The sequence below is a fragment of the Hevea brasiliensis genome, chromosome 14 (genome assembly GCF_030052815.1).
Source record: "Hevea brasiliensis isolate MT/VB/25A 57/8 chromosome 14, ASM3005281v1, whole genome shotgun sequence".
In the NCBI taxonomy this organism is placed as follows: Eukaryota; Viridiplantae; Streptophyta; class Magnoliopsida; order Malpighiales; family Euphorbiaceae; genus Hevea; species Hevea brasiliensis.
Genome location: NC_079506.1, coordinates 14,751,049 through 14,811,996, shown reverse-complemented (window position 1 = coordinate 14,811,996; position 60,948 = coordinate 14,751,049). Strand labels below are relative to the sequence as shown.

The following is a 60,948-nucleotide window of genomic DNA, read 5'->3' as shown; positions in this document are numbered from 1 at the left end:
GGATGTGAGATTCGTTCCTTGATTTAATTTCTTGTGATCTTAATACATGCTATGTGCTGGTACCCACTTAGTATTGATCGTAGATATTAATTGAAGGACTGAAAGGTGAAGGTTAATATTAAAAAATCAAGATCTTGAACCTAGGAATTATGACCTAGACATAGGCTGATACTATTGTGGAACTTCAAAATTGGTCAAAGATCTTAAAAGATTTTAATTAATTTGATCACCGCAAAAGTTGGGTTTGAGTTAATTAGAATACACCCTAGGTTCCTTGAGAGAGGGTTTAGGATAACTTAGGACTAATTTCCATAAAGGAAAACGATCCTCAATCCAGTAATTAAACGAGATAACATCCCTAGTAAGATTCAATTGTGAAATCTTAATTCCAGAATTGTTTCAAATAAATTATTTCGTTTTAAGTTTACCATTCTAGTGTTTAAGGTTAACAAACTTCATTCCCTAAGTATTCGATAGCCTAGATAGTCAAAATTACTGTGTAGATAGGTACTTACTAATAAAATTCCTCGTGAAAATGATACTCTACTCATCACTTTATTACTTGTTAGCGAGCTGTGCACTTGTGGGGTTGTAAAACCAGTGAAACAAAAAGTGAACCATACTCTTATCTCTCTCATTCCCAAGGTGTGGTAGGTAAAAACAATGAAAGATTTAAGACTTATTGGACTATGTTCTGTGTTCTGCAAGATTATTTCTAAAGTGCTAACAACTTGACTGTAGCCCATCATGCCATCTATCATTAGTAGTGAGCAAAATATGTTTACAGCAAGGAGACTGATTTCAGATAGCATTCTAATCCGCCACTACGTGATGCACCATTTGAAGACAAGAGGGAAGAGCAGAAATTATGGAATGGTCGTTAAATTGGATTAAACAAGGCATATGAGTGTATGGAGTGGACCTTTTTACAACACATAATGAAGAAATTGGGATTCCATAAATGCTGGATCTCCTGGATAATGAAATGTATCACCAGTGTGACCTACACTTTGCAGATAAATGGTCATATGGTTAGTCTTATTCATCCATCTAAAGGGCTTAGACAAGGCGACCCTCTCTCCCCATACCTTTTCCTATTGTGCGCAGAAGGATTATCTCATATGCTGTTTAACTCTCATATTTATGGCATTTCTATTGCTAAGCATGCTCCAACAATTACTCACTTATTCTTTATCGATGATTTGGTGATCTTCTCCAATGCCACTTCAGGGGAGGTGCAGAAAATTAAGGCAGTTCTTTTGGATTATGTTACAGCATCTGGGCAGACAATTAATTACTCTAAGTCATCACTTTTCTTTAGCAAAAATACATCGATAGAGGTTAGGCATTCAATTGCTACTTCTTTAAGAATTCCTAACATTGAGGGACAAGACAAGTTCCTGGGTCTGCCATAAGTGATTTCAAAGTCTAAGAAGCAAACATTTGAAACCTTCCTTGAAAAGATTAGAAATAAATTAGCAGGATGGAAAGAGCAACTACTATCTTATGGAGGGAAGGAAGTTTTGATAAAAGTAGTTACTTCAGCCATACGTGTGTATGCGATGGCCTGCTTCAAGTTGCCTATTTCAATCTGCTAAGATATTAATAGGATGATTTCTAATTTTTGGTGGGGGCAGAAAAAAGAGGAAAAGAACCAACAGTGGGTCTCCTAGGGCAGTATGTGTCTAAGGAAGTCTCAAGAGGGATTAAGATTTCAAGACTTGGAGGCCTTTAATCAAGGTTTGCTTGCTAAACAGGGATGGAGAATTTTGAACAATCCCAATTCTTTGTTAGCTCGTGTCTTCAAAGGAAATTATTTCCCACACATTTCCTTTTTAAGTGCATCTGAATGTAGTAACCCCTCATGGGGATGGAGAAGCTTACTGTGGGGCAGTATAGTATTGAATCAGGGACTAAGATGGCAAGTCCATAAAGGAAGCCCAATCCTTTGTAAAGAGAAAAGACAGATTCCCACCTCCTTCCCCCTTTTGCCTATAATCAAAGAGAATGCTAATGTGGAAGTGCACAGGGTTTCTCAACTTATTGATTGGGATTGGCATGCCTGGAATATTCAAGTGCTAAAGGAAGTCTTTCTCAGTTAAATCGGGTTACCATTTGGCTTTCCACTTGAAACAAGGCAACATATCAACAGGTTCAGGACCAGGTCCATCTACGGTAAGCAATAATTCTATGGTTTGGAGAGACATATGGAAACTTATGCTCCCACCCAAGCTCAATTTATTCCTATGGAGATTGGTAATTGGAAGGCTGCCTTGTCGGGCGCTTATTAAAAGCAAATTTAAAGATTTACCAAATGAGTGCTTGGTTTGTGGGGAGCAGGAAACTTCAAAGCATCTGTTTTTCATGTGCCTGAAGGCTAGAGAAGAGTGGATAAACTCTCCTTTCAGGATCAAAACTACTTTGTTATCAGGGCACTCTATGATGGATTGTTGGATTGAAATATCTAAAACCATTTGATCTCATTTTCAAGGGAAAGAATTGCTGCAGCACCTAGTTTTTCTTTTATGGCAAATCTGGAAAGTAAGAAATCAGAAGGTTTTTCAAGGTCAAGATATTCCTAGCCAACAAATCATCTCCTTAGCCCAAAACTAGTTTGAGGAATTCATTGTATCTCAAGGAGAGCTTGTTAGCAGATTTCAATCGAATAATCACATGCAGGTTTGGTCCCCACCACCTCAAGAATGGATTAAAATCAATTTTTATGCAGCTTACAATGCTCATTGAAAATCTGGAGCCATTGTAGTTATTTGTAGAAACTCTAATGGCCAACCGATGGGGTGGATTTGTAAAAGAGTGTATGGTATTTATGACCCTCTCATTCTCGAAGGGATGGCATGCCGAGAAGCAATACAGCTAGCAAGAAGTAAAATGTTCAGCAAAATAGTGATTGAAGGAAACTCTCAAGTAGTCATCGATTCAATAGGTGGAGCTGCTATTCCTCAACATATCTAAGGAATCATTCAAGATATTTTGTTTTTAGGGATGAGTTTGAGGTTTATTTTTTTAATTTTATTAGAAGAATAGGAAATATGCTTGCTCACAAATTAGCTGTAAGGGTAATCATTTTTCAGAATTTAATAATTTCGTCATTTAATTGGGTGTTGTCCGATCCGGGCTAAAATTGAAATCAGACCTATATATTAGCAATAATTGAGAAGTTGAGATTTGTTACAATCTCACATTGCTATGAACAATTTTACTGAGAATTTCCTTACATAATTCAACTTTATCGGCTCAAGACTGGACTAAAAGTTACCATTTGATTTTGATTTTGATTCAATTCATTTGGTGATCTTGGTATGGTCAAGCTAGAGGGACAACATCTGGTGTCCTAGGTGCATCCCAAAGGTACCAAACACAACTACAGTGCATCAAAAGGTTAGTGCAATTGTTCTTGATTTAATCTAGGGTTCTAATGAATTAATCTGTTAATTCTAAAATCTTAAATGGCAAATATAGATCTAAAAACATATTAAAAGTGTTTTAATATGCTGTTTATCATTGAAATCAAATAGATAAATAATAAATCTTGCATGATGTATGAGACCCTACAAAAAAAATTTTGAATTCAATGATCTAAACTTATGTTTTTCATGCTTCTGCTCCTTCGATCCCACCTCCTTCCCCCTTTTGCCTATAATCAAAGAGAATGCTAATGTGGAAGTGCATTGGGTTTCTCAACTTATTGATTGGGATTGGCATGCCTAGAATATTCAAGTGCTAAAGAAAGTCTTTTGTGATGATGAGATTGAAAATATCCTACCAATCCCCATTAATTTGGTAAGCAAGGGAGACAAATTAGTATGGCATTAACAAGAGATGGATCTTTCTCAGTTAAATCGGGTTACCATTTGGCTTTCCACTTGAAACAAGGCAACATATCAACAGGTTCAGGACCAGGTCCATCTACGGTAAGCAATAATTCTATGGTTTGGAGAGACATATGGAAACTTATGCTCCCACCCAAGCTCAATTTATTCCTATGGAGATTGGTAATTGGAAGGCTGCCTTGTCGGGCGCTTATTAAAAGCAAATTTAAAGATTTACCAAATGAGTGCTTGGTTTGTGGGGAGCAGGAAACTTCAAAGCATCTGTTTTTCATGTGCCTGAAGGCTAGAGAAGAGTGGATAAACTCTCCTTTCAGGATCAAAACTACTTTGTTATCAGGGCACTCTATGATGGATTGTTGGATTGAAATATCTAAAACCATTCGATCTCATTTTCAAGGGAAAGAATTGCTGCAGCACCTAGTTTTTCTTTTATGGCAAATCTGGAAAGTAAGAAATCAGAAGGTTTTTCAAGGTCAAGATATTCCTAGCCAACAAATCATCTCCTTAGCCCAAAACTAGTTTGAGGAATTCATTGTATCTCAAGGAGAGCTTGTTAGCAGATTTCAATCGAATAATCACATGCAGGTTTGGTCCCCACCACCTCAAGAATGGATTAAAATCAATTTTTATGCAGCTTACAATGCTCATTGAAAATCTGGAGCCATTGTAGTTATTTGTAGAAACTCTAATGGCCAACCGATGGGGTGGATTTGTAAAAGAGTGTATGGTATTTATGACCCTCTCATTCTCGAAGGGATGGCATGCCGAGAAGCAATACAGCTAGCAAGAAGTAAAATGTTCAAAGAAAATAGTGATTGAAGGAAACTCTCAAGTAGTCATCGATTCAATAGGTGGAGCTGCTATTCCTCAACATATCTAAGGAATCATTCAAGATATTTTGTTTTTAGGGATGAGTTTGAGGTTTATTTTTTTAATTTTATTAGAAGAATAGGAAATATGCTTGCTCACAAATTAGCTGTAAGGGTAATCATTTTTCAGAATTTAATAATTTCGTCATTTAATTGGGTGTTGTCCGATCCGGGCTAAAATTGAAATCAGACCTATATATTAGCAATAATTGAGAAGTTGAGATTTGTTACAATCTCACATTGCTATGAACAATTTTACTGAGAATTTCCTTACATAATTCAACTTTATCGGCTCAAGACTGGACTAAAAGTTACCATTTGATTTTGATTTTGATTCAATTCATTTGGTGATCTTGGTATGGTCAAGCTAGAGGGACAACATCTGGTGTCCTAGGTGCATCCCAAAGGTACCAAACACAACTACAGTGCATCAAAAGGTTAGTGCAATTGTTCTTGATTTAATCTAGGGTTCTAATGAATTAATCTGTTAATTCTAAAATCTTAAATGGCAAATGTAGATCTAAAAACATATTAAAAGTGTTTTAATATGCTGTTTATCATTGAAATCAAATAGATAAATAATAAATCTTGCATGATGTATGAGACCCTACAAAAAAAATTTTGAATTCAATGATCTAAACTTATGTTTTTCATGCTTCTGCTCCTTCGATCCCACCTCCTTCCCCCTTTTGCCTATAATCAAAGAGAATGCTAATGTGGAAGTGCATTGGGTTTCTCAACTTATTGATTGGGATTGGCATGCCTGGAATATTCAAGTGCTAAAGAAAGTCTTTTGTGATGATGAGATTGAAAATATCCTACCAATCCCCATTAATTTGGTAAGCAAGGGAGACAAATTAGTATGGCATTAACAAGAGATGGATCTTTCTCAGTTAAATCGGGTTACCATTTGGCTTTCCACTTGAAACAAGGCAACATATCAACAGGTTCAGGACCAGGTCCATCTACGGTAAGCAATAATTCTATGGTTTGGAGAGACATATGGAAACTTATGCTCCCACCCAAGCTCAATTTATTCCTATGGAGATTGGTAATTGGAAGGCTGCCTTGTCGAGCGCTTATTAAAAGCAAATTTACTGATTTACCAAATGAGTGCTTGGTTTGTGGGGAGCAGGAAACTTCAAAGCATCTGTTTTTCATGTGCCTGAAGGCTAGAGAAGAGTGGATAAACTCTCCTTTCAGGATCAAAACTACTTTGTTATCAGGGCACTCTATGATGGATTGTTGGATTGAAATATCTAAAACCATTCGATCTCATTTTCAAGGGAAAGAATTGCTGCAGCACCTAGTTTTTCTTTTATGGCAAATCTGGAAAGTAAGAAATCAGAAGGTTTTTCAAGGTCAAGATATTCCTAGCCAACAAATCATCTCCTTAGCCCAAAACTAGTTTGAGGAATTCATTGTATCTCAAGGAGAGCTTGTTAGCAGATTTCAATCGAATAATCACATGCAGGTTTGGTCCCCACCACCTCAAGAATGGATTAAAATCAATTTTTATGCAGCTTACAATGCTCATTGAAAATCTGGAGCCATTGTAGTTATTTGTAGAAACTCTAATGGCCAACCGATGGGGTGGATTTGTAAAAGAGTGTATGGTATTTATGACCCTCTCATTCTCGAAGGGATGGCATGCCGAGAAGCAATACAGCTAGCAAGAAGTAAAATGTTCAGCAAAATAGTGATTGAAGGAAACTCTCAAGTAGTCATCGATTCAATAGGTGGAGCTGCTATTCCTCAACATATCTAAGGAATCATTCAAGATATTTTGTTTTTAGGGATGAGTTTGAGGTTTATTTTTTTAATTTTATTAGAAGAATAGGAAATATGCTTGCTCACAAATTAGCTGCAAAGACCGCTGGTGATGATAATTTTCTATGTAATCCCATGGTCTAAATTCATTTTGTATCTCAATTTCTGCGTCTAGAAGGCATTCAATGAAATCACTTTTTCAGTTTAAAAAAAAAAAAAAAAAACCATCGCTGTTGGTACGACCAGAAAATCCTAAATGCGTACAAAAAAAAAGTACAATCACGTTGCACATGAGCGGGTCAAACTACTAAATCAAGGCCATCACGTCCGACGGTATAAAGAATGGTCACATCAAAATAATTTCTTTGCTCCTTTTTAACTAACACATGAGATTATTATTTTTTTATTATTATTATTATTATTTAAAAAAAATATTTTTTTAAGAAAAAAAAGGAAAAAAGATTTGTTAATGTGTTTTATTTATTATTTTATTTATTTTGTGAAAAATATTTTGTGCTTTGTAGATTTTTTTTTTTTTAATATAGTATCAGAGTTTAAATCTCCATTTTCTAACGGTATCAGAGCATTAAAAGATAAAATGGAACACTATTTTCAAAAAGAAAAGAAAAGAAAATAGCAGGATGTTGCAACAGCATTTCATTCCCACGACTTGTGTAGAAACATTAGTGTCCCAAGACTAAAAGAGTAAGGTTTCATTCTTACATTAAAATGTAAATAGAAACAAATCACTTCAAATTACAACATTATCGATTATCTAACATTGTTCCGAGAATCCTACATTTCCTCCTCTAAGCAAGAGCAATGAAATTATATACAGGAAAGCACCAGTTAAAATATACTACAATATCTAGGTCATTGATGGCAACACAAGTATCCACAAACTTACAAACACAATTGTACATTGGAGCCTCAGTATTTGGCAATGTGGCAATGTGTGCAAAAAGAACTTTATCATTAAAATTTCATATATTAATTGGAAGAGTCTCAAAATACAAAAATAATTTATCTCGTGTAAGATGGATCATGGATGCGCAAAAGAAATAAGATGCCCAGAAAGTTGTAACCAGAATTCTAAACACTACCTCATAATTGTGCTTCGGTGATGTGAGCCAACTCAAGATACACTGCATATAATAATGATTTAAGTAATTTCCTTGCCCACAAAAAATTAGCAGCACATAAAGAGTAGGCAATTCTATCAAATCAACTTTCTGCTGATGAATCAAGCTGCTGCCCGCTGGTGGCTATCTTGCCATTCAAGGGGTTCTGATGATTGCTTTCCTACCATTTCCAATGGTCAATTTGGCTGCTGTCCCCCCATGGGATCAAACTAGAACACAAATGAAAGAATCGAAGTCAGGAACTAGTGGCAATTCATTAGATATTATGATTCACAGACAATCACTAAAATGAAAAATAAAAGGAACAGAAATCTACTCTTAAAATAAACATTATCATTCATCATACCCTACCAAATACCCCAAATCCTCTCAACTAAAGAAAAATGTAATTGAAAATGCATATTAGAGTTACTCCACAATTGCAGTGGCCAAATAAAGCTCTTTATTCGGTAAAGATACTTTAAATCAAAAAACTGTTAAGAGCATCACATCTTTTGAACCTGGTCTTTATTAATAAGCTGAAGAAGAGCGAATATTCAAACTTGCTGAGAAAGAAGCTTAAACAGTAAGAACCAGAAAATACAAATTACTGGCATTATCAAACCACTACCAAAGACTTTCAAAATGCTGCACTCCATAAACTGATTTTGGAGGGTGAATTGCCTGTATACCTTCTCAGTAGAAAAAAAAATAATAATAATAAGGATGCTACACCTTTCTTTAGTTACACAATTTCACTCTACCAACTTCTGTAGATACATGCACTGTTGCTAGTTCTCATGACCTTTTTTCACTTTTCTCTCATTGTTATCCTATTATTCTCTTTGGGGGGAAGTGAACAGACCTAGATTAAAATGGTAATAGGGTAGATTCCATATAAGTTGACAGACTTGAGAACAAAATAAATATTAGAGAATCTGTAACTTCTGTCTGGCTGTCATCGACCTTCAATTACAATTCTATGTCTCTTTTTGGGCTGAAGCAAATGCTTCAAGCAATAAACATAGTAAATGATGGTGAAAAACTCTTCATTTGATCCTTCTCCTTTAGTTCCAATATCCTATATTGCTTTGACAGTTCATCACTCTTTTAACACCACGGATGCAAAATGCAGGAGAAACGTGTGCAATCCAGGAAGAGAAATAAATGAATTTCAAGCAAGACGCAGCTTTTTAGTATCCCCAAAAGGGAACTTAACAGGAAGAGTCCAGTTGTGGATGCCTTTTACATTAGGGAGAGAGATTTGATGACAAGCGTGAATAGCAAATAAATGACGCTTTAAATTTGTGCGGCACAACTTCGTCCTGCCACAAAATAACCATCCTCATTATTTATATATTTTATTGATAAACTACTTAGGCTATATATTTTGTCAATTAGTTTTGTTACTATTATAAGTATTTCTCGAGATGAACGACGCCTGAATTTTGCTAGCTTCCAGATGGTACCTGTCTTGACATTTGCATGGATTCGTATGGCTGATGTCTGGCCGTGTGTGTAGTTCCTGAGAGCTGCTGTTCTCCCCTTTGAAAGGACCACGATGGCTGCTGTCCTATTTGAGAGGACGGTGATGGCTGCTGTCCTCCAAATTGAGCATGCCAAGAAGGCTGCTGGCCTGCCATTTGATGAGGTTCAGATGACTGCTGTCCAGCAATGCTATGGGATGCTAATGGCTGAAGTTCCCCCCTTTGAGATGACAATTGTGGCTGCCGTTCCCCGCTTTGAGAGGACAATGTTGGCTGCTCTTCCCCACTTTGAGAGTACAATGGTGGTTGCTGTGCTCCTCTTTGAAAGGACCATGATGGCTGCTGTCCTCCTCTTTGAGAGGACCATGATCGTTGCTGCCCTGCAATTTGATGAGCTCCTGATGGCTGCTGTCCTATTTGAGAGGACCATGATGGCTGTTGTCCCACAATTTGACGAGACCATGATGGCTGCTGTCCTGCAGTATTATGGGAACCTAATGGTTGCGTTGATGCCGCTTGAGCTGATCCTGATGGCATTTGTCCTGATATTTGCTGGCGACCAAATGGCTACTGTCTTGCCATCTGAGGTTGGCCCGATAGTGCTTGTCTAGGCAATGAAGATGGCCCTAATGGCTGGTCCCTTGCCATTTGTGAACCCAATGGCATTCGAGTTTGTCTTTGCAAATGAGGGGATCCTGACATGTTCCTCCACCTATTTTCATCCAAAACCCTCTCAATTTCTTGACTCTTTCCTGCATTAAGAAATGCCTTAGTTACAAATTCCTTTAATGCAGGAGGAACACCAACACAATATCTCATCATTTGCTCCAGTATATCCTTGCTTGAGTCAAATGCACCTGCTTCACAGAGCCCTCTGACCACGACATCATAAACAGAGGGGTCTGGCTTTGGATCTCTGCCTCCCATTTTTGTCAAAATTTGAGCACACTCCACTGCCTTTCCATTCTTAATCAACTCACCAAACACCCTTGTTGCATAAGTTGCCACCACCCACAAATTTTCCTGTACCATCTTAGTTAACAACCTTAAAGCATCGTCAATTCTCTCAACCTTCAGATAAGCATCAATCAATGTTCTATAACTTGTGACATCCGGGGACAACGACTTAGACAACAGTTCTGTGAAGAATTTCTCTGCCTCTAATAGCATCTCATTCTCACAAAACCTTACTATAATGTTGTTATACCCTGCAACATCCATTTGAAAAGGTTTTGACCCAGGCTTTGTCCCCACCTTCCTAAACATATCAATTGCCTGAGCAAACTCCCGTTCCTTGAAACACTCATTCACCATGATATTAAAAGTTTCTGAATTTACACCTTGGTTGGTTGGCGGGGTATGGTTATCTAACATTAACTCAAATAAGGGCCCAGCCGCCTCTTTTTTCCCATACCTTAGTAAAACCTCCAAGAGGGCATTTCCAGTTGGAGGCGCAATCTTCAATTTCCTATCCATAAATGACTTATAATTCTCCACAGCCTCCTTATCCTTCCCTTGCTTAAACCACCAATCCATAAATGTTGCATTAACTGTGCCATCATACCATAGACATCTCTCAGTCAACTCACTGAAAAACTCATTCGCCTTCTCCAAACTCCCCAAGTCTAAAAACGCTTTAATTATATTGTTAAAGACCAAAGAATCAGCCCCGTGCCCTTTGTTCAGCATCTCTCTCAACAAACCAACTGCCTCATCAACCCTCCCAGCATCAATCAAACCTTTTGTCAAATGCTTGTAAGTAACATGCGATGGACTAAAAGGAGCATTTGCAATGATATCCCTATATATTTCCAGAGCAGTATCTACTCTCCCCTCGTCACAATGTGCATTAATCAAATTATTATACGAGACAACATTAGGAACTATATCATGCTGTTCAAAAAAGTACTTAAATAGCGCAATAGCCTCATTGTAACGTTTGGCTCGATACATTGCAGCGATGATCGCGTTGCAGGTGAAAACAGTGGGGCGAGTTCTGGTGTAGACGGCGTTGCGAGCGAGGAGGGAGGCGTTGTCGAGATCGAAGGAGCGAATGAGAGATTGCACTCGGTTATGGAGGTTGAGACGCGGGCCGACTAGTGCACTGGTGGAGTCCGGAAGACGAGGCGCGTTGGGATCGCGAGGCGGAGGGTTAGAATTTCGTTGAAGGGCATGGAGGGGGGGGTTCGATGCGAAGGCGTCGCTTGCGTCTACGGCGTTCCGCGGCAGCTTCCTCAGCAGAGGAGAAGGCGTAACTGTGGGATTTAGGGAGGAGGGGAGAAGAGGAAATGGGGTTGGATAAGGATGAAATTGGGCCATTAGAGTCGGAAGTTTGGGAAGTGGTCGTCGGAGAGTGGGTGAGGTGGTGGAGGGCGCGAATTAGAGGTTGAAAGGACTTGGTGATGGTAGCCGCGGTGGCAGCGGAGCAACGGAGGACGCGGTAGAAGGACATTGGGCCTCTAAGGAGAGAGATGATAAGCAGAGCAGGAGAGAGTTTAGAACCTTAAACCCTAGAGAGGGTTTGTGAAAAATGGAAATGACAGTAATCTGGGGAATAAAAAAATTAGGCGGAATACATAAATCAGCTTTTCAAAATTTTTAAATAATAAATATAATATTTTAAATTTATTAGTAAAATATAATTAAATATATTACTTAATATTTTTATTTTACAATAAATTACAATTTAAAATTATAAAAAAAATAGGTATGCTTTTTTTTTATTTTATTTTTGAGAAAATACATCCCAGTACCCATCCCAGTACCCATCTAATTTGCTGTAAGGGTAATCATTTTTCAGAATTTAATAATTTCGTCATTTAATTGGGTGTTGTCCGATCCGGGCTAAAATTGAAATCAGACCTATATATTAGCAATAATTGAGAAGTTGAGATTTGTTACAATCTCACATTGCTATGAACAATTTTACTGAGAATTTCCTTACATAATTCAACTTTATCGGCTCAAGACTGGACTAAAAGTTACCATTTGATTTTGATTTTGATTCAATTCATTTGGTTCAATTGTGATTGATTTAATCTAATCAGGCTGTCAATTTTTTTTTTAGCAAAAAGTATAGATTTGATTAAAAATAAATCAAGCCAATCAAAATTAATTCGATTTCACTGCAATAATTAAATTTAAATTTGACGAATTTCAATACAATGACTGATTTCAGTTCGATTTTGACCAGGCTGATTCTGATCAAGTCCAGACCGAACCCATGTCTAATTGAGTATATGAATTGTTCAATGGAGAGTAAAGAAACCCAAACTAGAACTCAATAATCCCTGCTCTTTATAAGGGTATGAAAAAAAAAAAAAAAAAACCCAATTCATGCGTAATTAAGATGTAATTTTTTTTAAATAGTAATTAAGGCTCCGTTTGTTTCAAAGAAAAAATATATTTTTTATATTTTTTAGTGTTTGGGGATAGTCACGAAAATTGATCAACGAAAAATATTTTTCTAATCAAAAGAAAACTTAATTATTTTTAGATAAAGTAACTTTTATTTTTTAAAAGATAAAATTATTTTTTATTTTCTAAATTTTAAAAATCTTATTAAAATGTGAATATATTTATAAATATATAAAATAAATAAATATTATTAATTTAACATTACAACTAAATAACAAAAAATATTTTCATGAAAAATATTTTTTTTCATATACAAATCATTTTTCGTGAAATAAAAGGAGATTTAATTAATTTTCATTTGTTATTGATAACTAAATTACTTGATAAAAATTTAAACGGCATTTTCAAAATATTTTAAATTATTGACTACAAAATAATTCAAAGAAAATAATTTACATAAGTTTCAAAATTAAATTGTATTTACACTATTCAAAAAATTCACACGAGGCATATCTGCCAGTTCTCATTTGAAGGATAAAAAAAAAAGAGTTCTGAAATGGCTGTTCCACACCTCTGAGATCATCCACATATGATCAGCACTAGCTATGGAGAAGCAGCCAGGAAATCATAAATTCACAATCTCAATCTCCTTTAGTAATTGATATACTTGACTTCAGCTGTTTTGAGATATTTCCCATGAAAAGCTTGTATGGATGGTGTGTGTACAAGTATCTGTTGCTGTTATGAATAAATGTGACCGCCAACCTTCACATGATGCCCAAGTTGAAGGCTTTAGTGGAATCAAATTTAAATCCTAGTCTGGTTTTCTGAGTGTTGAAATGGATCTACCCAACATTTGTCTTCCTTTACGGCGTTTCTCCATCTATCCCGGAAAATCTGCATTTCAATGGAGGACTGTTTTCTTACCTGTATAAAGATCATTACTCAGTAAAATGTTCTCCTCAACAATTGGTAACACATAAATTCTTCTAGAAAATACGAGCATTGTTGAGAATGTAAATAAGAAAACAGAGAATATAATCTTGCAGTTCTGCAATGCGCGCTGAAACAAGAACATAAGCTAGCATGGAAAATAATCACCCAAACGTACCGCTAATCTGTTATCAACTATACGGGACTCTGACGGCGCCTGCAATGCCAAGCATGAAATTTTATTTATTTTTTTGACACAGAAGACTGTCACAAGGTAAGATTTTTTATGGACACAAAAAAGAAAAAGCAGAGAGACAGGAAAATAAAATTTGTTACGGCCATGAGATCAACTACTATAATTTCCAACAATTCAATACCATAACAAGAATAGGAAAAAATTCTTGGGACTCTTGCACCATGATCTAACAACCTATATGCTGTGATCTGAACTAAAACAAAATAGAAGAACAAGTAGTCGGCCTGGTGATTGTTCAGCTCAAGAATTTTGAACAAGTAAACTGGTCAGTCCCAGCTATGCCTCAGAGAGAGTGAAGGAAAAAGGGACAGTGCCAAAATTGTTTGTGTTGTTAATATGAATTCAAGGACTCACCTCAGTTCCATTGAAGACACCAAGAGTTAAAAGACCCAGATGAACTATGTACTCAGAATCAACGACACCGACATTTTTTGTTCGATCACCCTATAAAATAGTATAACTATCACATTTATACCACAGGGAATCATAAAGGGAAATTCACGGGATATGGAACGTTACCTGCGCACAATAGCCCAGCTGGAAATCCAAGCCCCAGGCATGGATCAAGTCATTCTGTACAGGTGAAAGATCCATGGTTAATGATTATTATGAAGGCAGAGATGATATAGAGATGACAATGCAAAATAGGCTATAATGACTGACCGAGTAAGGTGGTCAACTTGGATTCATTAGTAATTCTATAGCCTGCCTAATGTACAGAGGATAGAATAACTGAAGGCAGAACAAAAATACCACCTCTATCAAGTTTGATTCAGTACGATTAGCAATTTACCAGCCATTTTGTCACATAATCAATCAAGCATCAGTAGTAACTTTTTAACATAACATTGCCGTTGAGTTTTTAGTTATGGATGGCCAATTATGTCTTTATCGAGTGCTAGTACCACCCCAGCACCCCCTCAGGTTCCAATATGAAAAGGACTTGTTGAGACAGTAACTATTATACCTGGATCATATTCCATACACATTGCCAAGCTGCCCTAGAGAAGACAGGTGCCATCATTTCCACCCACCTGCATTAGCAGTACTTACTTTCATGGTGACAGCAGTTTACTCATAGTTCAATTTATTAAAAAGAAACTTCTCTTTGCCAAGTAGTAGAACGTGAACTACTCTGAATCAAAATGAAAGGTAATAAGAGTTGGTCATCATTTACCCTATACAAGGAGGAGAAGTGCTGTTGTGATAACACCTTCCGCTGCCTTTAAATTTATAAATCCTTCTGTTAAAAGATAACCCTAGTTAAACACATAGTTTATAGCTAAATTCAACATTCATTATTCAGAGAAAGAGAATTTATAAGCTGTGCATAATTAGTTATGACAATAAATAACATAGAAAATACAATAGACTTTTCTTTTTAAAAGCACAATAGGGCCCATGTTCTTCGGTACCTATGACAAATTTGAACCGAAACCAATCACCACATACTAATTCTCCATTCTACCCCAAAATACTTCTATCCAAATCAGCATGTTCTTAAAAATTCACTCTTGCATATATTGGCAGCAGTAAACTTCAAGTTAAGAATAGTCCAATCAAACACAAGTTTCATGAATTCTCCATTTTGCACAAGACAGAAGGATTGTAATCGTTATCTCTATGAGAAGGAAATCCAAATTATGTATTGAATTAAATTTTGAGCAGTAGAAAACAAATTCGAAGAAGAGGCAGCATCATCATCCCAATTTTAGCATAACAAATCCACAATACATCGTAATCAGTAGCAAGGAAAACTAGCCACAATAAACAAAACCAGGTGTCCTTGAGTTTTCTCGCTAAACTCTCGGGAGCATGAAGGTCCTAAACATATATAAACAACTCTAAATCTTTCACATGTCAAAAGTTCAAGAAAATAAAACGGCCAAAATAGTTTAATGACAATGATCACATCCCCTTCAATTACTAAGATTCATTTGCACTATTCTTCATCTACAGAAAAAATATTGATAGCAAATCTGATGATCTCTCCCCACTTCGTAGAAAGATATGCAGCCATTTCAGCACTCTAAACACTAATTTACACTGACCTGTGCACCTTTGATTTTGGTTGACGTGCAGTAATTGGATGGGATACTGCTGACTTGGCAGGATCGAGGGCTGGCTGTGATATTTCGAGTCCCTCATCCTTAACAATTGACAGATATCTGGAAAGGAATTAATATATTCAATACGTTGTTTAAATTTTCCATTAGAAACAATTTCAGAACACAAAAACACTCATAATTTGCATTGGAAAAATAAACTAAGCTTCTATTATGTTGTAATTAATATGTTAGAACTTGGATCTTCGAAACTAGTTACCGAGAATGTTAGCTTAGCCAGTTAAACAGATAACAATTTACAACAAAATGACACTAAAACAACCAAGGCCTGAGAATTTATGGAACATGAAAATCAATACACTTTTGTTAATCAGTAAGTGACCACACAGTATTACTTCATATATTTCACACGTCTACATAAAGTAGTAGTTGTCACTTATCAGCATTGAAATTCATACAATCTCTGAGTTGCAAAGCATGCATACCGTCTTGGATTAAAATTCTCAACTCCAAGGTCTTCATCCCAGAGAAATATGTAGTCATACTCAGCAACTATGTCTGGATGCAGAAATCGTTTTGCAAACCACCTATGCAATCAAGAAATGTTTCCATTGAGAGAATAACAAATATAAGCCTGTAAGAATCATTAGAAACATGCATGCACAGGCATAAAATGAACAGAACAGAAGATTGCACAAAAATAGATGCCTTCTTCTGTGCCCCTTAATCACATACAAACACAAATGTGCTGGTAGCATGTACACTGCCAACACAAGAATCTATGAGACAATCATTTTGGTTGATAACCTTACCATTTTGTTTGATTCACTGCAGACACATGGATGACATGATCACTCCATGGCAAATCCCTCCATTTATCCACAAAACCATCATAATGAAAAAGCATCACAATGAATTCACTTAGAGGAAACTGCAAGAAGACAATAAATTTCAGACAAATATGGTGAGAAAAATTTTCAAAGCCAAAAAGCAGGTGAGGATTGACAACCACCTTCTTAATAATTTGGTCCACTTGTTCTTTTTGCTTAATTCCAACTGCAAGTGCTAATAAGTTCATTGAAGGCTTTGGCTTGTTCTGACACTCAAACAAAACAATATAAGCAATGGAGAGGGAATTATAATAAGAATAGTGAATGTATTATTGCTTCTTCTTAAATTCAAGATTTACATCCTCTTCAAACTTATCAGATACTAACCCCTATTTACTTGAATTCATACAAATGTAAAGCACCAGATCCAGTCTTAAAATACATGACCAGCCGAAATTCCCAATCAAAACATTATCACTATGCTTTTAGTCATGCATAAGTCATAATGGAGTTCTAGGCTCCTTTTGTTTCACGGAATTACTTGTCGGTAAAAATATCGCCTCACAAAATATTTCTTGATGAGGTTGATGACATGATACAACTAGTGTATGATGCAACCCAACAGTAGTACCAGTATTATACCAGCCATGGTTCACATTGAAGGAACAAAATGCATGATCCTTCAATAATATGGACCCAATAGCAATTGCTATAAACTTGAAATTATCATATACATCTGAAAGATTATCTCATGCACTTCAAGTTCCTTTCATCACAGATAATGTATTGTGATGATGACTACACTCACATCTTTCATGGAATTTTTCCATAAAGGCCGCATTTCAAAGTCTGATGTTTTTCTAACAATTCCTTGGGGCAATGCCTCACTTCCAGAAGGCCTGCAATGATCCTAAGCAAAACAACTACTAAATCAGAAGACAGCTAAATGACTTTATGTAGCATTCCATAATGTACTTTTCATTTTAAACATGTAAAAGGTGCTAACCTTGCATTTGTTGGATGTTGTACTCTGCATTGTCTCACTGACTTGCCATCTTGTCAATCTCTGCATAGATGATTCCCCACATAAAATCATGTCTAGAATATGTTGTTGGCCTATAACTAGGGCCCAACTCCACATCAGTCACCACTAAGTGCTAAGTGTGGTTGCTTTATACACATATTTAGGCAAAACTCAAAGTTTTGCAAATTTCAATGGGGTAAATCACATGTGGCCTCTAAGCCAACATTGAATATATCAAGATCCTCTTAGATGAATGAGAAATTATCAAGTCAGCCCAAAGATCTAAATCCACTAAACAAACAACATCTATACGATCCATTTCAGCAAAAGTGAATTTCAAAAAGAAGGGATAGAAAGGAGATACATACATCTTTATATTCACTTCCAAAGGATGAACTACCAATGAAGTAAGCACTACAAATCAAAGAAGCTGCAAAGAAGAGAGTCCAAAGACACGATCTGCTCTTAGGATCTGACTGTGCAGAAGCCTGAGAAGGCAAAGGGACATGGAATCATGAGAAATTATAATCACATCTTATTGGCACAGCATTGAGATTGTAGTGTGGAATTGCCACAGAGAAAGCAGCAGCACAAAAATGTAAGCATAAGAAATTAAGGTGCAATCTGGGAATATCTTATGGAATTCTAGAACTTAATCAATTTTTTCAGGGAAAAAGAAAAACTGAATTTTCCAGATACCTACAAAGAACTGATTTTTCAAAGCAAAAAGCGTTTAGCATGCAGTAACTACCCATCAACCCAAAACAAAAATACAAAGCTCATCTGAAAATCAAAATCCATATCAATCTATCCACAAGTCAAAAGACAAATCATTTCTGAAACTGCTATCAATTCAAATCTGTGTGGAACTTTCATTCAGATAAAGGTATGGAATTTTTGGAGAGGAATTCCTTATCAACAGAAAATTCAAGCAACAGGGTATAACTCCAAATCCATAATCTTAGAATTACAAGTATTGTAATTATATTAATTGCCACAACTAAGGACAACAACAACAAAAAAATGAACTAGAAAAAAAAAAATTCCACCAACAATGAAATTACTCTCAAGTTTGGTTCTGGAAAAAATTTCAGAACATTGTAGCCACAAACTATGCAACGTTTGAGATTAAGGAAATTCAGTATAAATTCATTCACAAAAGGGAAGTCTAATAATAAGCGACATTAAATAACCCCAAATTAACAAAATTCAAGCACTCCTTGAAGAAGCAGAAAGAGAGGGAGGGAGAGAGAGAGACTATTAAAAATAGCATCCTCTATGGTTATTGCTTACTCAGTGTATGGCCTGGTGGAGACAAAAGACGAGACTTTTCAAGTGTAGAAAGCAAAAACAAACTGTAAAGCCATGAAAAATCCAAAAGTTTTTTTGCTATCTTCATTTGTCCTCTGTTTTCCAGAATACCAGAGAAGTAATCTTTCAATATCAAAAAATGGAAGAAAAAAATCTTTTTCTTTTTATTTTCCTTCCATAAGTATGATAAAGTTAAACCAAAACAGCCATCATTAAAAGAAGAAATAGAAGAAAAGAACAAAGCAGCAGCTAATGAAGTTCATAGACATTGAAGAAAAATAATTTCAGAAGGCCAGCAAAATTTCAAAAAACAAAAGCAAGCAAAAACATCTGAGAAACCCAAAAAAAATATACATAAACCAGAAAGAAACAGAGAGAGAGAGACAGAGAGAGAGAGCTTACACAAATGAGAGACTTCATATTGCAGGGAGAAAGGAAAGTAGAAAAATCATCAACAACAAACAGAAAGAAAAAAGAAAAAAGCCCAAAAGGCCAAAAGGGATAGGAAAGCGGCACTTTTAGAGTTATATAATCAAGTAAAGAAAAGTAAAACAGAAGGCTTCTGTGTTTCGATAAAGCAAAGAATGCCAATCCAAGACCCAAGAGAACAGAAAGTTGATGAGAGAAAGCAAAGCTATAATGGCAGGCAATGTCAACAGAGAATATGGAACCTCCCTTAGGTGGATAAAACGGTGACGTTGTAGAAAGCAAGAGCCAAACAAACGAACCCAAAGTCCAATATTTTTTTTTTTCGAAAAAAAAAAAGAACCCACCATTAAAATAGAAACAGAGGGAAAAGAGATGTGGAGAATATAGAGCTGGTCAGACTTGGATCAGTTCATGTACACCACTTTCATACTCTCAGTTGTTAGAGCGTTGAAATCTTATTTTATTTTTTTAAATATATACATATATATATATTTTTTTTATATTATTTAAAAGCGAACTTTAAGGGTAAGATGACGATCGGAAGTTGGAGTGTTTAGGATTTTATCTGATATCACTATCTATTAAAATTTAAAATTTATGTATTTAAAATAAAAAAATTTTGAAAAATTATTTAATTATTTTAATTTTTAGTAATTAAAATATATTAAATTTAATATAAAATAATTTTAATAATATTTAATTAATATATTTAATATAACATATTTTTTCATAGTAATTTAAATAATAATTATTATTAATTTCTTATTTTTTTTTGTTTTCTTAAACTTGGACTAGACAAAGGTTGAATTTTAAAACCAAACGTGAGATTTAAGTAATGTTATTATTTAAATTATTAAATTAAAATAATAAAATAATATATTCAATAAATTTAGTAAAATATTTTTAAAAAATTAAATCAACCTTTGAATATTCAATTAAAAATTTTAAACGACCTGTATTACTACCACAGAGGTATAGAGAATGTGGGGAAACGATGGAACCTGTGCTCATATTTCTTGCGCGCGTAGAATAATTTATGATACTCGCTCTGCTTTAGTGGTCCCACTACAAATATAGGCGAAAATCTAATTTTTCAAGACATGCCATAAAAAATTCCTCGTCATTTTTTTTTTAATTAATCAAGAATATTCGCAGGCGTAGAAAATACGAACACACTCTTTGACAATTTTAAGTTTTATTCGGTAATAATTTTTAATATTTTAATTAAAATTAAAATATTTTTTTTATTTATATTATTTAGTGATATAATATTTATATTAATTTTAAAAATTGATAGAGTAATTCATGAAAAATTATTCTTCTTAACTTTTAGAAGTTGATAAGATATTTTGATTAAACTCAATAAAATTTTATCACAATTTTTATCTTTAATAACTAATTCAATAATTATTTTTATCAAATATTTCTATTTTAACAGTTATATAAATAGTTAATTACTTACTCTAATATCTAATAGCTAACATTTAGTAAGATAACCGACAGCTATTGAAACAGTTAATATTATTGAATATAACTTAAATTTTATATTCATATATAAATTATCCATAATTGATGTGAGATTTTAAAAAATCAGTCCAATTAATAGGAAGCAGATAAATATTCACATTTATATTAAAATATAAGTTATTTTTCAAAAAATCCAAAAACAAAAGAAGTTAGTTTTATTTGGTTAATTTGATAAATTTTAATACAATTTAAATTTTATTTCATTTTATTTAATTATCTTTGCTATTTAAATAATAGAAAATAGAGCACCTTTTTTAAATAATACTTGATAAAGTAAACGGAGGCTAAAGTTGACAAGCTTGGTATATCATTGGCTAATTGTTGTTTGGCAAAATGTAAAGTTGAACAAGAATTGAATTATGAACCAATAGAAATGGGAAAGAAACCTTTTGTTTGTGTTTATAAAATAAACATAAAACAAAACAAAGAAAAGCTTTTGTGTTAAGATAATGCAAATAATCCCAAGCAAGGGAAAGTTGATGGTGAAGGAAGGAAAAGTTGCAAAGGCAAAATTTGCCAAACACAAACAAAATCTCCTTGTATTGAGTAGTGGTAGTAGGAATGGATGTTTCACTATCAATCGTTTTACAATAGCAATTAGAGCTTAATGGGTTAAAAAGATTCAAAAAAAAAAATGAAAATGTTAAATATTTAAAAAATATTTTGAATTTTTTAACCCATTAATTAAGCAATTATTGCTATTTTAGTATATAATTAATCAAGATGATAATAATAATAATGCATACTGTGAAATTTTATTTTTTTAATTGATAATAAGTTGAATGTGAATATATTTTTAATAAACTTTCACATGTGGCCTTTAAAAAAAATATAACAAAGTTTAAAAGATTACTTTCTTATTAACTAAATTAAATAAAGAATTTAATGAATTCACATTCTAACAAATTTAAAAAAAAAAATTATTTGCCTAACTATATTTAAAAAAAATCAATAATCTATATATTTTTAATTTCATTTTGAATAATATAAAAAAAAATTAAAAAAACTCAATTTAAGAGTGAAGTACATTAAAAGACACTTAGATGTAAATAATGTATGCATCATTGATATCTTAAGCTTAAATATTGCCTCCAAGGAGTATATAATAATAATCTAATTAATAACAAAAAATATATATTAATATATGCAAATTTTCTATATATAACAATGATATAATAGAAAAATAAAATAATTTTATAAAATAATAAATTATCACTATAATATTAAATTTATAATTATACTTAACGAGTTTAAATTTTCCGAAAATATTGGTGATTGCTTCATTATTAATACTATCAAAGATATTTTTTTTTTCAATATATATAATAACAAAATCATTTAACAATTGATATCCCATTTAATTTTATAACTGAATCTTTATAAAATGTCATTTCAATATAATAATAGAATATGAATTATAAAAAAAAAATTGCTTTATAAAATTAAATATGTCCATTAACTTTGTTAAAAAAAAAGGACAAAATCAATTGTTAAATAACGAAAGAAAATAACAAAAAATAAGAGATGAGAGAAAAAAAAATGTGATTATGTAAATATAATACGAGAAGATAAAAGATAAAAATTAAAAATAAAAAAAAAAAGTTTTTAAGTTTTTAGTAAGTAGGTTTTTGTAATGATCGGGCTCTAACCATTAAAGAAATTGTCCGCTTTAGTCATAAGCCTCATGGTTTTGTCCCATAAGTGGAATGGAGAACTTCCTAGAAGGCCACCCATCTTAGAATTTATTTCAATTTTAATTTTTTAAAAATTTTATTATCTATTTAAAAATATTAAAATAATAAATATCTAACGTGCAGTGTTAAATATATTTAAATTTATTAAATATAATAATATTTTATGAAATTAAAGATAATTTTTAATTAGTTATTTTTAATTAGTCATATAAATAATTTTATATGATAATATATATAAAAGTTTTCATTTAGAGAAAAATGAGTGAAGTACATTGATCCACTACTCAACACATGACTCTGCACATGATTGCCCCCATGGCTAACCTCGACATAATGATGAAATTTGTACATTCATAAAATTTTATATTTTGTAATGTATAATGTTAATATATAAATTTAATTATTAAATTTATCTATTAATAATATCAAGTGATTAAATATTCAAATTGCTTTGATCAAAACAGACTTAATTTATTAGAAACATAAATAGATAACATCACTCACTAATAATTCTTTTGATCTTTCATACTCATTCTTCTCTTATAAGCTCTAGCCTTTTTGGCACACTCCATCACCTTTCTGTAGTGCGAATTAACCTGAGGTGAGTGTGAGAACCATATGGTCTAGAAGAGCTAGTCATAAAAAATCAGAAGGAAGGTATAGACAAGAGTAATGAGTTAAGTATTTCGTGGTTTAGAGAGGAGATCAGGAATGAGATTGAGCATGGATTGATCTATAGATTAAGCCTGAGCTTTCGGTTTAAACTGGACCTAATCAAATTATTAAAATTGAATTATCATATTTTAAAAATAGAATAAAATCGAAATAAATGAAAACCGAACTGAACTGAACCGCTTTATTTTAGTTCGATTGATTTGAACTAGTTAGTATTTTAGTTTTGATGAATTTTTTAATTTAGATTTGATTTTCAAGTTATTTGATTTGATTTTGACATTGGTTTGAACCTAATAACCATTGATCAATGAAATTAAATAATATATATATAAATTTTCTATAAAAATAAATCAATTTAAAATTAATAAAGTAATTCAATTCGGTTCAGTTCAATGATTTTTTCTCTCTAAAATCAAACCAAACTAAAATAACTAAAATTCTAAAATTACAAAACCGAATTAAACTAAATTATTATAAAAACCAAACCAAATTATTGAATTAAAATAGCTCGATTCGATTTATTCGATTCAAATCAAATAGTACTTTGTCCTGTTATAAATGACTAAGTCCAAAACACAAAGGTAAGAGGTTTTTAGAGGCTTTCCTGCTCGAATGACAAGCTTTTTAAGGGAATGGTTTTTGCGTTATGTGAACACAGGCACAAATTCTTTAAGCATAATTAAAAAATAAAAAATAAAAACAGAAAATTGTTATAAAAGCAAATGATTAGTAAATTATAATTAAAATATAAACTATATTAACATTATGATTCTTAAAATCCATTAGCTTCATATATAAGGCGTTGAATTTAATGAAACAATTTTTAATAAGCCAGATATTATAATTGAGCTCAAGATGAGTTGGATTTAAAGAATTTGTTCGTTCATGGATCTCTATCAAAGAGAGAATATTATGTTGGTAATTAATTATGTGAGATAATTAAAAAAAATGTGGATTGGATTAAATATTGAATTTATTAAAGAATGAGTTAGTGGCTTAAACATGTGATTATCCATAATTAAGAAATCACCTCCTTTATTTTTTTCTTAATTATTTCACCCTTAATGGAGCCCCATGTCCATTTTTCTAAGCCAGAGGTGGCTTATCAGCCTGTGCAGACAAAAACTATAGATTTGTTTAAAAGAATGATGAAGGGAATGTATTTTGTGCATTTAATTTTAATAATTTAGCTAGTAAAAAATTATTGTTTATTTGTGTATTTAATTTTAATTTTTGAAAATAGAGAAAAAATTATTACTTTTTTTTATAATTTTTTCGTTTGACATTTAAAATTTTATAAGAATTTAATTTAATTAATTTTTTATTAATTATATTTAGAATGAAATAATTTATTTTTTTAATTTAAAAAAATTATTTTAAATAAATAAAAATCAATCATAATTGTATGAGAATTCATTTATTTTCTTCTTCATATAATTTATTCCAAACTAATAAATAAAAAAATTGAATGTGCCACCTAATTGCATTCCAAGTCTTACAGTAATAAATATTTCAAAGATATTGATATTTTTATTTATTTTAAGGCAATTATTATTTTAATTAATTAATATTTCAAGTATATTAGTGATTTTTATTTTAAAAAGGAATATTATAAATATTTGTATTAATAATATGTGAATTTAAAAGAATTTTATGTTATTAATAATACAAATATTTTTATAAATGTAAAATTTTATAAATTAAAAAAAAGTAAAAAAATTCATGAACTTTTAAAAATTTATAATTTCATCATTAATTACAAATTACCAGTTAAATCCAAACTAATGATTACTATGGCAGACTGATGTAGTATTTTTGGTATCTCGTTGGGAAAATATGAAAAGTATACTGTTTAATTGATAATTTAATTAATATATCAATTTTTTTTAAATAATTTTAAAAAAATTATGAATAATTGAATTTTGATTAAGTGATGACGTAAGAATTAGAGTTGAGAGTTTATAATATTCTTAAGTCCCACGTTAGAAAGGAACTTTGAGTGCAACCTATTGCTCCAAATGCAAACTATCTCTCTCTATATATATATATATTAATGGTTAGTTAATATTTTGGACCATTAGATTGGGGTTTAGCCCTAATGAGAACATTAAAAATTTGAATGAGAAAGAGACTTTTAGCCTAATCCATATATAAGGGCTTTAATAAATTACTACTAATACTTAGAAGTTGATTTTTTGGCTATGTGATTAGAGTCCATACTTTCCTAATTATTATGCCATTAATGTGAATTAATGTCATAAAAATGTACAAAAAAAAAAATTACATTTATCAATCTTTATTTTATAGAAAGATTTTAATCAAATACTAACTTTAGTAGTCTTTTTATTTTTCATCTATGGAATTGGGATTTGGGAGGCCAATTTTTCATCCATGGGCTATAGCAATTACAATCATTTGGGCTTGGACTTGTAGCGAAACTTGGGTCTGGTCTAGCCCAAATTTTAGCAAAGAATTTCCACTAAGCCTTAGCCTATTTCATTAGAAAACATAAGAATTACAGGAAAAGAAGAGGGTAATTTTGTTATGCCATCATTTTTAAAGTAACATTTAATATTTTAATTATAGTTAAAATATTATATATTATATATACATAGTGTTTATAATAATTTTTAGAGAGTAAGTGATATATAAAAAATTATTCTCATAATTTTAGAGATTAAGATAATATTTTAATTATAATAAATAAATAATATCACTATTTTTATATTTGATAGTCAATTCAATCAATATTTTTATTAAATAAAATTATTATATAAATAATTAATTATTAATAATTAATATATAGTAAAATAATTGACAGTTATTAAAACAATTAATAGTTATCATAAGGGCTAATATAACTAAATAAAAGTTTAAAGTCAAGTAATACTTCTAATGATATAAATTGATTTCAAACTTATTAAAATTTATCTTAAAATATCAAAATTCGATCCAATCCTAATTACCCGATTATTATTATTATTACTTGAATAATAATTGAATCTATTTTACTTTATGCTTTAGTTAATCGATTATCTATATAAAAATATTTTTTATTAATAATCTATAGTTTAACAATTTAATAATTCTATAAAATATATAAATTATACTTATTTAAAATATAATATATAAAACTTTATAAATGTTATTATAAAAATATATATTTTACATTTAATTAATTAATTATACAAACAAATTTAAATAATCCATAATAAATGAATTCAAGTTTATAAAAAAAATAAGACAAGTTACCATTATTCTTATGATAAAAAGGTACAAAGTATGATTCTCTAATTATAATTTATTGGGTCAATTCAGAAAATCGATAAATTATGGGTCGAAATAATTAATTTAACTCGATTTTGTTTATACAATTCAAATTATCTATGAATTTCTGACTTTAAAATTTATTTTCAAATTCATAGATTTTGTGTTAAAATTTTATTTAATAGAAACAACTTTTTAATTAATTTTAATTTAAATTAAAAATACATTCGAGATATTATAATTTAAAAAATAATTTTAATTTTTTTTTAATTAAACAACTTTTAAATTATCTTTCACATGAAATATTTCCTTTTAAATCTAATCCTAATAAAGTTTATCTAACATCTAACCAGCAAAGCTCATTAAAACATTGCAACAACCAAAGAAAAAAAAAAAGAATTTGGTAAATATGAGTAGAATCGTTTTCTTTAAAAAAAAAAAAATGGAATCGTGCTTTTAAACGACGTCGTTTCTGGAAAAGCGTGGTGTTTCGCTGACCAAGTTCTTTCAAATTGATGGGCTACGTATCTGTTTGGAAGCAAAGAAAGCGTACGATAAGAAAAGATGCGCAGGATTATAAAATGTCCCCATCACCTCCCTGCGCAAATTAGGGTTGGTCCTCGCGGAAAACTCCTCAGTAGTTTTACCTTTTACAACAAAAATGGATCTTGATTGATTGGTACCTCTCTCTCTCTCTCTCTGTGTAAAATCTATTATGAATTGGGTATTTAATTTGTTAGATTGATATGGGTCTAATATAGCTGTATAAATGTGTGTACAATGCAGGAAGTGAAAAATAAGGGATTTTATTTTTCTGATCATTGCTTTTATTCCAAAAGGAAATCTAGAAATTTAGGGAAATTTTAATGTAATATGGGAATAGTGTTTTTTTTTTTTTTGGGGGGGGGGGGGTGTGGTTCTGATTTTATTTTGTGTCTTCATATATAGCTATGAAATTTTGCATTAGTTTTTTTTTTTTTTAAATTATGCATTTGAGATGGTTATGATGTCATTCAAAGAATTCTGTGAGCTTAAAACTACCATCCCTTTTTGGAGAGTTATTATAATCGAAATTCAATTATTTGATCACTCATTGTTTTATGGTTCAATCTCAGTAAAATGTGAATTGTTTTTAAGGGATAAGCTTTTTGAAAGTTTTAACGAAGACATTCCTATTTAGCTTTCATGAACTTTCAATGCCACAAGCAGCATGTGAATTGTTTTAACTGCAAGTTTTGAGCTGGAAAGCTCATTTTTGGAATTCTGAATTGAATAGGGTAGTGAATATAAACATTTGGTTAAAAAAAAGAAGAGAAAATCTAGGATAGCTTAAAATGAAAAGTACCTTACTAGATTAGTAATCTATTTCTGAAAATGAAGAAAATAATATAATAAAATAAGGATATTGCCATTTATGGTGATTTATGTCAATAAGGATACTATTTTATCCATTATTTAAATTTTCATTTCAACGTATATTTACCCCACAAGCATGAATTTTACTATTTTGTTTAACTGTGTGCCTTGTAGTATACTTTGTTGTGTGGGATTTGTTGGTTTCTCAATTATTTTTCTATTGGTTTGGTTAGTATGGATAATACTAAGTGATTGAAAGTTGATAAGTTTTCTGCAGTTAATATTTTTAGTTAGTTTTTGAGTTTTGAAGAATTGCATGATTATGTGACTCAATTTGATTATCCATTGAGTCGTTTGTTTTTTTTTTTTTTTAATTTTTATGCCAGATGCAAATAGTTTAGTGCCTGAATCGATTATTGAACCTTTTAATCTCATTATTCTAACATGGTCTGTGATCCTTGAAAAATCATTTATTTGCAAGAAACTTTAAATTTTCTGGTGAAACTTTAAATTTTCTGGTGACAGACAAAATCAAAGACTATTGCTAGTTAACTATAAATTGAGTCCCTTCACTTGCAATGACTGGTCTTTTGTTTTTCACTTTCGTTTTGAAGGACATGGTGGGAATATTCAGGCGCATTGAAAAGGTAAAGAATGAGGAATTTGCTAATGTAAAACAATCCCAGTCCCAGCCCTCAGGAAAACCAACTGAATTTTGCAGAACCAAATGAAAACACAGAAAAAAAAAATTCCAGAGAAAATATCATCTGGTTATATAATCACCAAGTTGGAATATTGGACTTGTTCTGCTTATAAATACTGTGTTAAGTGTGCTCCCTCCAAAAATTTGCAAAAGCAGAAAAACTCGTATTACTTTATGGACCTTAAGTTTCAAAATGCATTTCGAGAGTAATAGGATCAGTGTATCACAAAATTCTGAAATAAACAAAAACCAAAGATACAATTGATGGAAGAGAAATTGGAGTAAACAAGTGGATTATTATTTGTTCGTTTCTAGTTGATGTGATTCTTGGTTGAACAAGGTCATTTTTAACTCATTAAATTATATATCATGAAACATGTATTTATCAGAAGTTCGGAGAGAAAATTGGTGAATTTTACCGATTGTCTATTTATTCAATGATTTGCAAAACCTGAAATATTATCATGCATATACGAAACTATTTTATGATGGTTTAGAATAATAGCATTGATGTTACTGGCTCCCAAAGATGAGAATATCTTAATGGCCATGTCATTATAATTGCAAGCTTTATTTATGACTTTTTCTTTTTGGGTTAGCTGCATTGTATGGATACTTGCTTATAGAAATATGTGGATGCTTGCTTATAGAAATATGTTGAGTTTGTTTAACTGTAGGACTTGAAATAGCTTGTTTATCTTGTTGGCATATTGGACACAGTGTTCTAAGTTGACCTCACATCGGTTAATGAGAAACATGATGTCTGAAGAGGCTGGACAGATGCTTGTGGTTTATGATGAACCCTCAGAGCAGCAATCTCTGTCCTTGGATGATACCAGTAGCACAGAGGAATCACCTGATGAAACCAGACTATCATTAGAATCTAATAATGATGTAATTCCATATATTGGGCAGAGGTTCGCTACCCATGATGCAGCTTATGATTTCTACAGTGAATTTGCAAGGCGATGTGGATTCTCAATCCGTCGTCATCGCACAGAAGGAAAAGATGGGGTTGGCAAAGGACTCACCAGACGTTATTTTGTCTGTCACCGTGCTGGAAATACTCCTGTCAAAACCTCAAATGAAAGCAAGCCTCAGAGGAACAGAAAATCCTCCCGGTGTGGGTGTCAAGCATATATGAGGATAAGCAAAACCACAGAGTTAGGGACACCAGAATGGCGTGTCACTGGTTTTGCAAACCACCATAATCATGAACTCCTAGAACCAAATCAAGTCCGTTTCCTTCCAGCATATCGAACCATATCAGATATGGACAAGAGCAGAATTCTTATGTTTGCCAAAACAGGAATTTCAGTGCAGCAAATGATGAGGCTCATGGAGCTTGAAAAATGCGTGGAGCCAGGATATTTACCATTCACTGAGAAGGATGTGAGGAATTTACTTCAGTCCTTCAGGAAATTGGATCCAGAGGACGAAAGCATAGACTTATTAAAAATGTGCAGAAACATCAAAGAGAAAGACCCCAACTTTAAATTTGAATACACACTTGATTCAAACAATAAGTTAGAGAATATAGCTTGGTCATATGCATCATCAATCCAGTCATATGAGATCTTTGGTGATGCAGTAGTGTTTGATACAACACATCGCTTGGCTGCATTTGACATGCCTCTTGGGATATGGGTTGGAGTGAACAACTATGGAATGCCGTGTTTCTTCGGCTGTGTGCTTTTACGAGAGGAAAATTTAAGGTCATTATCATGGGCATTGAAGGTATTAAAATTGAAGTAATTTCCCCTTTATCAATCGATCACCTTATATTGCACATGTAGCACCTTTTAATTTAATTTGATTCTATTTATTACCTTTATCCTTTTAGCAGGAGCTATTAGCAAAAAGAAAGCGGAGATTCTGAAATTAATGATTAGAAGCTAATATATAATATTAATATGCGGGATATAGTTGATGTGGTAGACATGAAATAATTGGCTAGTCAGGTATTTGCAACATTTGCTAAAGTATTTTGGAACTGCCAACACTCACTAAAGGATGCTGGATGTGTTTTATGGATGTGGGATAATTAAGCAAAGTTGTGTTCAAACTTTTGAATGTTGGGCAATGGGCCAACTAGTCACTAACACTATCCCTGCTAAATTTGTTAAGTCACTTGCTTGAATATAGTTTAGTCCAACAAATTGTGGATGAACTCCTGATGTCCATTCTGTGACAGCTAGTCATAAAATTAAGCTTTGAAATGGTGGGTTCATAATTGATGATATGGTTCTTGGACACATGCAATCATACATACACAGATTCTGTCACAAAGAGTTCTCTTGCTCCCATATTTACTTTGGTGTTCTGTGTTACGTTGTTTATATGAAAGGCGTTCTTAGGGTTTATGAATGGGAAGGCTCCACAAACAATTCTAACTGACCAAAATATGTGCCTTAAGGAGGCAACAGCAATGGAGATGCCATCAACGAAACATGCACTTTGCATATGGATGATTGTAGCAAAGTTTCCATCCTGGTTTAATGCTGTTCTGGGAGAACGTTATAATGACTGGAAGGCAGAATTCCATCGACTCTATAATCTGGAGTCCATTGAGGATTTTGAACTGGGTTGGAGGGACATGGTTAATTCTTTTGGGCTGCACAATAACAGGCACATCACAAACTTGTATGCCTTGCGGACTCTTTGGGCATTACCATACTTGAGAAGCCATTTCTTTGCTGGAATGACAGCAGCTGGGCATTCAAAATCAATTAATGCTTTCATCCAACGATTTCTGAGCGCACAGACTCGGCTTGCACATTTTGTGGAACAAGTATGTTATCTTGCTATTCACGTCAAATAAGTGAGTCAGAATGAGTTTCAGATTTAATTCAATAAGCCAATTTTCACAGGAGTCCTCCAGTACTCACTTCACTGTTCAAAATTTAAATTATTCTTTATTATCGTTACTGTTGATGTAGTTTCAATTGTGAATTCATGCTTATTTGAATTCTTTTCTTCTTTCTTGATGGCTCTGTTCATGATAATGTGGAAGTACTCCTGGATTGCCAGTTAGTTTAGTTTGTGCATAATACTTGAGTCTTTCTGCTGCTGGGGAAAGATTTTTATTTTAGTATATATTTTTGGCAAAAAACTTCTCCCCATTTTTGACTTAGCTTTGCACAAGCAGGTTGCTGTTGCTATAGATTTTAAAGATCAAGCTGCTGATCAGCAAACAATGCAGCAGAATCTCCAAAACGTATGTCTAAAAACAGGGGCACCAATGGAATCCCATGCTGCTACAGTCCTCACACCGTATGCCTTCTCTAAGCTCCAGGAACAACTTGTTTTGGCTGCCCACTATGCATCATTCCAGGTGGAAGATGGCTTTCTTGTGAGACACCACACAAAACTTGAGGGAGGCCGTAAAGTATATTGGGTTCCTAGGGAAGGCATCATTAGTTGCAGCTGCCATCAGTTTGAGTTCTCTGGAATTCTCTGTCGGCATGCTTTCCGAGTTCTTTCCACAGGAAATTGTTTTCAGATTCCAGAAAGGTATCTCCCCTTCCGTTGGCGTAGGATCAGCACATCCCCAGCAAAACTTCTTCACAATTCTCCAAATGTTCATAGAGAAAGAATGCAGTTATTGCAGAACATGGTATCAACTCTAGTAACTGAATCTTCCAAGTCAAAAGAAAGGCTGGACATGGCCACTGATCAAGTTTCCATCCTTTTATCTCGCATCAGGGAGCAGCCAGTTCCATCACATGGTGAGAGAGATATCATGTCCATCCATCGAAATCTTTAGCCCAGAGACTATATCTTGAACAGTTAGCATTGTCCGAATTCTCTTGGGAAGCAGGGAAAACATACCAACATTTTGGTAAAGAAAGCAACTTGGCTGTATCTGTAAAGCAATGAGTAGACGAACTACTGCACTGTGGATTGAAATTCTGCATGAAAATTTTTGTAGCTTTGGTTCATGCAAACATTACATGTTGTATTTCCCTGACAGTATTTTTCATGCTCATTCTTATGGGAGTTCTTAGAAGTTAGTTTCATGTACAAATATATATTATATAATATAATGGAGAAAAGATTTTGTTACATGCACGTCCTGGATGCTCATGTACGATCATTTTTGGAAAATGGGAATGGTGAAATGAGGGCTATTTGTGTAACAATGGAGAATTTGGTCCGAGAAGATTTAAAAGGAAAAAGAAAAAAAATTCAATGCACAAACACATGGAAAAATTATAAATAATAATAAAAAAATTCAATTATCTAATAAAATCAGGAAACTACACAATTTTGGGATTTTCTAAATAAAAAATATAAATATTTCTAAATAAAATAAATTAAGTTACAACTGCACAGTGTGTGGATCAATAACTTGTTATCTAGACTTGGATTTCCTACTGCGTCTTATCATAATTCATGGGAGATCTAAACGGTGTCGTGCTGATTGTTTAGAGCAGAAGCGAAGCATAGTCTCAATCTCTCTCTCTCTCTCTCTCTCTCTCTCTCTCTCCGTGTCTTCACCAGCAGCCGGTTCGTTACTGCGCTGCAACTGCAAACAGAAGAGCAGTACAACTTCGATGCGAGCTAAAACCGGTGGGTTTTAACATATCTCACTTTTTAATCAAGTATCAAGGAGCTGAATTTGATTCTTAGTTTCTCTAGATTCTACTTAATGACCCCCCTTTTTGATCTGGGTTCCTTCTACGCATTTCTTCATATACTTCCTATGCATATGTAGGTACTTGAGTTATAGCATTTTATGTATTCGTATATATTTGGATTCAGTGAATGATGGGTTCTTTCCAATTTCTTGATGAATTTATGAGTTATGTTGGCCCTTTTTATTTATGCTAATTTTTTTAACGTAATAGAAGTTAATGGAATGTGTTTCTCTCAACCTGTTAATTTGTTTGAGATTTGGTAAGGTGGAATAGCTTATAGATTGAGGATTTTATGAATTTCATTTACAGTTTCAGACTTCTGCAGAATTAGATGTATTAACTTTATTAGCAATTTACTTGTGAGGGCTCAACACTAATATTATCCTTTCTTTTTTTTTTTGTGCAGGGGTTGTAGGAGTTGAGTTGCTTGCAGGAAAATGCATCTTCCTTTGACATTGCACAGGCATCTAATATGTGCTAAAGTGAGTTTTCTTTTCTGCCTTTTCTTTTCCCGTTATGGTTCAATTTTGTGTAGGATTTGTTGATGCTAGTGGGAAACTCAGATTTTCTCTTGCATTTAACCTTCGATGGATCACTTATAACTTTGTGAATTTGTTGGGGTCATAATGCTTGTTAGATTAAAGGGCCAATGTAATGCTAGTAACATTGTGCGAAAGATCAAGTTAATATATATATTTTCCACAAAACTTAATTATCAGGAGAAACATCGCCATGGGAGTGTAAATAAGCTGAGCTGCTTGAGACTTTTGGATAAAAGCTACGATTGGCTCTGGGCTTAATGAGAAGTGCTTGAGCCTAATTTTTAGATTTGTTTAATAAACACGCCAAACTTGATCTTACTAATACTCGATTAATTTAGATTTACAAGTTGGCTCATTTATAAGATCATGAGTCAGCTTGTAAGCTTATAAATTTGTTTTTTTACAGGTTTGTGAGCCAACTCATTCATATATTTGTTTGTGTATATATATATATATATATATATATATATATATATATATATATATATGACAATAACAACAACAATAACTAAGCCTTAATCCTAAACCTAAACAATTATAATTAAGTCATAAATAATATAATTGTACAATCAAAAGTATAATTAAATTACATTACTATATAAGATATAATTTATGGCCATTATAATTTAATTAATAGTGTCATTATAATTATTAATTTAATTATTATGATTTATTGGGGCTATCATTAAATTAGTTTTAGATGATAACTAATAAAGATATTTTTTTTTAGTAATTTGGCTAATTAAGCTTGATGATTTGAGCTCCTGAGCCTGATAAAGGAGCGAAATGTGACTAGCTTCCTCTGCGGTAAGGTGAGTTGAGATTTGGTGAATTTTCCAATCTCTTGCAAAGATTTTATCTGGGATACTGCCTTATCTATGCCAAATGAACGGGTATTATCTTATATTGCATCTGGTTATGGCTTGTAAGGGATCAAAGGCCACTGTAAAAATGTATGTACAAAAAATTAGTACATCTTTGAATTGTATTTCTTATGGTTTTTGGTCCTGAATAAAGCACAATCAGAATTAGGATTTATCAACAAAAGTATTTGTAGCATAGATGGATTCATTTTTGCTAAATCAAGCAACAAAATTGTTTGTAGACTATTGAGCAGTTACAACAGTGTCATTTAGACCATCCCATTGGAAAATTCTTTGATGAATGTACAGACCTCAAAATAAAGCTTGATTGATGTTTTCAGGAGGAAGTGAGTAATTATTATGTTTGTCTCTTGTTCATCTAGTTAAAATATAGACCTTGACTTTGCATTAAAATTTTGAAGTCGTCCCAGTCCTGTATAAAGCTGTGAAGCGGAAGGCAAATTTTGAACAAAGTAACAAACTTAAAGGAAGGCTTCAGACATTAAGGAAGGAAGCTGCTGAGAGAAGCCCCGAGGACTAAAGAGAAGAATTTTATGTGAGCTTAACAAACAAAGTGGGAGGTGTTGTCTGAAACTCTCCTAGATTCTGAATTTAGATTCTATACAACTTTATGTTGTGGCGTAGTGAACATAGAATGGCCTTTGAGGGATGATCTGGATTGCAGTTCATTGCATATTGTGCTATGATATAGTGTCTGTCATTTTTTCTTGGGAGGGAAAAATAATTTGATTCCCTGTAGAAAGCTTGTAAAAGATCATGAACTTTAGATTAATCTGTTTGTACAATTGCTGGGAGACATTAATTGTGTCATTTCAGGTTATTAATTGAGTTATAAATATCATTTGCTATGGTTCCATTTGTTGAATAGAATTACACAACTGAATTCTTGTTTCTGTAATTTTGCTACATAGGAAATTGAGTATGACTATGACTTGTCTGGTCACTATTGCGGCCACTGGAACAAAAGGTGAAACAAATGACGAAATGAAACATAAACTAGCATTTATTTTTTAAAATTTGTAATGAAATCACTAATTTTCTTTTTTATTTTTAAACAAGGTTCACCATTACCTAAACTTTTTTTTACATTAAAATTAAAATATATATTTTAAAGAACGCCATTTTATATATTATTAAAAAATATTTAATTAATTTAATGTTTTTATGATTAAAATATATTAAATTTAATATAAAAATAATTTATAATAGCCTCTCAACAGTAGCTTAAACTTGAATGCCAAACAAACTGACCCTTAGGCTACAACAATATCATACTACAATAACATGGTATCTTCAAAGCAGTGTTGTCAATAGGCGCCTGAGCTAGGTGAAATTCAAGCACTACGCTGGGAAGCCTCCAGGCGAGGTGCCTTCAACTAAGCGCTGCTAAGGTGTGTTTAGGTGCCGAGGGTAGGCATTATTAGGGGTGTGCAAACGGTCGGTTCGGTTTTGAACCGAACTGAATTGAAAAAACTGAAAATCGAAAATAAAAAATTTTAAAAACCGAATCAAATCGATTGATAAGAGAAAATCGAATCGAACCAAACTGATAAATATCAGTTCGGTTCGGTTTTAAACCGATCAAACTGAAATTTATAAATTGAGCATTTGATTTCCAACTGGGTTCGGTTCGATTTTAAACCGATCAAACCTAAATCTTAGGGTTCGGTTCGGTTTTCTTTGATTTTCTTGATATATATATATTAATAATTTTGGTTCGGTTCGATTTTTTTTATTTTTTTATGAAAATAACCGAACCGAACCGATTAACCGAAATTATAAAAAATTATAAACCTAATCGATTAAATTTTAAAACCGAATCATTTGAACTGAATTGACTCGGTTCGATTCAATTTTTTAGTTTAAACCGAAAACTGCTCTTTCCTGGGCATTATCAGGGCCCTTCAAGCGAGAAAAAGGCGAGAAATTAAAAAAAAAAAAAGAAAAATTGTGAAAGAGAAAAGCTGACTTGATTTGTTTTTACCTCGAATCAACGCAATTACTAGAGAATTAGAATTTTGAGTTTACATGACATAATGAATAAATTAAACAATGCATCTAAAATTTTAAATCATATCATATACTTTATGATTTTTTTGTTTTTTGCTTTAACATTTTATATTATTAAATGAATGCTTTTGATCTTAAAGCTTAAAACATGTAATATATTATGAAATATGAATATAATTTAAATTATTATATGTGTAGATATGTTAGACTTTTTACATTCTATACTTAATTATTTGTTATTTTAAAAGAAATTAGCGCCTACTTCGAGTGAAAACCTAACGCTTCGGGCAATGGAGGACCCTCTCACCTAAAGGGCATGCGTTTTTGACAACATTGCTTCAGAGGCATGAGATGTGCCAGGATTTGCAGCAGGGACTAATTAACAGTGTTTTGGAAACTGGGAAAAGGGAAAGAGATGTTTTGGAAAGTGCAAGGAGATTGAGAAGAAAGAAAGAAATATTTTTCTTTTCATTGTTTTTTTTTTCTTGGTTTGGAAAAGGAAAGAAATTGGAATGGAAAGAGTCATTGAATCCATAAAATAATATCTCCAAATTGAAAGAAAAATGATGGCAAATATATATATATAAAATCATCCAACTTGTCCTGTAAACACTTAATTCAACAAAAGTCAATATAATTTCATCCAACACTACTGAAACTGCCTGGTCAAGCACATGATAAAGCTCATTCTTTAAAAGCTGCAATTAAAACTATGGTTATGTACACTGAGGTCTACTGCTTTATTGATATTTGTGGGCTGTGGCTTCCTATATGTGAGGTGGATTTACTGTATACTAAAATCCGAATATAGACAAGAAACAAAAGTTTCGTTCCTGGAGAAAGTAGATACAATTCCCTGGCTTCAAGTTGCTTGTGTACTGACTAGAAAAACTTCAAAATTTTCTTTTCTTGGCAGAAAAAACCTGGCAAATAGCATCAGTCAGAAAAACTGCTTCTTCAGGGCTCTGATCAGTCTTCCATACCTTGAATTTCAATTCTGAGTAGCTAGTATCACTCCATTGCTTAAGCACTGACATTGAGTAAGGCCCCCTTTTGATACCATGTGGACTCACAACATACCATATAGAAGAATCCAGGTCATCTGGTGTTTGCTTGCTTTTTGCAATATTTGTATCTTGCTCTTCATCATTTCTTAATTCAATCAACTCCGTTTGTGGTTCACTTTGCATGTTCTTCACCTTTTCATGTTCAACATCCACTGGTTTCTCTTGCTTTTCTCCTGAAGTAGAGGGCTGATATTGCTGTCCTGAACCAGAGGCAATGGGTTGACCTTGTGGAATAGAAGCAAGCAATTGTCCTGATATTAGTTCAGGATGAGATGCCTTGGAGTAGTTCTCCTTCACTTCTAGAGCAGATTCACAACTCTCTGTTTGACGAATATCGTCACTTCCACTTGCATGACTAGTATGATGCTGTTTCACCATTTCCTCAGATTCAGGTTCTTCAGATTGCTGCTTCAGTCCTGAACCAGAGGCAATGGGTTGACCTTGTGGAATGGAAGCAAGCAATTGTCCTGATATAAGTTCAGGATGAGATCCCTTGGAATGGTTCTGCTTCACTTCTAGAGCAGATTCACTATTCTCTGTTTGATGAATATCATCACCTCCACTTGCATGACTAGTATGATGCTGTTTCACCATTTGCTCAGATTCAGGTTCTTCAGATTGCTGCTTCAGTCCTGAACCAGAGGCAATGGGTTGACCTTGTGGAATAGACGCAAGCAATTGTCCTGATACAAGTTCAGGATGAGATGCCTTGGAATGGCTCTGCTTCACTTCTAGAGCAGATTCACAATTCTCTGTTTGATGAATACCATCACCTCCTCTTGCATGACTAGTATGATGCTGTCTCGCCATTTCCTTAGATTCAGGTTCTTCAGATTGCTGCTTCTGTCCTGAACCAGAGGCAATGGGTTGACCTTGTGGAATAGACGCCAGCAATTGTCCTGATATAAGTTTAGAATGAGATGCCTTGGAATGGTTCTGCTTCACTTCTAGAGCAGATTCACAACTCTCTGTTTGATGAATACCCTCACCTCCACTTGCATGACTAGTATGATGCTGTCTCGCCATTTCCTCAGATTCAGGTTCTTCAGATTGCTGCTTCTGTCCTGAACCAGAGGCAATGGGTTGACCTTGTGGAATAGACGCAAGCAATTGTCCTGATATAAGTTCAGGATGAGATGCCTTGGAACAGTTCTGCTTCACTTCTAGAGGAGATTCACAACTCTCTGTTTGATGAAAATCATCACCTCCACGTGCATGATTAGTGTGATGCTGTTTCACCATTTCCTCAGATTTAGGTTCTTCAGACTGCTGCTTTTGTTCTGGAACAGAGAAATAATCATACTTCAGCATGAACAAGGTCTCACAAAATCAATTTGTTTTTGGTTCGTAGCCCTTGAGATCAATTACAATTTCATTCTAGGAGGTCAACAGAAAAATTAAAGGTAAAAACCTTTATATGGTTTTGTAATGGTTTCAGGCAAAAAAGAGAGTGGCTATCAAATCTATCAATGTGATCTAAGACATTAACTAGTGTGACGATTGTGAATTTTCAACTTCAGTTGGTGTATGCAAGGATCAACTCTACATCGCTTTTTGTTCAGTTATAGAGGAGCATAGTAAGCATGCTCAATATGTGCTACAATGCTAAGTTACACTTTAATCTTGTGTTGGATGGAGAAATTTGAAATCTGTTGGATTTATAAAACATAGATTTTCTTTGATTAACCATCTTCATGAATTAAAGTTGGATTCTTGAATATGAATAAAATCCTTGAGGGTAGATTTGAAATACCTATATAAGTATGTTAAATCCAACTAAAATAAGCTCCTATCCACTTTCATGAATCTAATATTCATTCATGAATATAGTAACTTAAAGAATGTGGCAACTTTCATTTAAAAAAAAATGACCTGAAAAATTATGAAATACCCTCATTTGAAATTCTTCCATCCAACATGGCATGAAGGGGGAGTAGGATTTAGATAAAATATACAGAATGCAATTTTAGTAAATATATGAATAAAGATGAGTGTAAATAAAAAATGATGGTCAATAAGTATCTTAAACAGCTACTTTCTTTGTTTCTTTGGTCTATTATTGACAACTACTAGGAAAGAGAAACTGGATAAGATGTTAATGATAAAATTAAAGTTTGTTGCATGAAACAGGTGAGCAATTGGCATGTTGTGTGATTATAAAATACCTATCAATTTAATGAGTAAATTCTTTGTGAGACATCATAAGGCCATACATACTGTGTACCACATAATGCTGGACATTAGTAGAAATGAAGATATGAGAATGGAAGTACAATAGCACAAGTACAAATAGAACATTGAATGAAAGCTTTTGATAAAAGGTGTATGTGCCACACCAATTCTGAAAAAGTTGACATAAAGCCACTAACAATTACATTCAAATTATTCAATAAAATGTGTTACTGCTAAGAAGCGTTGGAATATCACTTGTGGGAATAATTTCATTGGTTGTGTATAAGAAAATTAAATGACATATAAATGTTGGCAAACCAAACCAAAAGGCCATTTTGGTTATGGGGAGCCCAGTTTAGCTTGTAGCCGACTAGTTTGATATTCACACTTCTGGGTCCATAATTCTCAACAAGAAGTAGACAAAAGATTACCTATGTTGAAATTATGGTAAAACAATAGATACCTAAACTTTATATTATGATAGAAAAACATGGTCCTCAAGGACCCCAACAGAGAAAAAAATGCAGGAAATTTGTATGCAAAACAATACATTGCCTCATTGCAATTAAAATGTTGACTGTGATTGAATCAGTACTGGAACATATGATTCTGAAGACTGTCAAACAACCTAAAATATTCTAGAAGGAAAAACAAAATGGTTCATCTGGTAAAAGCTTATTATAGCTTAAAGACAAATAAGAAACTTTTAGTTCTGTTAGAATCCAGAAACATTGATCTTGCATAAATTTTTGTTAATTCTATTAGAATCCAGAAAAATTTGTCTTGCATAAATTTATGTTAATCTCCACGACATATTGCAAGCAAAAGATCATATATATGCCAAGAAGGAAACAAAAACATGCTGTTCCTGGAAATAAAAAAGTAGGAGCAGAACCACATCAGACCTGCAAAATTTGCTCATTGCTTAGGTAGGATGGAATCCTATTGCCACTTGAACTTTTTCTGCAAGGCTTTGACATTCCTCCACAAGCTGATTCTGGTGAGGTATTATTTCCCTTTTCATCCTTCGAGGACAAGTCATTTTCAGCAGTTTCAACCTCTGCTTCATCGGCAATTATTTCTGGAATGTCATGCAACAAGCGTGACTGTTCTGTTGGTGTCCGAAGTAGCAGCAGTCTGTCCATGTACTCAGAAAGCGTACACAGAAATGAAGGTTAAGGGTCGCATTGCATTTTCATTGAGATTAGTGAACCAATTTTAAGTGACAATTTGATGCATGGCATACGTGACATGTAGGAGGCACCTCATAAAGAAAACAAGAAATGCCAATCCACACAGTTTGATTAAAAGGATAGTTTGAAGGGATGTTATTACACATAAATGAGACAAACTTGTGCCCAAACATTAAATAAGACCAACCAGTTGATCAAAAAACAGTGACATCTTTTTTATTAACAGTATTGGGTTTTCCTGGTCTAGTGAATTTTTTATGATAAATTTGTCTCAATAAGCTCTAGATATAGTAACTTGTAGATCAGGGTAGTGACAAAAGAGTTTGAGCTGCTTGGAGATGCTTCCCCAATTCTTATCATGTGCACAGGCATGCATTATGAACATATTCAAATGCTCTCAACATAGGTTACTAATTCCATTTTGTGTGAAACTACAACATCAAAGGATATTCTCTTCTCCATCCCTTCTCATTTGCATGATCAATAAGGTTTTGCAATAGAGTAATCTCCTTCAGAATCCACTGGGTATTGCAGATGATGAAAAGAACAAAAGCAAAGTTAGAAGGAGAAGAAAAAACCACACGTGTGCACTCAGTCACAATAACAAAACGCATAAGAGATAAAACAAGGCATATAAAAGATAAAAGAATTATTAGAATTTGGAGTGAAATAGCATAAAACTATTTAGAGAGAGTTTGAAAACATGAGACAGTTCAGAAATCATCATAATCAAACCCTACCCCGCGCGCCTCCCCCCCCCCCCCACAAAAAAAAAAAAGCGGACAAGGAAGTAAATTCTCAGAGTCCTAAAAGAAGAATTTAAGCAAAAATTAATCTACATAATCAATTTCTAGGAAATATGTAGGGACTCACTTCAGAAGATATGGATATGATGAGAAAATCTTTCGTTTCCATGAAACATTAATAGCTTAGCAAGCACACAGCCAGTCCAAATTGACATTGAGTAATAACAACATTATGGGTCAAGTTCCTACCTTTAAATGTCCCCTTTCTTCTTTGGGTATTTTATCGCATTAATCCTTTCTCATATGATGAATGGTCCAATCTAAGACACTAAAAATATACAACAAACTATTTAAGCACCTATTTTTCTAGATTATGAAGGGGCTACATACATGTTTTGTTATAACATCGTGGAGACTTTTGGCCTTTTCCTTGAATTCCACCTGTCAGTCAAAGGATTCTAGTCAAGGTACATTACTATTATGTTTAACCATATAGAAATATAATAATTGCCACTTTTCATAGACTTGAATCCAAATTACAGCAGAAAGCAAAAGTCATCAACTCATCATTCTTACAGATCTATATGTGTAACAACATAAAAAATAATGGCAAATAAGGATAACATTGGTTAATGCAGCTCAGGCAAATTGCTTAACCACAAAAGCTTACAACAGTGGGCCTCTCTAGCCGACCCTCGCTCACCCTTTGTTGCAAATCCTCACATTCTTCCTGCAAAATAAGATTATGCAATCAGAATGCAACCTTTGCAACAAGATGCAAAACCATAATTTACTGTAACCTTCGGTAGTATATGTGGATCTAATTTCAGCTCATCAAATTAATCACTTGCCGTGTAGTGGGAAATAGATTGGAAGGGAACACTAAAAACCTCTTCTTTGCAAGTGTTGACAAAAAGTTCAATGAAATAAGTAGGAGAAGATTCCAAAATAGGCATAGGCTAAGAATGAAATGTCACATTGAATTCTTAAGCATACTATCCTTAGAAATGTTAATCAACGAAAACTTCATTGGAGATTATCCTACGTCAATCAAATCTCAACAACCAAATACTCCTTTAGCAACTAGTCCTTTGTTTAAATCTCGAGTGCATATGGTAAAAAAATTTGACCAACATAAATTACATTCCACAAGAAATAAACACAAATGATTCTGAAGATAGTATTTTCAGTTTAAATGTAATTCTGTTGCTTCTCTATTAACTTTGCTACATAGGTTAACTAACCTTTCAAATGCTAAAAAATATTGTTACCTTAGAGAAATTATCATCTGATAACTTGCAAATGGGAATATCTTTTGGCATATTAAAAACTTGTAGGAGAATATCTGTATTCACTTCGCCACTTCTTGAACTTCTTTTTATGCCTGTATACATTCATGATAATCATAAGATGCAAACAACTTAGTATCTGGTTAGAGGTAAGTTGTAAATGAACAATACATTTCCATTGTTAAAACAGAGCATATAACTTGGTTTAGTTTGGCATTCAAATTGAAGGTGAAAACAAAAACATATGGATAATGGATATACAAACAGGAAACAATTGAAGTAAGAAAATTGTTGAAACTTGAATTTTTGACATTGAGGAACCTTGGTTGTTTGGTGTTACTAATCTATCACTGATACTTTTCATCTACACAATTTGGATTAATGCACCATATATGTGATCAGGTTTTTGAAGAGTAATAATTATTACCTTAAATAAGACAATAATATTAGATTCTTGCAGATAAATGGGTAAAATTGACCTAAATCATAGTTCCTTTGTCTTCTGCCTTAAAATTTCACTTCACTTGATTTAGAAATCACTTCCATGGTTGTCATCAATAAGGAAAATCAACAGCTAACTGTCTTGATGACTGCTCCTCATTCTTCTTATGCTATGTGAATGAGCACAAACAAAGTGTAATGATAGTGGAGGTCATCACAACTCATAAAATAAGTAGCATCAGGTTTTCCAAAATATGGTGCTCATTGGAAAATTGGCTTTTCATGCTATTAGAAACTCTAAGTCCACAGGCGACATTGACTTGTGCCATTGGAAATCTAGAGTACCATATCATAGGAATCCTTTTGCCATAAGTTGCAGAACTAATAATATATCCAAACATCTTCATTTCAAAAAAGCAATCAGTAATCTAACAAAACTGCATTTGTGAGTCATTGAAGAATAAAATAAGGTTGCTAGTTGCTGGGAGAAGTGACATCTTAACTATACATATATATCATAATGGTGGAACTTTACTCATTAGCGCACTTAACAATTTTACTGTTATGTTACTTCTCCTTTTTATATACTTTGAATTCACTGCTTACTGGAAAAATAATGATGTTGATGAACATGCAATGTATCAAACCATTTACGGCCACTGTAATCAATTACTTTGATATAAATTAAAGAAAATAAGAAACTTAATTTTATGGGCATTTGAAATTTATAGACATCAGTAAGAGGATTACCCTTCACTTTGAGAAGCTGATGAGAATTTTTCTGTGAATAGTCATACGGATCGCATTTAATCCTCACGAAACTTCCCAGTACTCTATCATCAAAAGTCTCAGGTTGCTTTGACAGCTCCTCCACTAAACTCCTCCTCAAGTATATAAGGTTTATATTTTCAGGAATGACAGATGCAAAACAGCTTCTTTGGACATCTGGAATGGCTTCTTTATTCTGAGATTTTCTATCGGGCTTGAGTTTCGCTGCCTTTACAGGCCATTGAGACATTCCCACCCTTGCCTTCTGAACTATATCCAAAGTCATCCTCTGATTGCTCAAAATTCTCAGCAAAATGGGGTGTCAGAAGGTTATGTATGCTATTCTTATTAACTGATTTCCTTCCTAGAAGAGATTTCAACCATTCATCACAAATAACTTTCTTCTTTTTCTCTGGATGAAAAGCTTGTGTTCATTGCAGTACCTTGTAATGATAGCAGCAACATCATATTGTGATAATTCTTGCTCTGTGTCTTTACCAATGGAGGCAAGGAAGTCAAAGAGAAGTTTTGATCCCCATCCACTGAACTCCCTTTTCTTTGACTTAACATTCTTATTAATCACAGATTGTTTCCGTTTTTTGCTTTTCCTTTTTTGTGTTCCTTTACGCTTTTTTCTTTTGTTTAAATCATCATCATCAGATATAAGTTCATTTTCACCCTCGAATTCACTAATACTTTCTTCACCTTCAGAAATATCATTTATGTCCAAGTATTCGGTGTCTGTACCCTTATTCAACAGTTTATGGACATGATTGGAAGTTAAACCTTCTTTTGATTTAATCATTTCCCAATAAGCTTTGAACATGAACTCATATGTGCCTCGATCATTGAAGTCTATCTTCCCCTAAAGATCAACAAGCATATGGTCAATCAGAAAATATAGAACAAGAAAGCAAAAGGTAAGTTTGGATCACTTAAAGGACAAACTAGGCTCAAATTAAGTTGGATGACTCAAGGGACAGAGTAAATGCTTCTATAACTGATCTTATTTTCTGATCACATAGGAAAACCTCGTAATGATACCAGAAAGATAATCTAATATCTCTACTGGTCACATCTTTGCATTAATATGACTGCTATTCAATACTTTCTAATGAGATTGTTTATTTATTTCTTATCAGCATTGCGGCTATTGATTCAATGTTTTTTTAATGAGATTGTTTATTGACTTCTTTAGTCTCAAAAAAGTTCCTCAGCGATGCATTTATAAAAAGAATGTTAATATGCTGAGAGTCGGAATTTTTGCACAAATAGCATCTACATTCTTGGCCATACTAGACTAGATAAAATCCGTAATGAGAGTATTAGAGAGAAGGTAGGAGTGATGCCAATTGAGGATAAGTTGAGAGAAGGGAGATTGAGGTAGTTTGGTCATGTGAAGCTTAGACGTATGGAGGCTCCAGTTAGATAAGTAGAGTACATTGGATTAGAGGATAGAAAGCAAAAAAGGGGTAGACCCAAACTAAGTTGGAGGAGAGTAGTACAACATGACGTAGAAGCATTATACATTTCCGAAGATTTAACCCAAAATCGTTTAGAGTGGAGAAAAAGAATTCATATAGCCGACCCTAATAATTTTTAGGATAAAGGATTAGTTGAGTTGAGTTGAACATCTACATTCTCCAACATTTAACTGGATATTTTTCTTACTATAAAGTTTTGATATATGTAATATGTCCACATTAAACTTAGAAATAATCAATACCTCATCAAAGTCTGGATTCTTTATTCCTTCAACCAACCCTGCGAGTGTTAAGCAATGATTGCAGAGTCCTCTTTTTCTTGTAATGACTGCAAACTCAGCAACACCTACGCAGCGTCCACATACAGCGTTTGCACAACAAAAGCAATGGAATTTTGGGGTTTTCTTGCAAATGAAGCAAAAATGCCACTCTGAAATATGAATTTCATCATATTAATGAACTAGAAAAGAAAAAAGTATAGTAGAAAGGACAATCACAAAAAGGTAACACAAAAGGAACAAAACTTTTATGGTAAATGTTGGAAAGTTTCTGTTTATTAATAAAAATAATTATCAGCCATTGACATCTTATTACAATACTGGAAAATTTGGCATTCAGGGTGGTTGGATTGTAGTCTTGGATATCGGTAAGTTGGTAGAAAATCTAAGCTCCACTTTCAGCACATCAAATAAAAGCTATATCAAGGTTTAAAAAAATGTTGGCATAGCTTATGAAACTCTGATATTTCTTTAGGCACAAAAGGGAAGTAGATTGCACTCACATTGAGCAGAAACAGATAGGTGAGAAATGACAATTGTGACTAACTGATTTCCGGCCATACCAAGAAAACTTAACATTTGAGAGAGTTAGAGAACTTAATATGACACTCACTAGCTACTATTTGAGCAATTTTGAACTCATTATATCAGCATACATAACATATGTTGTTCCCAAGATTATGTAAAGGACATACAAGATGGCAACAAAAGTGAATAAAAAATGTTAAGATACACATTGCCTCAGAACAACATGTTGAGTAGTAGGTTGTCAAGACTTATGCATACTACATGCACAATAGCATGTTATCTTTCCCCTCAGATGGAAAATTTTGCAAAATGACTAAATAAAGAAAAGCAACCACAGAAATTAGCAACTTACTGCAGATCCAAGGAACATCACTCTCCAAGAATGAATCATCTTTTTCTACACACCAGGGATGATATGCTTTGAGGCAATCCCTAAATACAGCACACAATAACATGTTTATCTTAAAGATTATCCACAATGTCCACATACAGCACCAACCTTAACCTAAGACAAGTTAAAATTCTAAAGGATTATTGATAAAATAATATATGACACAGCAAACTCATAGTATGTGTGATGGTTTCCAGCTAATATCCATGACCTAAGAGATGTTTTCAGTTGATTTGATAGATAAGTTACCATTAAAAGAAGTCCCATTTGTAAGAACAGTTTTGTCAAGCAAAACCGAACATACACACAACATGACTCTATTTCCTTCCTACTTGTTGCTATTTTCTTCCCACTTGTTGTTTATATATAACCTAAAGAAAAATCCTTCATGAACAAAAAATGGAACCTGTGTCATACAACTTTGATATATAGCATCATCTCTTATCTGTTATCCATAAAACAAAGACTACAAAATAGTAGTGAAGGAGAAAAAGAAAAACATTTCCTGTAGCTAATAACAACATTTTGACTTTTGATACTATAGGTTTTATGGAAATTTACAGTAAACACAATGCACTGACAAATATAATAGGACAGGTAACACCAACAGAGCATGTGCTCAAATGCACCGGTAACTTGTGCATGTATTCATATCCCATGTATATGTTCAAATAAGATTGTTGCTTCATGCACACAGATTTCTCATGGGACATTCCCAAAGTAAGATGCATAGCATCTAGATTCAATAATAAAGATCCTACCATGCATTTACTCATAAGGAAGCAGTGAAAAAATCCCATGTCATGATGGAAAATGACTGAATGCCATAAGACAGGAACAGTACAAGAAAGAATAGGAGATGGCATTCCACTGGATTAATTTGTCCAAATACCAGGTCTTTTTTTTAATATAAAGAAATCCTTCATGTAAGTAATAGAGCTCTACTATGGGTAAACGGATATATACAAATCAGTAATGAAAGAGAAACAGAACATCTTCGTAAATTAAGGAGCAATTTCTTAATATGTTCAATGATCAACAAACTATGATGATTGGAGTCATTCTTTTTGCATATCATCTCCTTTTGAATGATGCCATGAATAAGGAAACATTTAATCCAAATGGCAGATTGACTAATTGTGGTGCTTTCTGATTAGTACCAACCTATATTTAAATACTATATGATCTCATAAAAAGGAACACTGGAAATGAATTAGCACATTGGCTCTAGCATAGATAGTGAAATTACTGAAATCAGCACCAGTATCCATTTAAATTTTAAATGCAGATCATTACTTTTTATGTTGATATAAACACATGTACTTGGCCAATTAGGAACCATTTTCTTTCAAAAAAAAATATTAAATATTTAGCAAAGTATAAATGTAAATCATCTACTGAAATATATTGTTTATCTTTTTTTATACCAAATTCCATTGTCTAACATACTCCAAATAAAAAAAATAAAAAATTGTTCATAGAGTTTCTTTAAATTATAAGGTGAACATTAGGCAGGTTGGCCTAGTTTGTCCCAACAGTTCATGTTTCCGTTATCTGGTGTCTTGACCTGATAGAGGACTATAAATTTACACAAGGAGTCCTAGACACAACAGAGAAAAGAACTCTCTTAATCCATTATTTTTAAAGCCAAAGCATGTCTGCTGTTTTTGCAATTTCAACCTAAACACTAGAGAGCATCCGAAGGACACCACAAAGAGCTTCGAGTATAGCATTGATATCCACGTGCGTTCCACGTGCACCATTAAAAAAATAATAATAATATTCATGATAAGGAAACACCTTTGCACCCCCCATAGAAAATGAGAGTGAATTCAACATCTGGCAAATAAAGGACCCACCGTCTCCTAGAGAACAAATATTAAACATTGACACTATTCAAAGAAGAAATTGTTTAAAAAAAAAAAAAAACAGCAACAACAAAAAAAATAGAAGGCGCTTGTCTTGCACTAAGTGCAGAGTCGGGTTAGCACAGAAAAGAAATTGCATGGGTTCCCGGCCCAAGTCCCTTCTGTTTTGCACCCTTTCAAAACGGAGAATAGATTTATTTTCAAAAAGAAAAAAAATGCAGAATGGATATTAGCAAGAACCAGAAAAACTCACTTGTAGTCACAAACCATCAATAGACCTCCATCTTTGCAAATGAAACACCAATCCTCAGCAATCTCATCCTTGTTTATCTTCTTCGTCCTCCTCATTTTCACCACCGAAGCTCTCCCCAAAGTGGAATCCGAACCACCCTTTCAAATGGTAAGAATCGTTAAGAGACTGACTCTTTCTCTCTAATGTTACCTATTCATGTTCACTTAGCTGGGAAAAACCCATTCATCCACGAGAATAAAAATAATGACTCGAAGCTTTGAAATTGAGTATCAAAATCCAAATAGGCTCATCCCACGAATTATCAGAAACCCATTTGAGAAAAAGGCACAAAAAACCCAATTTTACATTCAAAGCCATTTCCTTCGAACATCAAAAGCCACAATACAATGAAATGAGAAGCTAAACTCTCAAATTCCAAGCATAGTTGGCCTTAGTGGAGAGAATAACAAAGACCCATTTAGCTAAACAGAAGAGCAGACCTTCAGGCTTCAAAATTAAGAACTAGCAAGCAGCATTGGTATTTCTTTAAAGAAAAGAAGATTGTAAGAGCATATAGAGAGAAGCTAGAGAAGAATGGCAGTGCAAAGGAGAGCAAGAGATGACATCTGGGTCGGAGTCAGAGGGACGGGTGGATTACTGTGGAAATTAGTATGAAAAAGAAAGATCCGTCTTAAAATTAGAGACTGAAAATACGATTAGAAGATTAATTAGGTTATTGTGCTCTTTGTTTACTGAAGTTGGCAAAATATTACAATTAGTGGTACTGAAATTTTGATTAATTGAACTTTTAATCTATTTTAAAATAATAATTAAATTGCAATTGAGAAAAAAAATAAATTTAATTAAGATTAGAAAATTTTAATTGATTATGCATTTTACTTATATTAATAAAAAATTATAATATATATTTTATATAATTAATTAATAAAATATTTATAAAATATATTTATAATCATTTTTATTTATAAAAACAATAAATATGATTTATTTTTAGTATACATAATTATAAATTCAATATTATTAATAAAATTATAAGAAAATAAAAATGTTGTTATTTTGATTACCAAATAGGAGTAACTCAATAATAAAAAAAAATTAAAAATTATGAATTCTAATCGAATTAACCAAATATTTTTATATAAGAAATTTAAATTTTATCAATTTAATTATTGGACTATAATCTAATAATGCATGCCACTAATTACAATTTATCGGTAACATAGAAAGTGATAGTCTTTTTATTTTATTCTGAAATTTATTTTATATTTTTATATTTTTTTTGTTTATTTTGAATAATCAATAAATTTATCAATTTTCATCTTTACTTTATCTATTTATTTTATGAAAAAAATATGATTGAGATTATTTCTTCAAAATTAACCTTTTTTTTTTACAAATTTAAATAAATAAAACGTTCATAAAAATCAAAATGTTATGCTTAGGCCTTGATTAAATCGAAATAGTTTATGCTTAGGCCTTGGGCATCTTAAATATAACTTGTGAATAATAATAACAATCAAGTTGACTAATCATTTGATGTGTAAGAAGCTCAATTATTTATATATGTTCAAATTAAAATAAATTAATATGTAATATGCATAATACTCTCTTCAAGAATTTAAGAAGCATATGGAAGGGGGCATTGCATTATAGTGGCTTTTTTTTTTTTCTTTTTGAAATCCTTGACGCAGTGCATCCATAATTAACCACTATTTTCACTTTGGGATTATTTAGAACTCTAGCATGTCTACAAGATCTCACAGTTGATGATTGCCTTGGAATCATAACCTTAGTGACTTGCTATAATTTCAAGGATTTACAATCTTCTCAAGCTTAAAGAAGAGACCCTTCATTACTTGCCTAAATTTATTGGATTCTCTAAGTGTTTGCTCATTTCTCCAAGACTGGAATGAATTAGTGTTTGCTATTGCCCTAGTTTCAAACAACTTCCTATTGTTGATAAAGCTTTAAATGGAAATCTGAAGAAGATCATGGGTGAGTCTAACTGGTGGAAGTCATTGAAGTGGGAAAGCACACAAGATTCATGGGATGACATTTTGTTCCTATTGATATATGTGATTGAATGGTTCTAGACTTGTTGGAATAGAGGCATTGTTGTAGTTGAGAATTAGTAATCCATGGATCCATAAGTATTTCAAGTTTTGGCTAACTATTTGATTGAAACTAATTTATGATATTCTTGGTAAGAGAAATGATTGTGCTTACCTGAATTTGTATAGCAGAGCTGGCAGTATCTTTTTTGCAGACTTCTACTTTGCTCTTGGTATCAATATGTGTATGCCTGTCACACATTAAAAATAACTTTCCAAATGTGAAAAAAAAAAGTAAAAGTTATAGTTAAGAATTAAATTGTTCATTAGTATTTCAAGTTTAGCCTAACTATTTGATTAAAAATAATTTGAGATATTCATTAATAAAGGAATTTGCATAGCAGTGCTAGTAGTATCTTTTTTGCAGACTTTTACTTTGCTCTTAGTATCAATATGTGTATGCCAGTTAAACACAAAAAATAACTTTCCAAAATGTGAAAAAAAGTAAAATTTATAGTTATTAATTAAATTATTTGCTAATATTTCAAATTTAGCCTAACTATTTGATTGAAACTAATTCGGGATATTCATGATAAGGGAAATAATCGTGCTTACCTAAATTTGCACATAGAGTTGGCAATATCTTTTTTGCAAACTTTTACTTTGCACTTGGTATCAATATGTGCGTGCACAAAAAATGCTTTCCAAAATGTGAAAAAAGAGAGTAAAATCTATAGTTATTAATTAAATTGTTCATTAGTTTAACTATTTGATTGAAACTAATTTGGGATAGTCATGATAAGGGAAATAATTGTGCTTACCTGAATTTACATAGTAGGGCTGGCAGTATCTTTTTTGCAGGCTTTTACTTTGCTCTTGATATCAATACGTGCCTGCTTGCTGTACAAATAAAAAAATAAATAAATAAAGGCTTTAGATTTATATGGAGTAATATTATGTTATTCATTTATTTTTGTTGCAGCTTTATATAAAAACTAAAACTATTTTAGCCTATTTATAATAATATGAATAAAATGGCTCAAAGTTAAGGTACTAAATTGTTGTGAATATGAGGACAAAATTAACTGCTAAAGTTTATGAGTTAATAAAAAAGATAATGATTAGACTTATTTGAATTTTGATATAAATGCTTTGGTTTGCCATTGATCCCAACATGTGTGTGCGTGGTGCAATTTATTCATCTAATTAGAGAGGTAACTTAGTACAAGTATTTTAATCAAGAGAAGCAAATTTTTAGTAAAAAATAAAAAAATAAATTAAAAAAAAAGAAACATAGTGCAAAGGCAGAGGGTATTAGCCAAAATCTGATCCTAAATTAAGACGCTTAAATAGAACTTTACTTATTTTTGAATTAAAATGTTAATATGTAAATAAAATAGTCTCAAATATCAATAAATAAAAAAGAGCAAATCTACCGTGATATCTCATAAATTTTGAGATAATCAAGTTCTTTTATGTGTGGAGAGTTTTGTCAAGGTTGTGTTCAGAGCTAACTTCGCAGCCAACACACCGTTTGCTTAGCCCTCAAGGAACGTTGCTTCGACAAACAAACAACTGCTTGGAACAGAGCAAAAATGAAAGAAAGTTAGATTAAGTAAAAAATCAGGTCCTTCTAAGGAACAACGAGGTGAAAAAATTTCTCATTTATGCAAGCTCCAATGCTCGGTTTCGGATGCTAGCAATAGATTTTTGTGTATGTTTAGCTTTTAGACTTGGAAAAGTTATGGGATAGCTACAAGCTAGACGCCCTTGATTGCTTTTAATGGAGATGGTAGAGTATTTTGACATGGGTTAAATTGAGGGACGGCCGTGGTTTGAAGAGTATGTTTCTAGGGTTTATATTAATGAGATGAAAGAGTATCTTACGCACGTTAGATGGAGGAGATTGCTTTGGTTGAAATGGACAGCTATGATTCAAAGGTGATGTTAAAATAAAAAAAAAAAAGATAATTTCTATATATATATATATATGTATGCGCGCGCGTGTGTGTTTTTGTGTGTGTGTGAAAGTTAAGCCTTCAAAAAATGCCTTACAATAATAAGCTATTTGGCTTCTTAAAAAATTGCCATGTGGCATTTTAGAAGGTTAAATTAATGTAATTTAAAATGTAATAAAAAATCATCTATTAGTCAATTTATTTCAAAATTTATAATTAAATGATATATATCTCTATATTATTTATCAAATACAAAATCATATAAGTTGTTAAAAATATAAAATTTTACATTATTATGTTATTACCAAAAATATTTAGGGGAAAATAATTAATAATTATCTAAAAAATGAAAATTTAATTTGATTTTAATAGGTATATAATTATTTAAAATTTAAATTGCATTTAAATTACATTTAATATATATATATATATATATATATATATATATTAAATACAAAATTGTATTAGTTATTGTTAAAAATGTAAATTATTATATTATTACCTTCTTGTAAAAAAAAAATATGTAGAGAAAAATAATTAGTAATTATCTAAGAAATGAAATTTTAATTTAATTTTGATAGGTACATAATTATTCAAATTTCATTTAAATTACATTTAACATAATTAATTAAAAAATTTATATTAATATACACACATTTTATATTAACACACAAATACACATCTATTTCTTACATATTTTAAGTAGACAAATTTTTTAATAGTGTCATCATGTAGATATATTTTTATTCTTAATTTTTCCACGTGTCACTTACTTTGCAGATATTGATATGCTTTATAATTATAGTTATTATAGTCTTTTATGTTAAGTATTTAATTTTCATTTTATTTTCTTTTTAAAATCTTTATTATTGTTATTATTATCTAAATTTTCATATTTATTTGATTAATGCTTATTTAATTGTAAAATTTTTGTAAATTTCCTTTTTAATGTTTCTTCAATTTCTATACATTTTATTTAATTATAAAAATTTAAAAATTATATAACTTTAAATCAATTAAAAAATTAAAATTTATTTATATATATGAAGCAAACAGATTTTTGTATAGAATTGTAATGTGAACATATTTTTTTCTTCTTGGTGCCACGTGGTACTTACCAAATAAATATTATTATACTTTGTAATTATAGTAATTATTATCTTTTAAGCTGAATATTTAATTCTCATTTTTATTTTCTTTTTATGCATTTTTATTATTGTCATTATTATTTCAATTTTCATATTTATTATATATATATATATATAAGGTGTTGCCATATAGACAGATTTTTTTTTTCTATATAAAAATTGCTACACTTTATAATTATAGTAGTTATTATCTTTTATGCTAAGTATTTAATTTTCATTTTAATTTCATCATAAATATTTTTATTATTGACATTGTTATCTCATTTGTCATGTTTATTTAATTGTTCAATTTTCATAAATTTGCTTTTTAATGTTTCTTTCAAATATTGTACATTTCATTTATTATAAAAATTAAAAAAAATTATATTTTAAAATTAATTAAAAATTGTACATTAATACACACACATAGTAGAGTTGGCCATATCTTTTTTGCAGACTTTTACTTTGCTCTTGGTGTCAATATGTGCATGCACACAAAAAATAACTTTCCAAAAAATGAAAAAAAGTAAAATCTATAATTATTAATTAAATTGTTCATTAGTATTTTAAGTTTAGTCTAATTATTTGATTGAAACTAATTTGGGATAGTCATGGTGAGGGAAATAATTGTGCTCACCTGAATTTGCATAGTAGTGCTTGCAGTATCTTTTTTGCAAATTTTCACTTTGCTCTTGATATCAATATGTGCATGCTCATTGCATCAATAAATAAATAAATAAATAAATAAAGGCTTTAGATTTATATGAAGTAATATTATGTTATTCATTTATTTTTGTTGTAGCTTTATATAGAAACTAAAACCATTTGAGCCTATTTATAATAATATGGATAAAATGGCTCAAAGTTAAGGTACTGAATTGTCGTGAACTGGAGGATAAAACTAATTGGTAAGTTTTATGAGTTTATACAAAAGATAATGATTAGACTTATTTGAATTTTGATATAAATGCTTTGGTTTGCCATTGATCCCAACATGTGTATGTGAGGTGCAATTTATTCATCTAGTTAGAGAGATAACTCATTGATGCTATCACCCGCTTAGTAGAAATAACATTGTTTGCACATGGGACGTTTGCCCATCCAACTGGTATAAGGATGTTTGCCCACTCGCCCATGGGATGTTTGCCAGTCCAGTTAGTATAAGGACATTCACCCACTTGCCTATGAGACATTTGCCTATCTAGCTAGTATAAGGACGTTCACCCACAGATTATGATCGCCTAACAGGCATAAGGGATGCTCGAACATAGGAGATCTCCCTCTCACGAGAGATCTCCCTATGATGGGAAGATCTCCCTCTCCCAGGACAGGATTTCGAGATACTCGCACAACAAGTTAAAATCCTAATAAAAGAATGACTCCTAGACCAACAAGAACTCTATAGTCTAAGATATTCAAGGATCAACCCCTATCACGACTCAACACTCTTAATGGGAGTCTAATTGATACCTACATATATTTATAAAGATTGATAGGTACACAGGGTCTAATCTCTATTCACGCAACTCTATTCTCATTCTCCAGAATCCTAATACTGACTTAGGCATTTGAGCGATGGTTAACTAACCCACCCAGTGCTTTGTTGTTTTACAGATCCATACCCATGGAGATTTCTGTGATAGCATCATTAGCGCCATCTATAGGAAACCATCAAATAATTCTCCTGTGATTGCTGTCCTCTTCACCAAACTATGGCCTCAGATTTACCAGCTGAACCACCAATTATTGAAACACCGCCCACGGCAATGGCACTACCAATGGTGCCACAGTTGCAAATAATGCCCTAATGCAACTTACACCAAAACAGATGTTATAGCAAATCAAAGAATTAGAAGTTGAAAATTTAGGCCTAAAAAATCAGGCCATGCAACTAGAAAATTTTAGGGCCTCAGAAAATAGTACTACAATCTGAGCCAATATAATGAGGGATAGAAGTTTAACTCAAAGAAGAGAGAGAAGAAAGACCTAGAAGTTGACTTAGCTAAAAGAGGTATTAATTGGAGATTGGTTCAAGCAGTGAAAAAGTAAAGAAAGAGATAACTTTAGAAGATTTTGGTGTGGGAGACTATTCACCTTTGTCAAAGAAGATTTTGGTTAAGCCATTCCCCACAAAGTTTAAGCTCCCAAATCTAAACAAATATGATAGAAAGTCTGACCCCTGTAGTCACCTTGTTAACTTCAGCACTACCGTGCAACTCCAAAATGTCAATGACTTTATCCTTTGTAGGGTCTTCCCATCTACCCTAGTCGGTATAGCACAACGTTAGTATCAACTCCTCCCAACGAATTTCATCCACAACTTTAACCAACTAGCAAGTGACTTCAAACAAAAATTTATCACTTGCATCTCACCTAAAAAACTATCCTAAGACATACAAAAGATCTGGCAGAAAGAAGGGGAGAGCCTTTAGAGTTACATAGACCAATTTAAGTCAAAAGCTATACAGGTGGAACAACTAAATCACGAGATAATCTATGAAGCCCTAAAGAAAGGTTCCACCAATGTCAAGTTTGTTGATTGTTCAATAAAAAAACCCTTCACGAACATACTACCAATTGATAGAGAGGGCACAGAAGTACATTCAGTTAGATGATAAAAAGCAGGGTGAGCAAAAAATAGAGAAAGTTGAAGAAGGACAATAGCTAGTGATGAGAAGAAGGGTATCTCATTTGGGTGATCAAGCTACTTGGATAGAGGATGATAGTGCCAAGATCATAAAACATCAAAAACATAAGTTTTATCAGTAGAATTACTTTGATTATTTAAACAAGGGCATCACTAAACCATTAGTCCTTTTATTTTCTATTAAAAGATCATATTTGATTTTCTTCTTATTATATTTACAGACAAAGGCATTTATCTGCTTACCTACTGGGCTAAATTTACTCGCTTGTCTTAATAAAGGTGTTTATTTGCCTGCCTACCAAGCTGACTTTGCTCGCCCATCCTAACTAAGACATTTATCTGTCTGCCTACCGGACCAAATTTACTCGCCTGCCATAACAAAGGAATTTATCCATCTGCCTACCAGGCTGAATTTACTCGTCCATCTTAATAAAGGCAGTAATCCACCTGCCTACCAAGCTGACTTTACACACCTGTCCTAATCAGGCCAAATTTACTCGCTCGCCATAACAAAGCCATTTATTCGCCTGCTTACGGAGCTGACTTTACTCATCTATCATAACTAAGGCGTTTATCTACCTACTTACCGAGCTAAATTTACTCGCTTGCCATAACAAAAGTATTTATTCACCTGCTTACTAGGCCGAATTTACTTAAAGCATTTATCGGTGTTTATTTACCTACTTAATAAAGGCATTTATCCACTTGCCTATTAGGTTGACTTTACTCGCCCGTCCTAACTGGGCCAAATTTATTTGCCCACCATAACAAAGTCCTTTATCCACCTACCTAACCGATTGACTTTACTTGTCCATCCTAACTAAGGTGTTTATCCACCTATCTACGGGGCCGAATTTACTCGCCCACCCTAATTAAGGAATTTATCTGCCTGCCTACCAGGTCAAATTTACTCATCCGTCATAACAAAAGCATTTATCAGCCTGTCTATTGAGCTGATTTCACTCACTCACCCTAAGGCGTATATCCGTCTGCCAAATTAGCTAAGGCGTTTGTTTGCCTATCTAAAGGGACCGAACACTTACCCGCTATTCTTAAGGCATTTAGTTGCCCATCTGCCAATGTGTCCAATCGCCCACCCGCCATAAGGCATTCAGTCGCCCAATCTACTAAAGGGTTTGCTTGCTTATCCCATTAAGGCATTTGCTCACCCGCCTAGCCTAAGGTAATTATTGGCACTCGATATAAAAGGAAAAGCTCACTCGTTTGAGCAAAGAGATTGTAAATCTTCCAAGTGATGGACATTAGTCTAAGCTAGCAAAACACATGAAAAGGAAAAGATAGAAGAACCAAACCTAAAGATTCAAATAAGATGGGGAGGACTAATGATGCTACTCGCTCGAATCCCACTCATTCATGGGATTTTTGCCCACTTAGTAGGAATAACATTGTTCACCCATGGGACGTTTGCCTATCCAGCTAGTATAAAGACATTCACCCATTCGCCCATGGGACATTCACTCATACAGCTGGTATAAGGATGTTTGCCCACTCGCTCATGGGACATTCTAGCCATCCCTAATCAAATTATAAACCCCTTATAGCCAACTTGAGCCTATATTTTTACCTGTATAATTTTCCTTATTTACCCATAAATATTTACCTAGCCCTTAGCCTAAACACTTACCTCACCCTTTTGAGGAAGTCTAGTGTATGAAGGATAAGTATATCAAGTGTAAAGCCAACATGAGGAGAAGATGTGAAAACGAAGAAGAGTGCAAGTGTGTAATTAAAATCAAGAAAAAAAATTTGTCTTTCAAACCCAACAAAAGCAATGAGTTTGGGGGAAGAGGACAAAAGGGACATAAAAAAAAGAGAGAGAGAGAGAGAAGTCCCAAAATAAACATCATGACAGTATGCTTAACACTATAAAAAACCCTTCTTCCCTATGCAAAATCAATAGAGTGAACTCCGATACCTATATATATATGAAGATTGAAAGGTACACAGGTCTAATCTCTATTCACTCAACTCTATTCTCATTCTTTAGAATCCTAATACTAACTTAGGTATTAGAGCGGTGGTCAACTAATTCACCCGGTGCTTTCTTTTTTTGCAGATCTATACCCATAGATATCTTTAAGCAAACAAATTTTTTTATGGTGTCATCATGTAGACATATTTTTTCTTGATTTTGCCACGTGTCTCTTACTTTACAAATATTAATATGCTTTATAATTATAGTAGTTATAGGCTTTTATGCTAAGTATTAATTCTCATTTTATTTTCTTTTTAAATATTGTCGCAAGGATTTTTGCGGTCGCCTGGATGAATTCTCACCGAAGTGGGAAAAGTAAGGAGTCGCCACTTTAATTTTGAGGGAAATTAAAGGAAACCATTTGTAAAAATAAAATTAAAAACCACTTTGAAAACAGAGATTCTAGGTTCGGGGTCCGTATACGGGTGGGGAAGGTGTTAGGCACCCCACCTCGTCCCTCAACGGGGGTAAACAGATTAAACATTGTGCTCTTTATAAATTAAAACTGATAATTAGGGGGGTTGGAATGAGGATGTTAATCCTTTGTACGGATAAAAGGATTATTTAATATTTCACCATTTAGGGTTGCCCAAGAATATGAGTACATGAGATGACCCTTCAGTGATTAAGTGCGATGTAACAGGTTTTTGTTAAGGGGTTAATTCACATATTTGAAGTTTTGATATTTTAATTTGGATTTAAACTAAGAGAATTCGGGTAAGAACTCTCCCCTGAGCCCTTAGTGTATTCTGTTTAAAATTTAAATGGGAGGTTTCGGATAAGAACTCTCCTCCGATCTCCACATATTTTATTAAGATTTTGGTTGAGAATTCGGATAAGAACTCTTCTTCAATCTCTTTAATATATTATGCTTAGACTAAGCAGAGCTCTGCAAGAACTCTCTCCGATCTCTTAGTATATTATGTTAAAAGTTTAAGCGAGAGATTTCGAATAAGAACTCTCCTCCGATCTCCACATATTTTATTAAGATTTTTGGCCGAGAATCGGATAAGAACTCTCCCCCGATCTCTTAGTATATTCTGTTAAAAGTTTAAGCGGGAGATTTTGGATAAAAACTCTTCTCCGATCTTTACATATTTTATTAAGATTTTGGCCGAGAATCAGGTAAAAACTCTCTCCCGATCTCTTAAAGTGTTTATTAGAATTGCATATTGTAAGAACTTTGAACTAAGGATTCTGGTGACCGAGGGCGCAAGAAACCCGTGCAAAGCTTTTCCTAACCCACTGAACCTTATATCTAGAGGGTGGATGTAAGACCGAACTTCTTGCCGATCTCCTATGTGATCGCCTTATCAGAACTCTTTGATTGGCGATATCCGATCTCTTTTTAGTTACTAGTCTGGGATCTGATCCTATCTCGATTCCTGATTTATTATATCATCACCTGGGCTTGTTCAGTGGCTCGACCTTATGACTTATTTGTTTAACATAATTCTGTTCCCCATCATATTCCACCCTTTTGCTATACCTATTTTCCTTTATCATTTTTTTCTTATTTATTCAGTCCCAAAAACTCTTGTTAAGATATTCTTACCTATACTCTTTAGAGTATTTACGAGCCGCTGAGGACTCAAACATCTACTCTTGACGGGAATGAAAACTAAATGACAATAAATGGAATATACGAACGAAATAAAAGAAGACATTGGAAATAACTATTGGCCTAGGTAATCTATCTTGAGATGTAGTGCGATTGGATATAAAAGAAATTTTAAAAGAAAGCTGGAGAAAACAAGACGATGATATTCGACAAAAATAATGGTTTACACGCTTACACTATAAGAAAATGTCAGAATAGAAACCGAATTTAGAAACAGACTTATGTCGGTTTGCAATTTGAAACGGCTTTTGAAACAGAAATTGAGTAGAACGAGTTAGATATATCAGAAACCGATTAAAAACGGATTTGAAACCGAAATTTGAAACGGAAAACCATCAGTTTCTAAATTATGCACTAAATTTTGGCAGCAAATTTAACACCGATTTAGAAACAGATTACAAACCGACTTTTGAAACTAAATTATATTCCGTTTCTAATTTAAAGGCCCAAAACTAGTTCCATTATATT

At 32.7% G+C, this 60,948-nt stretch overlaps 2 protein-coding genes, 1 long non-coding RNA gene and 2 pseudogenes across 8 annotated transcripts; 2 read left to right on the top strand and 3 right to left on the bottom strand.

Moving 5' to 3' along the window:
• Window positions 1-7,188: 7,188 nt before the first annotated feature.
• Window positions 7,189-11,651, bottom strand: LOC110637810 (pentatricopeptide repeat-containing protein At1g10270-like; annotated as a pseudogene).
• Window positions 11,652-12,892: 1,241 nt separating this feature from the next.
• LOC110637773 (uncharacterized) lies at window positions 12,893-19,664 on the bottom strand. Of its 3 annotated transcripts, none has more exons than XM_058135242.1 (14): window positions 19,278-19,664; window positions 17,933-18,052; window positions 17,547-17,606; window positions 17,349-17,450; window positions 16,723-16,806; window positions 16,523-16,641; window positions 16,196-16,297; window positions 15,696-15,812; window positions 14,822-14,887; window positions 14,612-14,678; window positions 14,164-14,217; window positions 13,999-14,088; window positions 13,567-13,605; window positions 12,893-13,382 (listed from the first exon to the last, which is right to left on the bottom strand). In XM_058135242.1, exons 1-14 carry the CDS (start codon window positions 19,293-19,295, stop codon window positions 13,263-13,265), a joined length of 1,158 nt encoding a protein of 385 aa, XP_057991225.1. In that variant the 5' UTR covers window positions 19,296-19,664; the 3' UTR covers window positions 12,893-13,262. The 3 variants fall into 3 exon arrangements, with proteins under 3 accessions (XP_057991225.1, XP_057991222.1, XP_057991223.1); XM_058135239.1 differs by lacking the exon at window positions 19,278-19,664 and adding an exon at window positions 18,823-19,240; XM_058135240.1 differs by lacking the exon at window positions 19,278-19,664 and adding an exon at window positions 18,858-19,236.
• A 7,321-nt stretch (window positions 19,665-26,985) lies between these two features.
• On the top strand, window positions 26,986-32,591 carry LOC110637779 (protein FAR1-RELATED SEQUENCE 11). 4 transcript variants are annotated; one of them, XM_058134102.1, is made up of 5 exons: window positions 26,999-27,146; window positions 28,438-28,470; window positions 29,247-30,263; window positions 30,874-31,317; window positions 31,675-32,591. In XM_058134102.1, exons 2-5 carry the CDS (start codon window positions 28,441-28,443, stop codon window positions 32,290-32,292), a joined length of 2,109 nt encoding a protein of 702 aa, XP_057990085.1. In that variant the 5' UTR covers window positions 26,999-27,146; window positions 28,438-28,440; the 3' UTR covers window positions 32,293-32,591. The 4 variants fall into 4 exon arrangements, with proteins under 4 accessions (XP_057990086.1, XP_057990087.1, XP_057990085.1 ...); XM_058134103.1 differs by lacking the exon at window positions 28,438-28,470 and having other exon boundaries at window positions 26,986-27,146; XM_058134104.1 differs by lacking the exon at window positions 28,438-28,470 and having other exon boundaries at window positions 26,996-27,146; window positions 29,204-30,263.
• A 312-nt stretch (window positions 32,592-32,903) lies between these two features.
• On the top strand, window positions 32,904-35,462 carry LOC131173131 (uncharacterized). Its single transcript, XR_009143377.1, has 3 exons — window positions 32,904-33,098; window positions 33,573-33,648; window positions 34,994-35,462. It is a non-coding gene; the product is annotated as an uncharacterized LOC131173131 (long non-coding RNA).
• Window positions 35,463-37,495: 2,033 nt separating this feature from the next.
• On the bottom strand, window positions 37,496-49,722 carry LOC110637797 (zinc finger CCCH domain-containing protein 19-like; annotated as a pseudogene).
• Window positions 49,723-60,948: the final 11,226 nt, after the last annotated feature.

Excerpts from the sequence above, each read along its gene's own strand:
- LOC110637773 (XM_058135242.1), bottom strand. Across the intron at positions 14,089-14,163 it reads AGCTGGGCTATTGTGCGCAG|GGTGATCGAACAAAAAATGT; the intron begins GTAACGTTCCAT and ends ACTATTTTATAG. Across the intron at positions 13,383-13,566 it reads TAGTTGATAACAGATTAGCG|GTAAGAAAACAGTCCTCCAT; the intron begins GTACGTTTGGGT and ends ATCTTTATACAG.
- LOC110637779 (XM_058134101.1), top strand. The coding sequence starts at position 28,402 with ATGACTGGTCTTTTGTTTTTCACTTTCGTTTTGAAGGACATGGTGGGA. Across the intron at positions 30,264-30,873 it reads CATTATCATGGGCATTGAAG|GCGTTCTTAGGGTTTATGAA; the intron begins GTATTAAAATTG and ends TTTATATGAAAG. Across the intron at positions 31,318-31,674 it reads TTGCACATTTTGTGGAACAA|GTTGCTGTTGCTATAGATTT; the intron begins GTATGTTATCTT and ends TTGCACAAGCAG.